Source organism: Marmota monax, unplaced genomic scaffold (assembly GCF_021218885.2).
Source record: "Marmota monax isolate L192 unplaced genomic scaffold, Marmota_monax_Labrador192_F-V1.1 WCK01_AAM20220418_F8-fsc00014, whole genome shotgun sequence".
Classification (NCBI taxonomy): Eukaryota; Metazoa; Chordata; class Mammalia; order Rodentia; family Sciuridae; genus Marmota; species Marmota monax.
The window spans coordinates 26,189,479-26,244,159 of NW_026695222.1; the positions used below are offsets into that span (position 1 = coordinate 26,189,479).

The 54,681-nt window shown below is 46.8% G+C and overlaps 2 protein-coding genes across 3 annotated transcripts; both read right to left on the bottom strand.

Annotated features, from left to right (window-relative positions):
• Positions 1-13,851: 13,851 nt before the first annotated feature.
• Rae1 (ribonucleic acid export 1) lies at positions 13,852-31,865 on the bottom strand. Its single transcript, XM_046433453.2, has 13 exons — positions 31,666-31,865; positions 31,306-31,403; positions 28,874-28,970; positions 28,243-28,347; positions 26,209-26,301; positions 23,486-23,572; positions 22,468-22,554; positions 22,293-22,364; positions 21,033-21,140; positions 17,718-17,824; positions 17,560-17,635; positions 16,820-17,014; positions 13,852-14,279 (listed from the first exon to the last, which is right to left on the bottom strand). Exons 3-13 carry the CDS (start codon positions 28,961-28,963, stop codon positions 14,193-14,195), a joined length of 1,107 nt encoding a protein of 368 aa, XP_046289409.1. The 5' UTR covers positions 28,964-28,970; positions 31,306-31,403; positions 31,666-31,865; the 3' UTR covers positions 13,852-14,192.
• A 4,222-nt stretch (positions 31,866-36,087) lies between these two features.
• Spo11 (SPO11 initiator of meiotic double strand breaks) lies at positions 36,088-50,553 on the bottom strand. 2 transcript variants are annotated; one of them, XM_046433991.1, is made up of 13 exons: positions 50,423-50,553; positions 48,156-48,269; positions 46,438-46,526; positions 46,054-46,120; positions 45,716-45,824; positions 45,175-45,261; positions 44,211-44,247; positions 43,628-43,737; positions 40,396-40,495; positions 40,064-40,101; positions 39,237-39,313; positions 36,789-36,900; positions 36,088-36,275 (listed from the first exon to the last, which is right to left on the bottom strand). In XM_046433991.1, the coding sequence occupies exons 1-13, from the start codon at positions 50,551-50,553 to the stop codon at positions 36,156-36,158; spliced, it is 1,191 nt and encodes a 396-aa protein (XP_046289947.1). In that variant the 3' UTR covers positions 36,088-36,155. The 2 variants fall into 2 exon arrangements, with proteins under 2 accessions (XP_046289947.1, XP_046289950.1); XM_046433994.1 differs by lacking the exon at positions 48,156-48,269.
• Between the last annotated feature and the right edge of the window lie 4,128 nt (positions 50,554-54,681).

Genomic DNA, 54,681 nt, shown 5'->3' on the forward strand with positions numbered 1-54,681 from the left:
TATCAAGGCCCCTAGGGGACAAGCCCTCTGGGACCAGGGTACAGCAAAGCACACCTCCTGGCCCCTCCCAGCTTCTGTGAAGAAGTAATTAAACAGTAAGTACATGATATACATTCCGGAGGAATTAGATGAGAGCTGCAGTGGAGCTGGGCTCAGTGGTCCCAGAGGCCACCCCTGAAAGGTGAGCTGGGTACAGAAAGGTCTGGGCCTCTCTGAGCTTTAAAGCTCCAGCCAGCCCCACTGGGGCTGGTGTTAGGGATTGTTTTGGGGCTCCTTTAAGGGAAGAGCAAGCAGAGGGCTGATCCCTGTTCTCTCTGTCCCTGTCCCCAGACATAAAAAGGAGGCCCATACTGGAGTTTCCTTGGGACCAGGCAGTTCCATCTGCAGAATTCTTGGGGCCCATGCAAAAATCAAACATAGGGCACCTTGTTCAAAGGTTATTACAAACTTTAGCTTGGCAACAGCCTGGAAGGAAGTTCTGGGTTTTTTGAGGTCACTACAGGCCCATGAAGGACCCTGGTTCAGCACCCCCATCTTATGCAGCTGGGTCTGGGGCTTACATCCTCTGCATCTCCAGGCACTGCTATTGGGACCTGTGCGAGTGGGGTCCCTCCTGGCCCCAGCCCTGTGGCATCCTCTTGACACAGTGGGACAGAGGTAGGATCTGTGGAAAGTGGCCCCCCATGGCTGAGGGGCACAGTGAGGCTACGTGGTTCAGCCCCATCTTTCCAGTGTCTGTCCAGCTTCTCTGCCCAGGCTGTGTTGGACCCAGTGGCCCCACCCTAGTCCCCTTCACATGGAAAGTGTACTGGAGACACAGCCTTCTGTCTGGCCTCTTTTCCTGCCTGCTGTTCCCCAGCTCTGGCCTCTGGGGCCTGTGCCTCACACTTGCCATTCACCAGCTTTTCCTTCCCCTCCTGTACTTTCCGCCCCCAGCACGTACACATTTGCCTGCTTGTTTGAGCACCTCCTGGCCTGCCAGGTGGGTGCCATGAAAACAGGGACCGTAGATGTGTTGCTCAAGCTGTAGGCCTAGCAACAGAGGCCCTCAGACAGTGCTTCTGGAGTGAATTCAGGATGGAATGAACTGGGCCAGGAGAGCTGGGGACCAGCCAGGAGCCCCTCCAAGCTCTTGGAAAACTGATTAAATTGTAACCTTGACTTGCCTCCTGGAGGCCCAGGAAGACAGTGGCTGTCCTGTTGTGTGATCTTGGGCCTGCTGGCTCCTTTAACAGTCTCAGTGCCTTCCCTTGGCCTGACTGAAGCCCCCTACAAGTCCCAGCACTGTCACCTTCCTAACCCTCCCCTGCCCCACAGGGCACCAGCAGCTGCAGCCAGGGGGAGGGGGGTTGGGCAGGGAGGAGCCTCCTGTCTGAAATAGGAGCTGCCCCAGGACAGTTCCTCCACACTCCACCCCCTGGCCCCTTTGGGTTCCTGCATCAGTCACCAGCCTCTCCACCTGTCAGGTTGCCCCACATCCCCAGTTCACCAGTACTCAGCCATTCATCCAAACATGTACTCATTAATGCACAGAGTTCTAGGCCCCAGGGACACAGCAAGCAGGAAGCGGAGGTTCCCATGTTATAAAGGGGTGAAGAGACAAAGGGACAACGAATGACTCTATGGATGCACGAGCTGACGAATGAATGACTGACTGAATATCAGGCAGTGTTCATATTTAGGTAAATTTCCCCAGGCAGGTACTGAACAGGGTGCAAAAACAAGGGGCAGGGGAGAAGGCAAAGAGTGAGCAGTGTCCTTTAAAGCCAGGGACAACATCTGGAATTGATGGTCACAAGAGTGAGTCAGTGCCATGAAATATTAGGAACAGAGAATGCAAAGGCTCGGAGGTGAGAGACACAGCTATGTGGCCAATTCCTCACATGTCACTGATAATAACAATAATGATGGGAGTCAGCGCCTTTGAGTGCCTGTGAAGGGGCGGGTCCTGGGCGAGGTGACTTAACCTTTGCCATAAGTAGGCACTGTGAGCCAGTTTCAAGAGAAGCCGCTGGTGCTCAAAATCCCTTGGGCAAGGCTGCTGAGGTCAATGTGGCCGGTCCACTGCAGAATCCCATCTTGTCCTCAAACAGCTTTTGGAAGGGGACTCGTCTCCCCACTTGGGGGGCTGAGCCGTGGAACCTCAGACAGGCTAAGTGAGCTGCCCACACAGCCATGCGGGGCAGCAGTCAGGGCAGAACTCGAGGGTGGCGCACAACTCCGTGGCCCTCAGCGTCCCCAGCCAGCCCAACCCACCAGTCATGAACTGTCACCTCCTTGCTGGGCACAGAGGACCTGGGAGAGACCGTTCTCAACACAATCAGGACACACCAGCCTCTGGACTTCACTAGTCCCGGTCCCTCAGAGTCCACAAGGCCTGCCCCATGACCATGGTGGCAAAGGCCATTTGTCAGAATGCCACCCTGACATGGCTCTTGATGGTATGGCTATGAACAGCCTGCCCAAGAGTAGATAGAAGGGATGGGGCAGGCTAGAGCCAGGCCCCTGGACACCGCCCACAACCCTCGGTGACAGGAGACAATTATAGCACCTGTCACATGGTCAGCAGAAGACTCTGGCTCTGCCGGGGGAGCCCTTGGCACAGGGGGGCCCACTACCCATCACACCACCCCTGCAGCACCGCCACCACTGGCCACTAACTTGGGGGTTCTTGCTGGGGCTCCCCTGGCTTCTCAGTCGGGGGAAAATTGTGTCCCATGATCCCAGGAAAGGCTGGTAAGGTGAGAATGAGAGAGGGGACCAGTGACGAGGGGCTGGGCCCCTAAAGAAGCGAGAGGCAGGCCTGAGGGCAAGCACGGCACTGAGCAAACCAGATCCAAAGGCCACTGGTAGACCCAGGAGGCCCCTGCTCTTTAGAACTTCAGCTCAGCCCAGTGAAGCGGCTTAGGTCAAGTCTCCCGCGTTATCAGCACCTCTGCAAACTTCCCTGAGCACGTGGACACAGCCAGTTTGGCAGTTGATGTTGGTGGAGACAGAGCCCCTTTATAAAAGCCCTGGCTCTGGCAGGCCCTGTGGGCTGGTGACAGTAGTCTCCCCCCCCCCCCGCCCCGCCCCTTGCTCCCCACCCACTAGCTCAAGAGGGTGGGAAAGTAAAGAGTTCCTTTGCCCGCCTCCCTTGTGGAAAGGGGTGACCATATCATGTCACCCTGCTGTGGCCAGTGTGATCCAAGTGGAAGTCTGATGGGGCCCCTGAAGGCTTCCACTCTCCTGCTGAGAGAGAGAGAGAAAGGCTGTTGGTACCAGTCCCTGGGCATTCTTTCTGCCTGGAGATTGGATGGACCTCCGAAGCTGTGACCAACGTTTTGTGATGCTTTGGCAAGATCCAGAGACACTGGTCCTGAAAACACTAAAGCCAGAGGACATTTGGCAATGGCTGGAGATGTTTTTGGTCGTCAGGACTTGGAGAGGGAGTACACCCACCGCCTCAGGGTCAGGGAAGCTGCCAGCACTTGACAATCGAGGAGCTCCCCACCCCTCCCCCACCAACAAAAATTATTTGGCCTCAAATTATAGTAATTCTGAGACTGAAAAACCCTGTGCTGACCCAACACTGACAACCAGACCCTGTTATGTGTTTGGGCCACTGTCAGGCAGGTGTCCCTGGGGACAAGAAGCAGCTTTCCCAAGTGGTGGAGATGCAGCTTGACAGCTGCTACTCAGCAGTCGGCAGGGCCTGGAAGCAGATCTTCCCTCCCCACCTTCCTTGCTCAGGGTCAGGTGGCGTGGTGGGCTGGGAGTCAGCCTAGACTCTAACCTTAGCCCCCCTCAGTCATGACCTTGAGCTGGCTCCCGCTAAAGCTTCAGCTCCTCTGCACACTGGGGACAACATCAGTGTCTTCTGGGCTGGGCGGGGGAGGTAGAAGGGGCAGTCCGCAGGTGTGTGGCCCTGAGTTGGACCCTCCTGGGTGAGGCCTGTAGTGGTGGCTGCCTGGCTTCCACTCTGGAGTTGTCCCTCCTCCCCTGAGGACAGATCCTTGGGCTGTGACAGATGGAAAAAGCAATACAGGTTTCCTTACCTCAAAGCTGGAGACAGGTTGCAGGAGGGGAGTGTGCCGGCCACGTCCACTCAAATGCAGTCCCAGAAGAGTCTCGCGGTAAAACACCAACCCAACAAAGAGGGGGCACCCAGGAGCATGGGGGCTATAAGCCAAAGCTGGGCCACCAGCCCCAACTGCAGAGCGCCTATCACCTGGCAGGGAGGGCAGAGAGCAGGTGGCCTCAGCCCATCCCCTGCACTCACCATACTGCAGGTGAGGACCTCTCTGGGCCTCGGTTCCCTCAGCTCAAGGTGGGCGTAATGACAGTAACCTCTTCGCAGGGCTTTGGGAGCTGGAATGAGTCGCTACCCAGCTAACATCAGCCTGCCCACCCCCAGCAGGCCTCCTGCACACTGGCACCTGCCCACCTGGCTCCAGCCCTTGCTCCCTCTCAGCCCAGGCTGGGGGCAGAGTCACCTCCACCCAGCACTCCAGTCCAACCTCACCTGCCCATGCCTCCTCCCAGGAGACTCCCAGAGTTCCCCTGGGCCAGGGAGCTCTTGGCAGCCTGCTGAGACCTGAGAGCCCTTCTCAGAACCATGGCTTTGACACTTGAAAATGTCCCACTTTGCAAAGGAAACGGTCGCAGCCAAGCAGCGCTGTTAAAAGCTGCGGCAGGCACGTGGTGCAGCAGAGCCCCTCTCTGTGTGTTAGGGACAAGAGGAGTGGTGCTGGGTGGCCCGCAGACTGGAAGTGTAGTGGAGCAGACACTGTCAGCGACAGTGACAGCTACCTGTGGCACAGACCCTCTGTGACTTCTTGTGGCATCCGAGACCAAGGTGCCACCAAGCGCTGGGCTGTTACCTGTGCTCACAGTGGTCCTCTTTCACTTGGGCTCCAACTGGTGAAGACAAGATCTGTCCATGGAGTTCAGAGACCTGAGGGCAGCGCTGGCCTCTGTGGGTCCAGGAAAGGACTCCCTGTGACTGTGGTAACACGCATTCTGTTACCCTGTGGGCCAGAGTGGCTGGGTCTCGGTGGGCACTGGCAGGAAGCTCTCAGCAGAGCCCACAGTTTCACGGCCTCTCCAGCATCCAGATGCCCTCGCAGCCCGGGCTGTGCCCTCCATCCTGCAGCCAGCCACAGCCAGCGGAGCTTCCTGGAGCTGTGCCACTCCAGGGCCTCCTTCTGCCTCCGTCTTCCACCGCCAGGGCCTGGGGATTCCACTGGCCACCGGGTAACCCAGGACACTCTGGTCTCCCATTCTCCAGGCCCAGAACACAGATGCCATCTGCCAGGTCCCTTTGGTCCTGCGAGGGACCTCTCTGGATGGGGCTGTGCTGCACCCCCCTTTCTTTCTCACTTGTCCTGCAGCTTTGGGGTTTTTCACTCCCTGGCGCTATGGGGTGCCCAAGTCACACAGGCTGACATTTCCTATTTCCCAGCAGACCAAAGGAGCAGAGAGACCCACTGTTTCATAGAACTGGACCTGCTGAGGTCAGTTCCTCTGGCCATTCACTGAGCCCCTCTGTCAGGGAGGGTCTGCAGCAGCCGCCTCCCTCCAGCTTGCCTCCCTCTGCCCACTTGCCTGCCACTCCCCAGAGGCCCCAGCTTTCCAGGGTTCCACCCCCCGACCACCACCAAGTGACCACAAGGGAACCCTGCACAGTGATGGCCGCCTGTGTCACTGTGTTGCTGGTGCCCAGGGATGGGTTTCCCTCTCGGGCACCTAGCACTTGTGGCTCTGCCTGCTCTGCTTCCAGCAGGAGATGCTGCCCTAGAGACACTTCGGGAAGTTCACCCAGGCACCGGGCTCTTGGCAGCCACCTGCCCCACCCTGTGGCCCTGGATGCTGGAGCCAAGAGCCCCAGGGAAATAGCAGGACCCAAATAAACAATTCCAGATGGGACGAGGTAATCCTTCAGTCACTCTGCTGGCCAAGACATGTCCCCACGTGGACACCAGAAAGGCCGAGGACTTGCCAGGAGAGCACCTCCCTAATCATGGCTCTGAGTGGAGTGTCCGTGGCACCCACACACCCTATGGAGCACTGAGGCCCAAATCACAGTGGGCCACACTTGCTGGTGGGGCAAAAGGCCTGTCTCCCCTCCAGGGTACCCTCAAGGCCACACCCCTGCTGTCAAATACTGCTGGCACCTAATCAGCTCTGACTGCAAAGACAAGACACCAACCCAAGTGGGAGGCTGAATCCTGGCCTCCGAAGAGGTCCTCACCTCTGGACTGTGAATGTTTCGCCTGTGGCAACAGGGCCTGCAGAGACGTGCTGACGTTGAAGATCTGGAGATGGCGCCCTGGATTACCCAGGAGGCCCAGGAGGAAGGAGAGACATGACCAAGAGGCAAGAGGCTTAAGCAGCGTGGACTCACGCTCAGCAGGCAGCATCCACAAAGACCCATAGGAAGTGGGACACGGACTCTCCTGAGGTCTCTGAAGGAACGTCCTGCTGGCACCTTGCATTTAACCCTGTAGGACTCGGGTGGGGCCTCTGGCCCCAGAACTACAGAATACAGCTCTGCTCCTTAGGCCCAGGGGCAAAGAGAGTCTGTAGTCGAACAAGAGAGTGGGGAAAGCTGCCCTCCCTTTGGATAGGGAAATAACTCACCGGTCCCTTGTCCACAGAGTCAATCCCATGCCCCAGGATCTTTCCCAAGAAGGATGGGCAGTGGGGATAGATGTGCCTGCAGAGGACAGGGCTGTGTCAGGCAGAGACCCTAGAGGCCTCGCCCGATGCTGCTTCCCCCGGCCGTGCACCTGGACACTTTGGTTTCTGTGAGGAGACATTTCTTGCTAAGAAAACCAAGTGCTACAAAGAGCCAGGATCTCTCCAGCTGAGACCAGTTGCCAGGAAGTCAAGTGAGTGGTCACCCTAAGATGACCAGCCCCCGCTGGGCTGTACACAGGGAGAGGAGCAGGGGTCTCTCCTGGAGGCTACACACTTGAGTTTTCAGCCTTTACAGGTTGCAGGTGGTGGGCAGGGGGAGCCCGTCCAGCAGGTGCTAGTCATTGCTTCAGTGTGGCCACAGCTAATGCTGAGTCCTTGGTGAGAGCCGAGGCGGAGGCGGCAGAGCTTGTCCTCCAGGGTGATGAGGCCTGCTGCGATTGGCCCTGCAGAGACGCAGGGATGAGGTCTGCTCAGGTGGAGACACCATGGCGCACGGCTGCAGGGTAAAGGCCCCGGGAGTCCAGGCCTCAGCTGAGCTGCTGTGACAAGCACCGCGGACCCCTGGCAATACAGCAGTTTGCTTCTTTTCAATTCTAGAAGCGGGAGGCCTAGCCCAGGGGGTGGCAAGGCCACTCCTCCAGCCTCTCCCGGGCATGTGGGCGGCCGCCTTCTCCTGGAGTCTTCAGGTGGCTCCTCCTCGTCCTCTACATTTCCTCTTCGTAGAAGGACACCAGACCTGTTGGATGAGGGCCTTGCTAGTGACCCTGTTTAACTTAGTTACCTATTTGAAGGCTGTTATCCAAAATCTGGGTTGCTCTAGGTTAGGACTTCGACCTGTGGATTTGAGGCAGGAGCCACAACCCAGTGCATCCCGGATAGAATGTGGCTTGTTGGCAAGTGTCAGTGGTTAGACAGAACCCTCTGCCCTGGTCAAAGCGGCCCTACAGAAGAAGCCCAGGGACCAGTTTACATGAAGTCCCAAGACCTGAGGGACCGGAGGCCCCAGACTCTGCAGGAGGAGCCACACTTCAGGGATTCTCTCTGCACCTGTCTTCAAGGTCAGCCCTGGAGCCAGAAAGATCCTGGAGAGATAGAGATGATGGGAAGCTCCGTGGAGATGCCCAAGGCCAGGAGGGGGCTGGTTCTACCCAGAGTTTAGTCTCCTCCGTGAAGGTGGCCACAGCGGGGAAGCTGGTCTGGAGAGCTGGGGTCAGTCCCTGCTGGCCCCCATTAGCTAGGTAAGTTTGAGTGAGGACCACGGCGCTGTCCAATGGGCCCTCGGGCTGCACGGTAGTGATGGGACTCCTGGAGAGTCAACCACAGCCCGTGTGTGTTAAATATTTTGACCCCAAGTGTTTTTTTTCAGTACTGGGGATTGAACTCAGGGGCACTCGGCTGTGGTTCTGCCAGGGCAGGAAATGAAGACACGGAATGAGCGTGGCACGATGTCCTGTGGATGCCCCCTGGTGACTGCTTTCTACCTCCTTGCCGGGCTGCCTCCCTGTCCCACCCCAGGAGGGACAAGGGTAGAGCAAGTACAGGCTGCCAACCCTTCAGAAGCAGGTCTGCTGCTGAGCCAGCGTGCCCCGGGGTTTCTGGCTTAGAGAACAGCCCTCATCTTAAAGAATGTTCCTCATGTCCTGGGATGACATTCACAGACCGTGGTGACAGCTTCATGGGTGCATGTTCACCTCCCAACTCATCCAATGGTGTACTTCAAACAAATATAGCTCTTTGTAGGCCAATCATCCCTTAATAACATGGTTATCAGCCAGGTGTTGTGGCACACGCCTATAATCCCAGCAGCTTGGGAGGCTGAGGCAGGAGGATCATGAGTTCAAAGCCAGCCTCAGCAAAAGTGAGGTGCGCTAAGCATCTCAGTGAGACTCTGTTTCTAAACACAAAATAGGGCTGGAGATATGGCTCAGTGGCCGAGTGCCCCTGAGTTCAATCCTCGGTACCAGCTGGGGGTGGGGTGGGGTAGGGTGGGGTTGGGGGCGGGGACATGGTGTCAAAATATTCACACGCACCACGCACGGCTATGGTTGACTCTCCATGTCTGCCTGTAGTGACCTCATGTCACAGGAGCTGCAGCCACAAGGTCCCTGCCTTCTCCCATCTCCATGTGGTACATGAAACCTAGAAACAGCTGACCACAGCTGGCAGAAGTTCCCAGGGTGAAACAGTCACTCTCTGGGTGTTGAGCCAGCGCCTCACAGGAAACAAACGGAAGCTTGTGCCAACACGGCTGTCCCTGTGCCCTGGAGCCAGAGCCAGAGCGAGGATGTTAGGGTACACACAGACTCGACCTCAACCCCGAGTCCAACAGCCCTGCAGTCGTGACAATGGAGCACACAAGCCTTCTGGAGTCCTGACATCCAGCACATCTGAGGACGCCTGTGGCTTAGAGGACACTGCGCTTCACCAAGAGTTCCCTGTAGTCAGCAACGGTTAAGAAGTCGACACAGGAGCAAATTCACTGACTCTGCCAAACAGTTTCAGAAGTAAAATGTGAATGGTTCTCTGCAAAAATTTGCTTTTACAAGATCGTGCAGCGTGTGCTAACAGTTGGGGGATGAGTGGTGAGACCTCCCCAGGCCAGAGGCCAGTGCATGGGCCACGGAGCTCTCCTGGGGCTAGGGTGGAAGCGCACTGCTGTGGTCCAGCTGTGCTCCATCCCCCAAGGCCAGTGCTGGGGCATGGCCTCAGCATGGGAGGCTGAGGTGCTGGGTCCTTGGGAGGCTGGAGAGCCGAGGCCACTGGCCTGGGAAGGGATGAGTGCCCTTCAGGAGGGTCGCTCCTGGGGCTGCACCTCATGCTGCCAAGCAAGTACTGCTTTCAGGGCTCCCACGCTTCCTCTCTATCCATGAGCCCCTCTTCACCTGCCTTGAGCTCCCGCCATCCGATGCTACCACCAGCGTGTGTCACAGCTGGGCTCCTTGTGGTGCTGTGTGGACCTCAGCCACTAGAACCGTGAGCCAAATGAACCTCGTTTTGGTAAAGTGCCCAGTTCAGGGATTGTTATAGTGACACAAAACACATTAAGCAGGGGAAATTCTCATTTTATTATCCAGAACATCAACATTTCAACATGTAACCAACTGGTATAAAAATGGAGACTTTTACACCCAGTTTTTGTACTAAGATCTGAGTCTGCTGTACATTAGGCCAACCAACTCCGGTGCCTTCAAAGTTTAATCTCGTCTTAAATGACCCTGTTTGCCCTGAATGACCACGATGGCTTGGAACAGAGATCTGCATTTCCTATGGTTCCTCCCAAACCAGGTCACGAACAGTGCTCAGGGAAGCAAGTGCCCAGAGCCCCAGTGGGCTCCAGGCTCCAGTGTCCCCGAGGAGACTCATGAGGGGGACATTACGTATGAAATAGAGAAATCAGGAATCTGACTTCTGACAAATTGTCTCTTTCAATTTTCCAAGGAGGCCACCAAACATTCTACAAAGTATTAAGAATATTCTCTCAACAGGAAAAACAATCTTTCAATGGCATTTTTCAAATATCTTGTCAGCTTGGTGACAACAGCAAACTGGCCAGGCAGATGACTCTCACTGCCAGTGTCCTGGGACCACACACCAGCACCTGCTCCAGTCCTGGTACCGGGCTCACTGGCGCCATCTGCTGGCCTGACCCAAACCACCTTCCACTATGGGAATTCTTAAGGACAACCAAGGTAGGCGCCACCCCATCTGGCAGTTATGTTGGCAACAGTAGACATGGGCCAGCCATGGAGCCCCCCTCTGGGCCTCAACGCTGACTACAGACAGCAAACTTTTGTGACTGTCTTACAGCTGAGGCCACTGAGGCTCAGAGGTTCCAATCACACACTCCAGGTTGCACAGTGGTGAGGGGAGGGATTTGCTGCCAGGCATCCACTCCAGGAGCATATGCAAGTGCCAAATACCACATCATCAATGTCAGCCACCCCCCTGGTCGCCCCCTCTTTGGGAGGAATGCAAAGAAACAGTTCTGCTACCACTTGCAGGTGCGACTCGAGGCCATGGGACCTCAAGAGTGCATACTAAACCACCCAAACAATAGGCCGAGGAAAATCCCACCCATGGGTGTCAAGATCCATGACACAAAAGCAACAGAGGCACCACAGGCGGCCACGCAAGCTGCCTTAAGTGGTGCTCCTCGGCAGGGTCTGGGCTCTGTTGTGGCTCTATTTTTTAGTTAAATGCCAGGTGCCACAACTATATTCACTTTGGAACTCACAATGGGCTGTGATTCCACCTGGAAAAGGCTGCCTGATGGCCCCGTGTTTGGGGCACATGTTAGCTCACTCCTGACAGAGCCCCTCCTTCAAAGGAGACTCAAGATTTTGGTTAAACAAGGAAAAAAAATTTCCTGAATCACTCCCAGAACTGGAGATAGGCTCCATCAAGTAGCTGAGACAGAATGACATCGGCTGACAGACCTCTCCAGTGAGGTGACCCCAGGATGCTGTCAGCTGGCACATTTTCTCTTGTCCCAGGTCTCATCTTTGTTGTTTATTTTCATTGTATCAGTTCTTGTGTTTATGCCTGACTTTACACAAAGATCCTAGTTTTCCATATTTTTTTCTATAAACTTGACATTTATTTTACGTTTTAAAAAAGTTAATTGTCTTAGTTTATTTGTGTTGGTAAAAGAATACCACAAATTGGGCAATTTATAAGGAAATTTCTCAGAGTTTGGAGGTGAGGAAGAGAATTTCAAGGTGCTAGCACCTTGCTGCTTTGTCAGGCAAGGAGGGCCTGAGCGCACGCTGCAGGCAGGGAACACACTCCTCCTATTTGGAGCCATTCTCCTGGGACACGAGCACCGACCCACTTGCCAGGGCAGAGCCTCCTGACCTAGTAGTCACTTCTTCAGTTTGTTGCCTTGGGGTCTAAAATTTTCAACACTGTTTTTTAGGGTGAATTTAAAGAAAAGTAAGTGAAAAACAGGGAGGAGGTGGCTGAACGTGCAAGCCCGGGAACGCTATCATTAGCTCTCCACACTCCACACTGGTGGGTGTGTGCTCTGCTCCCCCAGAGGCTCCTCTGGCATGAAGCGATCTCCAGTGGGGCTGGGAGGCAGGGGTCAGCTGGCCCCTGGCTCCCAGACTACCAGGTGCATGTGCCCACAGGGCACGACAGGTGGGCTTTCAAGCAGGCTTCACAAGGCCACATGCCCCTGCCACTGTCCCCCACCCACGCCTCCAGACCTGCAACACCACCTCGCCCAGCACCGTCTCGCCTGCAGCTCTGGGCACCAGCCCGTGCTGACCAGCTGCCAAGGCAGTGGTGCTGCAAACCAGGGGTGAGAGGAAATCGAGTCCACATTCCACGAGCCCAGGGTGTCTCTGTCACATCTCTCCCCCTTCTTCTATGCTGTGAATTTTCTTAATAAAAATGTTTGAAAACATGAAATGAAAGAACTCAAGTCTTTTGCACGAGGCTCGGGGCTCCACAGGTGCAGCTGTTCTCAACGGGGTCATGGGTGAAGGTTCAGTGGTGGAACAACTCCTGACCTTTATCACAGCAGCCAAGGGCACCTGACCCCTTCCAAATCTGAGAATTAAGTATCAATACTTACCCAGCAGCTACTACAAACAACGTTCAGTACAGGTGCCTGCAGGGATGAGGAAGCTCCTTGAAGAGTCCAGGTACATTTTAGGAAATGTGTAAGCAAATACTTTAAGAAGCTTCATGATTTCAACAAACACTGGCTCGTCACACTTTATGTTCCAGATTCTGGGTGGCAGAGACATGAGCTCTGGTGTCTAAACCAGGATTCCCACCTGTGGGCACCCAGCTCCTTCACTCTGGGTTTCTGGCAGCCCAAGTCCAATCCTGGATTTAAGCAAATCGTTTCAAACCTGCCAATTAGAAAAACTATCCCCCCTTTGATGATGTGCACGGCCCAATCCTGGAAAATGACCACTTAACAGATTCATGACTTGGACTTGTCATTTTCAACCACAGCCAGTCACTGGCTCCTTAAAGAACGATGAAACTTAAAAGAATGATGCACCAAGTTAAAGCTGACAAGTCCCAAGTAAAGCTGGCCATGGAGATGATCAAGCTTGGATCTCTCCACACAGTCTCTGCTTCCTGCTCCATTTTCACATATATATAGGGCCATAAAACCACAGGGCTGATTCACACAGGGAAGAATTAGCTCTGAATAGTTAACTTGAGAATAACAGGTTTCTTTTGATACCTGGGAATGAACCCAGGGGCCTTAACCACTGAGCCACATTCCCAGCCCTTTTTAATATTTTATTTAGAGCCAAGTTCTTGCTGAGTTGCTTAGAGTCTTGGTAAGTTGCTGAGGCTGGCTTTGAACTTGTGATCCTCCTGCCTCAGCCTCCTGAGCTGTTGGGATTATAGGCATAGCCACCATGCCCTGTGTACCTACTTTTTTACTCACTAAAATTAAAATTTGCAGGCTGAAAAACAGGGGCCAAGAATTAACAGGTCTAATTTATTCATGATCTACAAAGAATTTAAAGCATGGATTACAGGCAAACTCTTTTGGCAGCAAACTTTATTTCTACTGCTGCTTCTGAACAGGCAAATCCATCTTGGAACAGTATTGATGTCAGATCTCCACAGTCAGCAGCCCCAAAGCAACATGGCATTCACAGTGCTTGGAACCACAGGGTACAACAGCCTCAAACAACAAACACCGAGTTTCATTTTGGATACTTACCAGTCAGGGTGTTTCCAGAGTGAAAGAGCAACACTCAACATGACCACCACCGGGGGCACAAGTTCAGAGCAATTCCCATGCAGGGGACCTGGTTTTAACCTGAAGACCACACAAATGCCACCCATCTGGGCCTTGCAAGGCAGCCCACCAAAGTCCTGTCTCTTAGGAAGAGGACAGTTCCCACTTCAGAATGGCCAAGAAACTACCCAGTAGAGCCGGGTAGCACTGAGAATGCTAAAGGGAAGCAAAAGGAAAACCATTCCACTCTGCTTGCCAACACATGGAGGGACTAGGACATGCAACAGGGCAGGGGTGATCACAGCTCGGGATTCATTTTCTAAGGTGCGAGATTTCTGCATTTCCCAAGATGGGTGAAAATAACTCACAGCCCAGTGTTGATGCTGAGCAGGATAATCACTGCTGAGGACTCAGGGCAGGCAGGACAGGGGAGAAGGACAGAAAGAGCTAGCGGCAACCTTCAAAATATTTTATTACAAAATACAATACAGGGTTGATAGTTGGTTTCCCAAAATTCTCTAACACGTATGCTGCTGAAGGAAGCACAGTAAAATACCTGGCACTGCCCACAAGACTCTAACTTCTATAATAATTTTGTTCCCCTTAGAGTTACAAGAAAACTCTGCAGCAAGTAGTGGAACAGAGGCGGCAAGTTGCCGTGGACAGCCGGGCTGCCTGCTCAGCAGTGACCTGTTTCCTCCAGGGGTTGGAATCCACGTCCATGGCCGAGGTGCCCATAGCTGGGGCCCTCAGAGCGGAGAGAAAACAACTCTGGACAACCAGAAGTCTCAGGTTGCTACTTCTTATTCCTGGGCTTTAGCTCTTCAGCTGCATTACGCAGGAAAATGTAATTTTTCTTTTGCGGATTATAAAATTCGTGTCCCTAAAGAGGAAAAAAACACAAGGATCTTTTTACTAAAAGACAACAGTCAACTTCTGTGACCCTTTTTATATGCTGGTTCCTGTGCTAAGTGCTAGAAGCAAAACCTCCCTGGAACAGAACAAACCAAGGTAGAGAGAAGGAGAAGTCACACGTTAAAAGCTTTAGTCCTCAGAAAGAAGGCTAAGGGCCTGGTTCAGGTCCTTCCGCAGCGTCCCACATAACTACGGGCAATACCACTGCACCCTCCAGTCAAGATAGCTCTGACCTAAGGGAGGGTGCAGCTGGCCCTGGGCAGCTGAGAAAAGCAGGGGTCCCAGGGTTGTGTGCCTGTTGGGGTGGGGGAGACACACTGCCTGGGGCTTGGAATGCCAGACGAGCACTTTGAACATCACCCCACAGGAAGGAATGGCAGCTGCCAGACTGTCAAGAGGTCAGGGACACCAGCAGATCCAACCTTTAAGTGGAGCCAAGCGGGAGGGCAAGGCAGGCGACTATGAAGAAAGCACGTGAGCACAGGCCTGGGAGAGACAGGTGGTCACAACTCACAAACTCTGCCACTTGTGCTGCAATGACATCCCAACAGGTATGCTTAGAAAGTTCTGGGTGTTCACCATAACATAAAGTGAAGCTTTCTGAATGGCTACAGTCAAGCAGCAAGCTAATATTAATAGTGCTTGAGCTAAGAACTACAGAAAACTCCTGAGGTGGTGTTTTTATAACTTGACTGTGACCTACACAACCCCACTGTGAGCTGACGTTAACTGCCTGGACAATTTTTAAGGAGCACTCAAAGCAGATAAGCCTTCTCACTTTACTACTTTTTTAAATGTTTGTATGGCGCAGAGCCCTGAGTGTGGCTTAAGGAGCAGCTGTGATGCAGCTGCTGGGCTAGGCACGGGAGACTCAGAGCAGAGCCCATGGCCAGGGCTAGGGGTCTCCAGACCCCAACCTCAGCCAGGTGGAGCAGCCAGTCCACATTCTTGCAAAGCTGAAGCTGTGGTTAGAGGGATGGTGGTGTGTCCACAACATGGAACACTACTTGGCATGGAAAATGAAAGGATTAGTGATGTGACATGTGCCAACAGCACAGTGCATTTCAAAACCTTTAAGCTGGGTAAAGGAAGCCGGGGGAAAAGAGTGTGTGGTGTGTTGAATCTTATTACAAGAAATCTTAGAATGTGCATGTGGGTCTACAGTGACAGAAAGCAGATCCAGAGTTCAGTGTGTGCAGGGGGGAGGAGTCAGCACACAGGTGGAGACCTTGGGGGAAGATGGCACACTCATTATCTTGACAGGTGGTTTCAGAGGCATTTACAGATGTCGAAACTGATCAAACTGTGCACTTTTAATGCGTGCTGCGTGCTCCACTTCAATCACACCGATAAGGTTACTTAAAAAAAAAAAAAAAAAAGCCCAAAGAGGGGACACACACAGGCTAGAACAGCCATGTGAAGAGACAGAACCTGTCACTGCCCAGCTCTTCCGAGGAGGCAAAACTAAGGTGACCTCAGGAGCACCAGCGGGTGCAGCTGGCCGGGCTGAGATCAGTGCTGTGGGGAGAGAGGTTAGTAGCCATGCGGGAACCAAGGAGCCTTGGGTGCACAAGGCCAGGGCTGGGGCCTTGGGCATGCAGGAGCACCTCAAGAACCTGGCCGAGGCGAGAAGAAGGCTGGCATGACAGGCCCGACCAGCAGTAGGAAGAGGGACACAGCAGCAAAGAGCAGCAGCAGAGAGGCCGAGGGAGGAGCATGTGCACCACTGTGCCCGACACAGAAAGCAGCTTCTGGTGGACAAGGAAGGAGTCCAGGAAGGGACAGAAAGGAACAGAATGGGGAACGTGGAGGCAAGTGGCGAGGGTGGAGGGAGCTGGAGATGGGTAGGGGAGATGGAGGCTGGTGACCTCCCTGCCAGGAGCAAGGGTCAGGTGGCAAAGGGCTCAAAAGCTGCTCTGCAGCGGAGAGGTGAGAGGCGAAGAGGCGAGGCGAGAGGTGAGGGAGACAGAACCACGAGTTGCGGGGCTGCGCTCTCCAAAGCCGACAGGAGCAGGCAGGGAGGCCAGCATGCCACCGCTCCTTCCCCTGTGGGACGCAGCCCTGGCCTGCGATTCACCACCAAACTTGAGGCCTGGAAAGGCAGGTGGAACCCTGACAGCTCCTGACTTCTCCTGTCAAGGAGCAAACCAGCAGGGCCGCCCAGGTGACAGCTCCATGCCCTGGCCTATGACCCTTCCAGAAACCACAGGAACCACCCCAGCTCCCAGACACCAGCTTCCTGCATGCCCAGGCCTCTGTGCCTAAGGAGAGAGCAGCTGGCGACAGCCTGCACTGGTGGAGCACCTCCTGGGTGGGTCTGACTAAAGCCTGCACTGCACCCACACAGCCTTAAAGGCAGGCCTACGAGTTCCCCTGACAGGGAGGTGACAGGATCTTCCCAAGGGGACAACAGCAACTCTGGAGAACAAAGTCACAACTCAAGTGCAGGCCTTGGCCAGAGCCTGCCTCTGCTGCCTTACAGCGCGGGGAGCAGGTGGGGACCCTCACCTTGGACCAATCATAGCTGGAAGCATAAGCAAATATGTTCCCATTGTGGTTGAAGCAGCAGGCGGATATCGGCTGATCTAACTGCTCGGAAGTCTTCAGCTTTGTTCTGGCGTCTTTGTCCCAGAAGCTGAACCTCCCATCAGATCCCACGGTTGCCAGGGTGCCATGAACAGGATGGAATGCGATTCCATTTACCTGCAGAGGACGACACACAGTGAGAGCAGAGGCAGGCGCAGTGGAGAAGCAGGTCCGTGCCAGCACCTGCTTCCTGCAGGAATCAGAAGGAAGGAGGCAAAGTCGTCCCTCACTCCCACGTCTCCTGGACCAACTGCCAGCACAGAGCTAAACCCTGCCCCCCTCCAGGGCACAGAATTGACGTGTGCATCCGCTAGGAGCACCACGGGGCGCATCTCAGGAAAGCGCCTTTCTTCTTTATCAGTGAAGAGCAATTTGTTATTGGCTGTGTGTGAAAACTGTTGACCAGCACCCTCTCATGAAGAAGGTATGAGACACTTCCCCAAATGTCTCAAGCCTGCATTTCAAAACAGACTAAGAACAAATCAGACTATATGTTCATAAAAACAGAAAACTGAAACCAATGCAGAAGCCATTTACCCCCAGAGAACACATAAGAGGCTCCTCAGTGCTCTTGGGATGTGTCCTTTCTGACCCTGTAATCACTGGTGAGCCCATTCCAGGTCTGGATTCTACATGTCAAAGTTAAGTTTCTAGAGACATACCGCATAGATGTCCTGTGGAGCTGAAGTATTGGTTCCATTGGATCGATGACATTTAAAGGTGAAGTTATCTTTGGCACTGAAAAACAAAGGCACATCTAAGTCTTCCCTTTAAAAAATAAATCTTGAGTGAAATTTCCAGTTGACTGAATTCCACTTACGGATTTGGGGGGTTGATGTAGTGAATAGCAACTCTCCCCTCGATGCTCCCCAGGGCAAAGCCAGTCGGCTTGTTCTGTTTATCTTTAAAAATAGCCACACAACGATGCTAAAGTTTGGGGAAAAAAAAAAGTACGTTACCACTATGTAAATGTAAGACAGTCACCAGAAACCTCGCTCTGCCATGATGAAGGCATTCCTGCACCGTTAGCACTGCTTTCTAACTTCTAAACTGCCACGCGATTCTGTGACCCAACTGTACAACTAACTGCAACTGTCCCTTCTCCCTCTGCCACCCTGGGAAGCCATATTCTCCCCAGTGGAGCACACCGGGGATGCTGGCCGATGCAGGCACTGGCCCTGCTGGGCTGGCAGCTGCTCCCTTGGATCAGCAGCCATCACCAGCTAGGCTAGTGCCCCACAGCTGTGTTGTACTGCTATGACCTGTGTTTGTGTGGCTCCTCTTCTCCAGCTGGGCAGCAGTGCCGGCCAGGCCCACCTCAGGGGGCAACAGGGTGGAGACAGCAGACAGGACAGCATTCAATATATAAACTGAACATGCTACACAGTGACACAGCATTCTATTTTTTATCTCAATGAACTTGACCATTTTAGGCTATTATCAAAAAATCAGAAATGCTGGTCAGGGTGTGAGGTAAAGGCACCTCATGCACTGCTGCAGGGAACATAAACTAGCACAGCCACTATGGAAGGCAGACGGAGGCTGCTTAAAAACGAAGACTGTAACTATCACATGCTCCAGCTACACCACTGCTGCGATCTATCCAAGAGAAATGACGTCCACATGCAGAACCATCCCTGAGCTGCCACATTTCCTGCAGCACTACTACTAGTGGCCGAGACAAGAATCGGCCGCAGTGCCTATCGCCCAAGGAATGAAGAAAACATAGCATGTGAAAAGTAGTCAACCATGAAGAACAAAATCACATCATCTGCGGGCAATGGAAGGACTCGAGGACAGCATGGTAAATGAAATGAGCCAGACGTAGGAAGACAAGCATTATATCCTTTAAAAAGGCAGGTAGGCATGATCAAAGCATAGCGTGTGCATGTATGGAAACATCACAGTGAAACGCATTAATGTGAACAATTAATATGTTAATAATTATGGTTTTGTATCAAGCAGATCCCACAGAAGCTGCCAGGAGAGATGTAGTTCCCAGAGGCTGGGGGGGGGGGGGGAACCCTGATGTGTATGCACTGCTACGAGCATTAGAAGGCAGAGGCTGGGGTGTGCTACTGTGCAGCAGGTGACCACAGAGGCCACTGTGCTGCATCTCAGGAAGCCAGGGAGATGCTGGAGGATCTTACGTAAAGGAACAATGTGTGAAGACAGCACATCCTCCAGGCTCATCATGCTGTCACCACGGCAGATCGCCCTCCTTCTCCGGTGGCTGAAGAGTACTCACAGCATGCACACCGCGTTTCCTGCAGCCACTCACTTGGCTGGTGACTACAGCAGTGAACACACAGCTTGAATCCTGGCCCCACGGTTGTAGGTGAGCACTCGGGCCAGACCGCCAGGTTCTGCAGTGCTGTCTCCACCGTGGTTTCTCCACCCTGCAGCCTTGCAGGAGTGCACGGGGCTCCATGTCTCCAGGTCCTTGCTGACTCGTCTTTTCACATTTTGGTAACTGTGGTCCCAAAGGTGTGAGGGGATGCCCCCCAGTGCTTTTACTTGCATTTCCCAGTGAGAAGCCATAGTGGTCACCTTTCCCACACTCGCTGACCACGTGCATGTCTTTTCTGGAGCAATGTCCACTTAAGACTCAGTCCAAACCGGGGCAGTTTTTTTTTTTTTTTTTTGCTTCGAGTTGCAGGAGTTCCTCACACACTCTGGAATGTTACCCTGGACAGATACGTAACCGGCAGACGTCTTCTCCCACTGGTAGGTGCCTTCTTACCCGATTGCTTCTTTTGCTGCACAGAAGCTTTCTGTTTTGTAGATGTTCTTTTTTTTTGCTTTTGTTCCCTATATTTTTGGTGTAACACACCCAAGAAATCACTGCCAAGCCAATGTCATAAAGTTTTGATCTAAGTGCTAAGAAGACTTGGATCAAATATGGTGGTAGAAGGGACAGAAAAGAACAGATTCTAAATAGTTCCCAGGTGGAAGTAAGGGAGCCTGGTGATAAATGAGATAGGAGAGGAGAAAAGGAAGGAGGGTGAATCAAGAATGACTTCTAGTTCCATCTCAGACAACCAAGCAAATGGAGTCCAACCTAATAAGATGTGGAACAAGTGCATCAGGAAGAACAGGGAAGGAGTGGTGGAAGGGGCAGGTCCAGACCTGCCAGTGTTTACATGTATACACACGCACCACGGCATTGAGGGCCACAGCTAAGGAGAATCCCAAGGAGAGGAAAATATTTGAAAAGCGATGCAGAAAGGGGTCCTGGGTTTGGAGAGGGTGCTGCTGGATGGGGACCTCTGGGAGAAACAAGGGAGATATTGGAGTGTGGATGTCGTTGTCGGGAGCATAGTAGCAGTGTCTTCTGGGGACCCACATCTCTAGCCTGCAAGCATGACTGTGGACAGTGACGAATGGGAGATGAGTCTGGCTTGGAAGGCGGTCGCACAGGCAGAAGAGGGGGGATCTCAACATTCAGCAAAGAGCCAACAAGGAAGAGGCTGGCAGCACGGAGCCAAGGCCCAGTGGCTCATGAGCAGACCTGAGCAGGGGTCACACCAGAGTTTCAGTTAAGTCATCAGTTAAGTTTGGAAGGGGACAAACACAGGCCATGCTAGACCACGAAAGGAAACAAGTGTGCAGGTGAGCTGTAGGAGGATAGGGGTCAGGGAGATCTGTGTGGAGGGATGCACAGGCTTGGGCACCCTTTGGTGAAGAACTAAGAGCCAGAAGCTACCGGACAGTGAAAATAGATCATCTTTCCTGCTAAGCTGCATACAGTGTGGCTGCCCCTACTTTGGAAAGTCTGGCAGTTACTTCCAGGGATTTAAGGAGACAGTCTTTGGTGATTACAAAAGCTGGAGGGGGCCTTGCAACCACGCGTGCACGATGAAGGCAGAGCTGAGGCTGGAAGTGATGAACTGCCCGGGAGCCAACCCAGCAGGTGTGTGGTTTATTCAGCAGCACTTGGCCACCCACAGAAGACAGGTGAGGTGGGCTCATCCACCGATGGGTGGCTTTTACTCACCAAACATCTGTTTGTTTCCTTAAATTCACTCCCTAGGTAACTTCCAGGCTTTTAAAGCAGATACAGTTGTCCTCTATGCAGCACCATCATGCACATAGCAGGTGCTCAACACATGCTTCCTCACGGGCTTCCGCTTACCTGGTGCTTCAGTGGAGATTCTATCCTCCTGAATTCAGAGGGCTGGTTCTCTAATTGATACACGATCAGGCCCCTCTCTGCAGTCGCCACCACGGCCATTGGGTAGATCTAGGGAATGGAGGGAAACAGACACTGAACAGGAAGGAGCGGGCTTTTCTAGTCACGAAAACCTCAACTTCTTAAAAGTTTAACTATTCAATGGCATCAATGTTTCACGGAAACCTAGAGAAACTATCTGTAGGCAGAATATTCATATATATTTAAGCCTCGTTTTTTAAAACCATAAAATACGTGAACATTTAGGAAATATTCTGAGGAACTGAGAAGAAATGAAAATCACCAACACCAGGCCTTCAAAAGCTCACAGCTAATACTATGGCACACTCGACTCCAGTCTTCTGAGCCTTGTGTGTCTTCACTGTGCTGTGAAACCCGTGTCCTCCACTCAAGCTGTGCTTTATGAGCATCGGTGAGGAACTCACATTTATCCGAGAACATCACAATGGCTGCGACGTGTTCCCTCAAACATGCCACAGCTCAGGGGGCGTGGTTAACTATGCCCACCATGTAGGTCCACCGGTCACTTTTAATGTTTCATTACATTATGTCAAGGAAAGACCATTTGTACCCATCATTTTTCTCATGATAAATTCCTAAAAAGTGGAATTTCTGGGACACTTGGTATAAAACTTTGGCTCTTGACTAACAAATGGAAAAAGCACCTTGGTTTCCATCTCAGAGACAGGACTGTGAAAACTGGAATCACATCACAAAATAACCACAAGTTTTGCTACCATTTCACAACAAATTCACAGTAGGATGGCACATACCTAGCTGCATATGTTTAAAAAGTGACCACCAGTATTTAGGAGTTCTGAACAAATGCAACCCCTAAACCAACTTAGGTGACTAGGGTAATTTGAACTATACCCCTCCGCCATACCTATTAATAAAGGAGAATTTTTCAATTACCTACTAATTGCAGGATGCCAGAAGGAAAAAAATGCTATTTTTTTTGGTGGTGGTGAGATACCAGGGTTTGAACCCAGGGGCACTCGACCACTGAGCCGTATCCCCAGCCCCATTTTGTATTTTCTTTAGAGACAGAGTCTCAATGAGTTGCTTAGCGCCTCGCCATTCCTGAGGCTGGCTTTGAACTCAAGATCCACCTGTCTCAGCCTCCTGAGCTGCTGAGATTACAGGTGTGAGCCACTGCGCCCAGTGCTATTTTGCTATTTTAAAGAAAATAAAATTCCTTACCACATCGGCACAGTAACACCTCTCAGGGAGCTGCAAGACCATCATGGGAGTTGATGACCGGGTATCCCAAAACTAAAAGCCAAAAGGAGCACTGTGTGAGTGTTCAAGCTGAAATCTACCCAGGGAAGAATTAGGACTGCCATGCCGGGGCCACACTCCCTCTTGCATACTGCACCTTCAGAGTCTTATCCCAGCTCCCGGTCATCACGCAGCTATAGTTTGGAGCTTTGATCCAATGTATGGTCTTAACAGGTGCATCATGCTTTCAACAAGACAAAAAACAAGCAGATCAATGTAACCTAACAATGTGCTCAACACTTCTAGAGATTCGCAGAAAAGGAACTAATTATCAAAGGATATTTCAGTGTTTCCCCAGGACCAAAAGTAGTCCATCTGACACAAGAGCATACACCCACCTTCCATTTTACAAACTTCAATTTGACTTACTGATAACTAAGAGTGACAGCATGGCCCTCCCTGGGGAGATATGCAGAAATGGCTAGTGAGAACCACGCCAGTTTTACACATGTACCAAGGAGAGATGGAGAGGCCCCAGCATGTGGCACTGGGACTTCAGTACACGATGCTGTCCTGAAAACACGCGGTTGCCAAGAGGCTCTGTGAATGCCCCTAGGCGGGCCCTGAAGCTGCAGGTTGCTGCCTTCCTGACTACTGCTGCCCCTTCCTGGCATTCTTCACGGGAGAACCTGCCTGCTACAAAAGCTAGACATGCTACAAAAGCTCTGTGGGCACGTGGAGGCTTCCTGCTTACTTGAGGCAGTATTTCCAGACCCTGAAGACAGTGCCTGGCACATGGCCACTCAGTAAACACCTGAAGAACAAGCAAGCCAATGCAGCTGGTGAAAGACAAGTCACACACAGGTGTGGGGAGGCCACATGGCCATGCTGAGGAACACTTCTAGCCCTTGTCTTTATAGGTTTTAATGCCACTAACTCCTGATGGCACCACCCACACATACAGGGAAGACACATGCAAAAGGCTCTAGGAAAATACTACGAACAAGAAAAAATGACCAAAAAACTTTATTTTTGTGCTAAGAACTTTCTAGTACACTTAAATCTGATTGACTTTGTACACTCACGTTGTTCTTTTCTATAGCAGGAAATTATTACAATCATCACAACCCTGGGCAGCAGTCCTATCCTGCTGATTTGCAAAGGGCTTATGTTACCTGTGCAATCTGTATTGCCTGGTTACTATTGAGGTCCCACATTTTGGCAGTTTTATCACATGATGCTGTAAATACTTTGCTCCCATCCTAAAACAAAATGGAGAAAAATTAAATCTATGTAAATTCTGATACTAGGTTGAACATTTGTTTTCCAATTTTTATTTTTCCAATTATTTGGGGGCCACCATACTGCAAGCCACAGGTCATAAACAAAACACACTTTCAGTTCTAGCTTTATATTTTATTGACCTAAGAAATAATATATAAATAGAATGTTTTAAAAATCCACCAAATAACACTTAAAAGTTATATAATGAAAACTAAATCTCATCCCTCAAAGGCAACTTTGGTCTACTTTTAAAATCTTTTTCTATTTGAGAAATGTAAGCCTTCAGAAAAATTACAATAATAATATAAAGTGTTCCAGCATAGGGGTGCACGCCTGGAACCCCAGCAACTTACAAAGTTGAGGTAGGAGGACCACAATTTTGAGGCCAGCCTGGCAACTTAGTGAGACCCTGTCTCAAAATTAAAAACAAAAACAAAAACAAGGGGAAGGGATACAGCTCAGTGGTCCCCAATGCCAGAAAAATAAATAAATGTAAACATTTCACCAAGATTCACCAACTGTAAACATATGCCACACTTACTCCGCCCGCCCCCACCCAGTGCATGTACACACACACACACACACACACACAGTTAGCTTGTTCAGCTCTATGTCTAATGGCACTCCAAAGTATGTGTGATAAAACTACACTAATTTATAAGAATCGATGGTATAAATTGCAAACTAGCTCAAAACATAAGCAGTCACTGACTAATGATACACTCAGAAACAGAAGCCATGGAGCAGGCCTACCCTGGCACTGCTTAAAAGAGCTACGTGCATCTGTGGTGAATGCATGAGGCTGGGCTCAACTAAAGTGCACTCACAGGAGCAGGCAAGGGCTGATCGGGCTCACGGCCAGAGTCTGCTAACCCCTGGCCTAGGCTATTTCACTTCTGGTGTCAAAGCTCACAGACTTTCCACTCTTCCTTGGCAAAAATTTCTCCCCTTTGAAGCCACCAGTTCTCCATCTGAAAAAGAGGTGAAGCCTGTCCCTCATTCCATGAATGAATAAACTTTAGATGCAGAGCAATCTGATGACTAGACAGGAACACCTCACACACGGATCCCAGCTCAGCAATGAAGAGGAGGAAGTGATGCCCCCCACTGGATGACCTCCGAAGCAGCAGACTGAGGGAGAGGCTAGACTTACAGTTTTCAGTCTGTACAATCCCATGTATATGACATTCTTAGAAAGCAAAACATCTGGGGACAGAAAATAGATCAGTGGTTTCCAGGAGCTGAGAGCTGGGAAGGATCTGACTACAGAAGGGTAGGAGGGCATCTGGGGCTGAGGGATTGTTCCACAACTGAACATGGTCTTTGTTCTTCAAAACAAAGCTGGAGCTCAAAGGTTCAGTTTTACCTTATACCTAATAAATAAATGTCTGAAAATAACCTAATAAAACTGGTCAGAAAAGACAGGAACAAAGCCTGGAAAGGGCCAGGAGGACTGACTTCCTTAGCGTCATGTACACCTGCCTCTTGCTTCTGCTGGGTTCAGGAACCAGGCAGCAGGGGCAAGACAACGGGCAAGAGCCACAGCTGCTGCCGAGGTGGCCAGCCCTCCACAGCAGCAGCTCCTCCAGAGCTCAGCTGTCCCTCCCAGGGAGCAGCACAGGTGCCTTGCCTCCCATCTGTTGCCTTGCCAACGGTCCCTTCATCACTACGCTCTCCTCAAATATGAAAAGAGGGAAAAAGAAATAAGAAAAAAGAAAAGCTCAGAATAAATGTGTGCAAGTGCTTATATTCAGGATCTTAGGAGGAGAAAAAAGTTGAGAACTGATACAATTCAAATCTCTAATAACAGAAAGTATTCTTTTTTTCCCCTCTAGATATTTCTGGAATAATAAAATTTCTGATTTTAAAACATACGCTTAGGGCTGAGGTTATGGCTCAGGGGTATAGCGCTCGCCTGGCACATGTGAGGCACTGGGCTCGATCCTCAGCACCACATAAAGATAAAGGTATTTTGTCCGCTTACAACTAAAAAATATATTTTAAAAAAACCCCATGAGCTTATGGTGTATTTAGATACAGGAAAGGTTTCAAGAAATGATATAATTTCTTGCTCCAGGTAACATATCAACAAAACAGCCAGGCGCGGTGGCACACAACTGTAATCCCAGTGGCTCTAGAGGCTGAGGCAGGAGGATCATGAGTTCAAAGCCAGCCTCAGAAATGATGAGGCCCTAAACAACTCAGTGAGATCCTGTCTTTAAATAAAATGCACAACAGGGCTGGGGATGTGGTTCAATGGTTAAGTGCCCCTGAGTTCAATCCCTTATACCCCCTCCCAAATAAAACAAACATATCAACAAAACAAATGGCTTTAATGCAAGCAAAGCTTCCAGAGAGAGTATCTAACTGAAGCTAACATTAAGAGTGACAATGAATTACTATATTCATACTCAGAAACTTGGAGTTCCGACAATGTGGATATATACACAATATGGTTTGGGCATCCTTAATTCAAGGAACCAAAACACTTCACTGTTCAGTGCCATCAAGCATATCAGATGCGGGACACCTGACTTGTATTTGTGTTATAAACTATTGTGTGTTACACAGCACTCTACGTAGAAGAGAATGTGGGAGATGGATTGGAACATACATCACTCCAGCAGACGTCCAACACGGGTCCAGTGTGCATCTGCTGGGCTTTTGGAATGGTCTGCCCACTGTCCTGAACTTCCCAGCAGCGAACCTGTAAGAACAAGACCAATTAAAGCAAGCGAGGCAACTCATGAAGCACTATTATCCAGGAATGATGGGGTATAATTTTTTAATTAATTAATTTGTTCTAATTTGTAAAGAGACAGGTTAATAGTTCATAGTGTCTTTTTTTTTTTTTTTTTGGTGCTGGGAATTGAACCCAGGGCCTTGTGCATGCAAGGCAAGCATTCAACCTACTGAGCTATATCTCCAGCCCCCTATAATTTATACAAACTCCTCTATTAGTCTAATCATGTAACTTTTAAGAACAAAGCCATCAAAATGCATATAGAAGGAGCTATTTTCCTACTTCTAAGCTATTAAAATATACAAATCCTATTGCTTACATCTAAAACTGCAAGTAATTTCCTCATCACATATATGAGATGTCTTTTAAAGCAGAAGTAGAGGCTCACTCCTATAATCCTAGCTACTTGGGAGGGTGAGGCAGAAGAAAGCTCAAGGTCAACCCTAGGCAACTTAATGAGACCCTGTCTCAAAATAAAAAGGGGTGGGATATAGCTGAGTGGTACAGAGGCTGTGGTCCAATACCCAGTTTTGCAAAACTAAATAAATAATGTATAAATAAGAATAGACTATCAATCATAACTATTTAGAAAATCAAAACTTAAGTGGAAATTTACCTTTCTACTCTGAATGCTTTAACTTTTACCTCACTTTTCTGTTTATAAAAGTAATGCAATTTACTTGGAGATGTCATAAATATGACTCCTAGTTCACAATTGGGATGTAGCTCAGGGATAGAGTGCTTGCCTAGTATGTATGAGGTCTTGGGTTCAATCTCTAAGCACCACAAAAAACCAAACAATCAAAAAGCACACCACTCTTTACAAAAACTACATATAAACTTGCCCAACCTTGACTTCCTTCCTCCCTAGTCCTTCCCTCATCCCCCAACTGCCCCATCTTCCCGCTGTAAGCCAGTTTGCTCTTCCAGAAACCTTGAAAGTGGTATTCCATCAGTTGAGCACATAATTGTCACCACTGCTGAAGGCAAAACCTTTCACATCTTCACTGGCACAAAGTCAGTCTTTGATGAGGTACTGTCAGGCAGCAGTGACACAGCCCCGAGCTCCCTGTACACCCTGGCTGACCACTCGTGGAAAACGGGCCAGTTGTTCTGCTTCCTAAGCCTCAGCATCCTGACTCATAACATGGACACAATAAGCACACAGTGCTTCTCTATATAAGGACTAATTCCTTATCAGATTTCCTTCTCAAGTCCTAGGACAATCAATGGGACTTAAGGATCTCTGAGAAATACTGCCAATTACTACCCAGAATGTTCCAATTTGCATACTACTAGCAGTACAAGAAAGGCTGAAGCTTACCCTTGCCAGTACTATTAGTCTTTAAAATGTTTTGTTGGGTAGAAAAAAAGAATTTATCATGTAAATTTGTCTCTTAGTGATATAAATGTGGCTAAATGGTTTCAGTTTACTCCTTTTGTGAAGACCCTCTTCACATCCTGTGCTTACTATTCTACTAAGTTTTATCATTCTTTTTTGGACATTATGATTAATCTTTCTTTCTGTACACAATGGATAATTATAATGTCTATGCAGGATTGGTGCTATCATCTAAAGTTGAACTCAGGCCTGAAGCACACTTTCAGGACACCAAGAAAGAAATTGTGTGCATCAATGTGGGTAACATTCTTCTCAGTGAATGGTACTCTTGGTTTGGGAATATGCTTTAACATACTGGACTAGAGTAGGAAATTTTGAGCAATGCATAATTGTGATATCTCCATTCAGAAGGGTTCACAGTTTCTATGCCAGTTTCTTGAAAAAGACCATGTATATAAGTCTTAGTTCTGATCTACTCACTTGGTACAGATTGGAGTTAAGGAAAAGCCAATTTTATCCATACCAAGATAGGATTAGAGAAGATGCACTTAAGAAGCACTCACATCATTAGCCCACGATCCTGCAATGAGAAAGTTCCCCGGTAAGGTTGGTGGGCTAAAAGACAGACAGCCGATGCTATCATCAGGAGAAGATGTTACTTCAATATCCTGGGGAGGGAAAGTCAATATTAAAATTTACACATCATCACAATGTCAAAACTGCTTTCTTTCTCACTGAACTTGCCACGGTGGACTTTCCTTGTCTCAAGAACTTAGACCTTCCCTTACTTTGATAAAATAAGCCAAGGAAAGTCCTAAGCCCTCTGGGACTATAAACAGCACACTAAATGAAAGACCCCAAACCTTTTCTACATGGTGGCCCCCAGTTCACTCTTGCTCCAAGTGATCCTTCACATCTATTACCCACCCCCCACCCCACAGAAATGCTGATCCAACAGTCCTCAGCTTGGCTCTGAGAATCTGCACTTCTCACAGGCACCTGGGTGATTATAGAGACCTGACAAGTCAAGAGGAACCGGACACTAGGCCAGGATTCAGGTATTTCTGTGCTCCAAGGTTCAGGAAAACTGGGCTAGACAAAATTCCAGAGCTTTCATTCCAAAGGAGGATCCCCAGCCATTTGTTTCTCCTGAGGTCACAGATGTAGGAAACCCTGTGAGGCCTCATGCAGTACCTTCATAGGGTTGTGATTATCTGTGGTTGTGCTGCCAAACATGCTGGTCCCGCCAGTTCCAAAACCTGAGGTTGTTCCGAATAGACTCATTTTGTGTCTAAACAATAAAATGCAACATGTTAAGGATAGGTCCTTTCTTAAGTAATAAAATCCACTAAGAGGCAATATATAAAGATCTTAAGTCACAGAAAGAAAATAGTGGATTCATGCCAGGCTCCTCTCTTCAGAAGAGATCTAAAAATGCAATAAGTGGACTAAGCTTTATGAGGGGCACAGGGGCACACACCTATAATCCCAATGGCTAGGGATGCTGAGGCAGAAAGACTGCAAGTTTAAAGGCAGCCTCAGCAAAAGGGTGAGGTCCTACACAACTCAGTGAAACCCTGTCCCTAAATAAAATATGTGGCTCAGTGCCTCTTAGTTCAATCCCCAGTACCCCCCCCCCCAAAAAAAAAAAACCCTTCTATTTTAGAACAGTTTAAGATTTAGAGAAAACCAAAAAGACAGGAAAATTTCCATATGCCTCACATCCAGTTTCCCCTATTCTTGGTATCTGATAGAGTATGACACATTTGTCACCACTAATGAACCAATACTGACATGGTACACCAGGGCAGTTTTCAGTTACCAGCTAGGAAATAAATCTGCTCATTTAAATAGAGACACTAAGCTCCACACCAGAGATACACAACAGAAAGGACAGAAGATCCCCACGTTTCGATTCCCCATCTGGGGGGAGTTCACTTTCTTCCCAGTGCTATGCTCTGGTTAGGTCAACATCTGCATGAAGTCACCTAGAAAAACAACCAGTCCTAGAAGGGACTCAACAACTATATTTAGTGGTTTTTAAAAAGTAATCCACTTTGGTCCACTTGAATTCCAAAAGGTTTGGCATTAGGTCACAGACATATATCTAGAAGAATCTCCACTGAGTTTTTTCCAGGGCATAACTAGCAGGCCCACCAGAGTCTGAATAGAACCTCTGCCACTCAGATTAAGCTGGAACCTTAATCTCACCAGGCCTCATTTTTCTCACTGCAAACAGAGAATATTGTATATTCTCCAGGTCTGCAAGAAGGATCAAATCAGAATTTGCAGAAAGTGTAGTGTCTAGCACATACTAAGTACAATAAGCAGTTTTTCCTTCTTTCTCTTCCTTTCTAAGGAGAAAGTCTATGCATAATTTCCTAAAGATTTCACATACTTTGATACTATGTTTTCAATTGGTTAGCAAATCTTTACATTCAGAAGTCTACCACATCAGTCATCTCTCCAAAAGAAGCCTAACGGCTGAGTGACATACTGATCAATGAGGGCAATATCCTTAAACAGGACAACAGAGAATGGAGAAACTGCAAGGAACTTGGGGAAGGCATCTGAGTTCCCTGGCTTGATGAAAAAATAAAGTGAAAACATAATAGGTCAGAGCAACAGCTATGGGCATACTGACATTTCAGAAGGCAACCTTGTGAAAGGACATGGTGTTTGCCAACTGCATCTCTGCTCCAAGATGTAGAGATGCACTTGAAGCATCAGTTAGCTGCAGGAGCAAACAAGCGAAGGAATCACAGGGCTTCTGTAACCAGGGTCTGGGAACAGTTTTGTGGCTTTGGGCAAGTTCTTTAGTCCTGACTTTTTCAACTGTACATAAAGACACTGATATCTATTTCACAGAGTAATAAGTTAAGGTCAAGCACATCATACTTGAAACACAACAGGCTGTTAACAAATGCTGTTTCTGACCCCACCCCCCACCCCCAACAGTCAGGTTGCCATCAGGGATGGACTTACAGGACTCTGGGTAATAGTCACTCAAACACTTATCACCTAGTACGAGCCACATGCTGTGGTGGGCAATGGGAACCCGAGAAGTTGAGAAGGCAGGTACCCAACGTGTCAATCTCTTCCCTGCTGAACTCCAGCCACGGCCCTGCTGGCTGCTTCTGACCTGAACACAGGGTGCATCCTACCAGTGGTTCTTCAGACCCCAACGAATGGCTCACCCTCCCCCCCAGCCCCCAGTTGCCTCCCTTTGAGTCTTCACATTCTAGTCCAAAAGCTGCTTCCTCAGACCGTTTTGAGGTGATGGAAATGTTCCCAATTTCGTCAAAATGTACCCTTTAGCTGGGAAACCCACGTTCTGTAAGTTGGACTTCCATGAAGCTGTCAGCCCTGTTCTTTTTAAAAATCACCCCCTCGGCGGCTTCCCTAATTTAACATTTCCAACTTTCTGCCACACCCCCTTGTTTTAGTGGCGGCGCCCTGTACCGATTTGCGTTTTCTGGTTTTTGGTCCGTCCCGAGCTCCAGGAGCGCACGCAGCTGCCTGGGTCCTTCCCCGGGCGCAGCGGTCCGGCAGCATGGAGCCTGGCCCGGGGAGTGCAAACGCACACGCTGGGGGAAACGCGCGGCAGGGAAGACCAAGGAACTGACCTGCTTCCGACAGCGGCAAGGGCGACGAAGCAACCTGCGAGGGAGGCCTTTGTGCAGAGGACCGGTCAGGAGAGCTTCTGCTAAGAGGCGTCGTGTGCCTGATGGAAGGAAAAGGCGACAACGCTGCCATTAACCCCGGGAGACCCTCCCCGGGGCCTCAGTTTCCCTACAAGGGCAACGACGAGACCAGGTCCTAGGCGACCCCCGAGGCCCCCTCCGGCTCGGCCGAGCTTCGCAGAGCCTCTGCCCAAGCTCGGCCAACAGGCCGCTCGCGCCGCGGCCTTGCAGCCAGGCGCACCCCTCAGGGGACTCTGGCCTCCGCGGGCTGCGAGGCGCTGCAACGGACGGCTCGGGGCCTACCTGAGAGACGCCGCGGCGAGCAGCCGGGGGCGGGCAGCGGGTGGACCCGAGGAGCCTGCAGACCTGCTCTGGCGCGGAGGAGCACTGGCGAGGTAGCCCGGACAGAAACACCGGGAGCCCGAGTCTCCTCCAGTTGGTGGTAGAAACAGCCCCAATTACCGCGGAAAGACAGCGCATGCGTCCCGGAGCCACTTCCGGTTTCTCCCGGAAAGCGCTGAGGAAATCGGCTCCTCCTTCCGGGGAGGTGGCTCTTGCGCCAAAGCGTCGTTGACGTCGAGAGGAAGTACTTACGCTAGCAGTTTGCGAATTGGCGGTAAATTGGCGGAGCGCGGCATGTTGCCAAGCAACCGCTTTTGTAAATTGGCCGACCGGGCTAGTGGAAGGTAGTTAACTCTCGGCTTGTGAATTAATTATCGTATTTGTCGTGATTAAAAGTCTAAAAAAAGCAAAGGTCTGATTACTGCCAGTTAATGTCCAGGACCTTGCTGGGGGAGGCCCCCTGCGCGGATCCTCTCCGCCCTCGGGGGATAACCGGGCCTGGAGTCCAGGTTCTTGTTTAGGTTGCCCGTGCGATGTCACGCGAAGGCTCCTGCCACCGGTAACGCTCGGTGGAAACGTCAAGGCGTCTGGAGACAAGGTGACTGCGGGTTTAGGTGGGGGTCCTGCTGCCGGCGTGGGGTGAGCCTCGCGGACGCAGAGCGGTAAGCGGCCGACTGCTTGAGGCCAGGCTGCTGGTGTGGCGGGCGTCCAGGCGGAGGGAGCCTCGTTATCATGCCGACCGAAGCTGGCCGTCTAGGACACTTGGCCGTGACCTCAGTTTGCTTGCTTTCTGAAAGGTCACATGACAAGTTTCAGCTTGGTGACTCCGTTTTTGACTCCGTCCGTCTGCTCTGCCGGGCCCAGTGCAGGAGTTCAGTTCCAAAGAGGGGCCACCTTGAGCTGAATTAAGAAGGAGCTGTGGGTCCTGTGGACTCGTGTCCACTGTGCCCACTCAGAGAAGCACGGGACCTTCGGCCGAGTTCACTACTGGGCCTGGTCTGCATGCCATGACCGCCTCAAGCATCCCCGGGATCCGTGGGATCTTGGTGTACGCGCAGATTCCGTCGGAGAGCCCACATTTGTGCCAGAAACTGAGATTAGACTGCCGTTTTCCCAGCCACAGGGCAGGGGTGGAACTGGACAGCTGGCGGCCTGCTCCCACACCTGACTACTTACAGATGACAAAATGCTGGCGGCTCACTTTTCCCCTAGAAGGGAAGATCTATAAAATTTGTATCCATGGACTATATAGGCAAAAATAATTTTAAAGCAAAATAATTAAAATTAGATTTTGATTGTGGTCATCATTCACATTGGCAAACTTTTCTGCCGTTTTTACACAGGTGGATATTTATGAATGATAGTTTATACTCTGTTTTTAGATGAATAGAAACTGAGTATGTAATTTTAGAATAAATTATTTACATTTTAAATTATATAATTTTGAAATTTTAATTAAAAACTTCTAATATTTTGGCTTAAGATTTCTAAACACCTTGTTTGCAAAGTGTACACACTGAGTGTTATCTGTACCAGGAATTGGGATATTCAAAGCGGTTTCCTGTCAAGAAGTACTTAACATGTAATTCCTTGTGATTTTCCCCAATCTCTGTTTTTGTGTTACAGATTGTTCCACTCTGTTTCTTTTAAAAAAATGACTTGAAAATATTTTAAAGGAATTTCTACCCAAAATAGTGGAAGGATGAGAGAACAATGAGCTTCTGCCAGCAGAGGGCAACCTTGGCTTGTTTGGGGGTTTTTGTGACCTTAGGACAGACACCAGGGAATGGTGAACCCAAGTCTACCTAGCAAACCAAGTGAGAGTTGCTCAGTATTTTACTACAAAAACATCCCGTTGAAGATGCTTTTAGTGTACATGTACATATGGCTTAGTTTTGAGAGCACCTGTTCTCTTCAATAGCACTAAAAAGATACCTACATCGTTTAAATTTCTCAGAAAATGGGTATTACAAACAGCTTCTTTTTTACAAGGATCTTTATGAGCCCTTGAGAAAAAAAAAAAAAAAGACTGGACATCTTTTTGTTGTACTAGTTACTGCTCACTTAAAAAGTGAGTAGATTTCTTATCTGAACTGAAATATATCTGAAAATCATTTTCAAATTTTAATAATATTGTATATTTAATATACAATATATTTAATAATATTGTATGTTTGTCACTCCCATTTTTGACAGTGTATCCTAACACAGATGTTTTGTGAGTTAAATAGATTTCTAACTTAGTAATTTCCTCCTTTATAAAATCTGTCAAAATTCAGTGACATTGTTACATGTTAAGGGATTAGGTATGGTATAAATTCAAAGAAAAACTTTGAAATTTATAATAATATGCCTAAAATTTTTAATAGTCTCTCAAGCAAGTCAAATTAAGGGCATACAAGAAATGCTCTCAAAATGAAATGTGTGATATTCAAGTGTCCAGGGAATATAAAATATTTGTTAATGTGTCCTCAGGGGGACCTTAGTTTGGCATACAACAATAAGAATCTCAGTCCTTCACCTAGAGGGTGCATGCCAGGACAAATGTGAAGCACTTTACACATACCAGGGTAGTGGTACCCAGACTCTCATGTTTAAGTCTAGACTCTATTAATCTTTTTTTTTTGTTTGTTTTTTCAGGGAGCGGTATTGGGGATTGAACTCAGGGCACTCTACCACTGAGCCACATCCCCAGCCTTATTTCGTGTTTTATTTGGAGACAGGTTCTCTTAGATGCTCAGCACCTCGCTTTTTGCTGAGGCTGGCTTTGAACTTGCGATCCTCCTGCTTCAGCCTCCCGAGCTGCAGGGATTACAAGGCATGTACCACCATGCCCAGCTTCTATAACTTATTAATTATATGACCCTAGGAAAGTTACTTGAACTCCGTTCCTTTATTTTCTCATCTGTAAATGGGGATGACAATAAAAAGTACCTGCTCCTAGGGGTGTAAGTATGAAATGAGTTATTGTTTGCAAAGCACATAGAAAAATACCTGGCACATACCAAGTGCCAGCAAAATATTTTTAAATTGTTATTACTTGCTTAACCCTTACTCCAGCCTTTCAGGCAGGCCATCCCATAGCCCGTGCAGTCACACAGGACCCCTGGCTAAGAAGGGTCCTGTGTTTGGTTTAATTCCCTATGCTACTTTTCTTGAGATTCTTAACTTTAGAACAAGGGTTCCCACTTACAATTTGCCTTTGGCCTGCGTATTCTGTACCTGGTGCTGCTCTTGAGGTGGATGGTATTGTTGTCCCCTAGTATGACTGAAGCTTTGGACAAGTAACATCTTTCGTGCTGTCACCTATAAACCCTGGTGTAATTGCTGAGTAATCACAGGGTTCTTTGGAGAATGAAATGAGATGTGTGAGCAGTGACTGGCACATCTAAGACTTCAGAAATGCTATCTATTATTACCATTTATCTTTATAAACCAACCCAACATTTATGTACTGATATAAATACATATTCTTGCTTGAATTCACTAGCAATGTTTGGTGCAGCTAATGATCTACTGAAAGTACAGAATAAAATCACAAAACTCATGTATATCAAAATTAAGGTAAATTTATAAAGGGAAAAGATCACATTATTACTGTTGGAGAAGCACGTATTAAAATTTGAAGCTTCTGTGAATCTTAAAACTGAAGAAGTTCTTTGTTCTATAGATCTAGACTAAAGAATAATGGACTTGAATTGGAGCAATAATGAACAACCCCTGGGGAAAAATTTTCTAATAATACAGTCGATAAAAAAGTAGGTCCCAAACAAAGTAAAGCAAAGCATGGAGGACTACATCAATCCAAGTATTATTTCATGGTAAATATTACTAGTTTTACAAGTAAGTTAATTCTTGAGGACAAAAGAGTAAATTAATTTACAAGTAAAATAATTCTTGAAGGCAAAAGAGAATGTAGAAAGAAACTTCCAGATGCTATAATTTCTTTGCAACATTTCATATTGACTGTTGTTATTTTTGTTACTAATAAAATCTCATGTCTTACATTAGTTATATTTAGAAGACAAATATTTCAGACTTTTATTCAAATAAAACATTTTTTCCAAATAAAATTTAAAAGTCAAAATCATATTCTTTTACAATTTAGAAGATAGGATAAAAATCAGTCCACATAAAATCTTTTATTTTTAAAATTTTTATTAGTTATTGATGGACTTTTATTTGTTTATATGTGGTGCTGAGAATTGAACCCAGTGCCTCACACATGTAGGCAAGCACTCTACCACCAAGCCACAACCACAGCCCTACATAAAATCTTTTAGAGAAAATTAGAATATAGCACTTATTTTGACAAAACATATAATTAATGGAAATTATTTGCCTTTACCTTTACGGAACTACAAATACATATTCTTCCCACAACAGTGTTTGCCAGTTAAACTAATGAAGGGCCTCTGGAAAACAGATTCTTCCATCCTCCACGTGTGCTTTTATATCCATCCTCCAAATTTTAACTTGTTGGGTAAGTACACTCTGGAAAGGTAATCTGACGACAGGGAGGTTAAAGCTTGGATTTCTGCCTTCATTTTAGATTCTGCCATTATTTCCATCTGCCAATAAGAGGTAAAATATCACAAAATCAGAGTTCTTTGCTGCAGTTCTGTTAATTCAACAAACTAATCAGCCTTGACTTTTTTTTTTTATTATTCACAATCACAACAATAGTTTTCAGGATCAGCCAGGATATCCTGAGCTGCTACAGGAAAACCATCAGAGGAGAGAATACCTGGTACAGATGCTGCAGTAATCAGACATGGTCTGGGACCATTCATGATTTCTTTTTTCATTTTTTTTAATCTCATAAACTTTGATAGGGCCATCAACAAAGGATAAATAACCATGATAAGGGTAAAAATAGACCAGCTGCATCTGGCTGACCTCATCTATTAGCCTTCACATGATTCCATTTCAACAACTATTTACTGCTAAACCACAATAACATTAGTTGTTGGTTATATAAAATTACAAGTATGTTTTCAAAATATTATGTGAACAGCCACCATTAAAGCAAAAGGCAGTTAAACTTTATACAACACTTGAATTCAAAAAGAAACACCATATACTTCTCTTTTCCAAAATGGTTGGCAAGTAATATAAGGTCTCTTGAGGATGCTGTCAAGTTTCCCTTGATCCCGTTTTGTCAGTGGGATCAAACTATCTCTAGGTACATTCAGCCTGGTAAAAAATAAATGCAAAAAAATCAGTAAAAAAAAGCCTGTTCCCATCACACATATGTTTTGCTTGTATTTACTGTACTATTTCAAAAAACTCAGAAATGACAGATAAGAAAATCAATACAACCCTGTCGAATCCTAGATCAGCAAGTTTTCAAGCAGGTAGTGGAAGTCTGTTTCTACAGTAAATAAATCCTAAGCATTTTACTTTCTTCTTTTTCAAGCAGGTAGTGGAAGTCTGTTTCTACAGTAAATAAATCCTAAGCATTTTACTTTCTTCTCATCACAGGATGATGACAGGAAGACACACTTTTGTTATTAAGCACATGCCCCCAGCACTGGCACTGTGTATGTGATACTAGGGCAGTTGAACAAGGTGTGGTTAAGCATCCCAGAGCATTGAATTCAGAGCCGTGAGTTCCACTGGGGGTGGCTAGAAGCTGCATTTCACTGAGGGACATTAGGTTCCAACAGGTGCTTACTTGTTTGTGATTCATTGAGGACATTGTTTGTGTAGTGCTTCCCATTCATGTGTGTGCGCACACACACTCACCTATCTAGTTTTAACTTTGAAAAAAGAAGAATGTAATTTTATCTTGGTATGTGTTTAAAAATAGAACATGAGAGGTCTGAGATTTAGGGTGTAATCTACTTTTTGAAGTCACAAATTCTTGATTTCTCAAGGGATCTCTGGTTTCAGTCTTTTTCTATATCCCCATAATTATGACCATTTGCCAGTGGCAGGTTCTGGGTAGGGGTGACAATTTGAGAGAGGCCTAGAGCATTTCCCTTACAGTGTGTTTGCATAGCTCCTTTGTATATGTATTTGGGGTGGTTCTGAGGACACTTGTGGAATTTATAAGATGCAGCTAGAGTTTCCCTAGGCCCTCTAACTTAAAAATGAGCAGATCATGTGTCCTGAATTAGTGTTAGAAATGGCCTTCATACAAATAGATCACCTCCAAGGCATTGTGGTCATGACACATAACATCAAATTGAACAAAACTTTAATTCACTGGATGTAAATGTTAAAAAAAAGAGAAAGGTTTCCTGTCATTCTCTCATTTTGTAATAAGTGTCTACCCCAAAACTGTTCATACTCCCAATTTAGGAAACAAGCACCTGTAATCAAGGGGTGCACTGCTTAAAGAAATCCAATAAGCATGTTAAATTAATTTTCACTGGCAAATTAAAACAATAAGAAACATTTCAAAATTTATCCCATTAGCAGAAAGGAAAAAAGTGTTACTATCTTATGCTGGAGAGATATACTGGCTCTTGTTCTGCAGAGAGAATAAAACAACCCTTCCAGCCGGGTGCAGTGACACACACCTGTAATTCCAACAGCTTGGGAGGCTGAGGCAGGAGAGTCCAGAGTTCAAAGCCAGCCTTAGTAACTTAGCAAGACCCTGTCTCTAAATAAAAAATAAAAAGGGCTGGGGATGTTGCTCAGTGATTAAGAGCCCTTGGGTTCAATCTCTAGTACAAAAAAAAAAAAAAGAAGTCTTAAAATGTGTAAAATCTTTTAGCCACCAATTCTTCTGGGAATTCTGCCTCAGGGTTTCTTTAAAGATGCTGGTAAAGGTTTAGTTTAAGGAACCCATCAACACACTATCAGAGATTTGGAAACCACTTAAGTGTCTAGCTATGAGGGACTGGCCACACAAACATCAGAATATCCAGAATTGGAACTTGTAGTAGGACACATTAAAATGAGGTCATAAAGAGAAATGTATTAGTAGGGAAAAGTGATCACATTGTGCTGTATGAAAAACACAAAATAACAGTACAGTATGATCACATCTTTGTGAAAAAGTATGGTTGTGCACAGAAAATCTACAAAAGCACAGCTGTTTAACTGTAGGTGATTTTTTATCTTGTTATTTATTAATTTTTTTCTATAATGAACAATATATATTAAATGTGCCCCACTTGAGGTTCCCAAACTTTAAATCATCCCCAAATGAGATTTTTTATGAAGTTAAAAATTTAAATGTATGATAAAAAAATTGATTCATATGGCAAATGATGTTGTCAATGATTACCATTTAATTAGAATCCATGTATTATACTCTAAGTACAAAAAAATATAAAATGTTTTAACCATAAAATAAAAATTTGTAGCTAGCTGCAAGTGTTATTATAATTAACTAAACTTATTCATTAAGTATTTTAGTACTAGAGTAGAAACACTGATGAATTAAATTCATAATTGGTAATCTTGAATCATAGTGAACAATATAAATTAAAAACAACATTAAGAGCTTTTCCTTACAGTAACTTTTATTGATCACAATAAATCACTTTAAATGTCCTATTTCTGCTATACTGAATAACCTTTTAATATCAGAAGGGAGTAAACCAAGCCATCTCATAGCTGGAACTGTGAGGTTGTGGGCTTCAAAAGACATGGACTGAAACAAAGAGCAAAAATATGTTAGATGAGGCTAACTTGCAGAAAACTAGCATACTGGTTTTCATAGACAAATCATTTTCTAAGGAAAAGCACCGAAATGCTCTGTATTATCTCTGTATTAATTTTTTATGGAGCAAACTACAAATTAACCTCTCTGATCTGCATTTATTACTGTGATTCCGTCTCTCCACCTGCTCTGCCGTCCTTTTTATCTGTAGTAAATTTAACCAGGCATCAGAATCACATGGAGGTGCAGGTTCAGTAGGTTTGGATGGGGACTGAGAGTTGCAAATTTCCAGGTGATGTGGATGCTGATAGCTAGAGACACATTTGGAGAAGCCCTGATGTATGGTTGTTGCAGACTAGTGGTGAAATTTGGTGGTGTTTTCCTTCCTCCTTATAGTGGAAGAAAAGGGATCCCAAAGTCAAAATTCAAGATGTAAGATTAGAGTATGTTTGGTGATCAGACACTATTGTTACCCTGGGACCTTGCAGGTACTTTAGTAGGCTGGAAGGTGCAGGATGATAATGGTTTTTGCCCACAGCTCATCTATTCCCTGTGTATACTGGTCATGCTGGAGGCTGGACTCCCAGCCACTGAACAGCAGAAGATCCTGGAATGGGACGCTAGTTCCTGAGTCCATTCTGGAAGTCTTTTGCATACTAGGGGTGATAAGTAAGCACATCATCCCAATGAATGTAAAATGTCTAAATAGTGGAGAAAGGAAAACTACTTTTCTATACTCACCCTAGACCCATACTTATAGATGCACATTATTTCTATGCCTGTTAAAAAAAAAAGTTAACTTTAAAATTAGTCTTATATAATACAGGTTAAATAATTTGCACTCAGATTTTATCTAACATCTGCAATTTTTAGTTTTGTGGACACTACCAATAATAAACTTGTGGTTCTCCATCTCATATGTCATATAAATTGCCTTAAATGATTACATTCTTTCACTTTAATCTAACCATATTTTTAAAATATTTTGATGAAAGTATTCTAAAAGCAGGAAAACACAACTACAAATATGACTAATTATGATTGTTGTTCCAAATAGTCCAAGGATAACTTACCATGTGGATCAGCATCTACTAGCGTGAAAACAGGAATGTGAAAGGAGTCCCACAGCTTCTTGACTAAAAGCCTTGTGTTCAGATCAGGTACACCCTTTCCCTAAAAGCAAGATAGGTATTAGGTATTTTAATTCCAGTAAGATGAATGGGTACAACTACACCCTTATTTGGTTAGTAATTTAAAAAGGAGATCTCCCACCTTGAATTTCAGATGGGAGAAGACTGGTGTTCACAGTGAACAAATGTCCAATATGTGCAGGGTGAAGGAGCCCATGTACATTCATATCTTTGCCTCAATTATACCAGCCCTAGGAAATATTTTAGCAGAAACAAAAGTAATACAAACCCTACACACTTAAAGATGCCCACTGTGGTAATACTTAAAATGGCAAAAACGAAAAAAAAAAAAAAAAAAAACTATCCCACAAATCTATCAGCAGGGACATGGACAGGGCAGCACCAGGAAACCAGCTCCGGAGTCAGTCAATCTGGTGGCTCTGCTCTTCCCAGTGGCACAAAGGTGAATGAGTATGGAAACCTCCCTGTAGTTTAGGACTCTGTAATCTCTTAAAAGGTTATTATATAAATGAAATTATTTTACAATATAAAATCTTTAGAAGAGTGCCTGGTTTAATTTTGGGGTTTAATAAACCCTGCATGCTGGAATAATATGAAGTCATTTAAACAATAATGTAGAAAAGTAATTTAAAGAGCATTACAATAATGGAGGAGAAAAGCAGAAATCCAAATGAAATGGGGCAGAGGAGGAAGCAGGGCCTACCTTCCCATGACAAATGGACTTGCAGCAGAGAGCTGAGTTTGAATTTGCTCCCTACCCGTCAGTATTAATGCTCTAGCTCTATCTGTAAGGTCACAGTAAACATGCCTGCCCAGGAGTTCTGGCATTATCGCCACACAGAGCTAGTTGATTCCAGCCCTAGTTCTGAGCAGCCACAGGCCTGTGAAAGGCATCTCCCTGCACTGTAACTCCTGTTATTAAAGCAGAGGTAATGACTACAGATCTCGCAGAGTTGTTCAAAGTCTTTACAAGTTGATATGTGACAATGGCAATACATGAGAACTCTTATTAGGTGAAGTGTTCCTGGTGGGTCACACCACTTACTGAAGGGTAGTGCATTTTTCATTTTTTTCCTTGGGGAAAAGATAGCACATGGACGTAGTAGAGGAGTCCAATAGTATCTGGTCTAAGTGGTTCTTCCTAGCCTGACCCTCTATCCCAGCTCTACCTGCCAGCTTCTTGTGGGCATAATGGCAGTCATCAGTAGACACCAGTGGCACCAGGGTGGGGCTGCATGCATGTGTATTTCAGCAGGACTGGTGGGCTGCATGCAGAGAACAAAAACGGTGGATTCTGGGTGAGGCTCCCCTCCCTGCACCTGTGTTCTTTATAAGCACTCTTATGCTTCTCCTCAACCCAATGGGACAAGAGCCTTGCTTGATGTGCATCTCCAAACACCAGGGCTGAGCAGAGCCACTGCAGCTTTCTCTGTCTGGAGTGGCTTGTCTACAGCTGGACAAACATGGCCTCTCAGCATTGAGAACTGAAAGAAGAGGACTAAGCCAAAGAATGAGGCGTAGGACAACCCACGAGAGACTGTCCATCTCAGGCTCCATAACATGGCCTATTGCTTATGAGCTCTCAGTCTGTACTTTCCATCTTCACTCTTGTCCCTTAACTTCAAACTAGGCAGATGCCACCAAGAGTTTCAACTGTCACCCCAAGTTTTTATTTCTAAAATCACATCAAGATCTCTCATGAAGAGCAGCTGGGTGTTCCTGCCTCTTGTCTTGTAGCTATCCTTGTGATTTTGACTGGCTCATCACATCCAGTGGTCACCAAGTCCCTTGAAATGTCCTCTGATCCAGTCGTTTCCCGGTTGTCCTGCCCCTTTCATCCTCACATGAGATAACTCAGCCTCCTGATAGCTCCCTGACTCCTGTCATCTCTATCTAACAGACGCGTTATCACACTAATCCTGTCACTTCCCTCCTGGCCAGTTCAAAAACTTTTTGAGGCCTGTTATTTCTGCACTAAATCAGGATGCCTCCTTGGGCCTGTCCAGGCCTTCAGGACTCTGCCCAGCTGCCCAAAGTCCTGCTTTCCTCTCCAGGGCAGCTCTCCTCACTGCTCCCACAAACATACCTCACAAACACCATACTTACTGTTAATCCAATAAGCCAGAAGAATTTTAAGTAGAAGAGCTTTCTTTTCTTCTTCAAAGAACTAGGATTTTACACAGATCTATAAAAGCAGAAGCTGGGAAAAGAGCTTATAAAGGAGCAGAACATGATCCTGTCTCTTCCCCTGCAGTCACTCCACCTGTGCAAAGCCCAGCTTCACTTCTACCTCCTCCCTTCCTACTGCAGCAGTTTTCATCAAATCACTCCAGTTTTATGGATTCTGCTCACATTACCTATAGCAGGATGCTTACTACCTGTCTCCCCTGCCTTCAATGCAATGGTTCTAGGAAGTGGGACCTTTGGGAACTGACTAGGTCATGAGAATGGAGCTCCCATGGGCTGAATGTGAATAATGCCCTTGTGAAACGGAGCCTAGAAGGGTCCTCTTGACTTGTTGAGAAGATGACTGACCAGTGAATCAGAAAGAAGGCCCTCGCCAAACTCCAGATCTGGAGCTCCCCAGCCTCCAGAACCGTGAGAAGCAAAGGTTTGTTGTTTAAGCCGCTTGGTCTGTGGTATTCTGTTAGGGCAGCAAGGACTAGCAAACACCTTTTGCTAAACAATGCCATAGTTCCCAGCATATTATCTCACCCATGGGAATCATAAAATATGCTTCTGTGTTCTTAGCACAGAGATGTTTAAAAATAGCAAGCTCTTTTTGACTAAATTCATGAAATTAATGGTATACAAATGTGTGTGAGGAAAAAAAGAACAGCCCAGTTCATTCATCCCTTCTCCAGGCCCCAGTACTGACATGAGACAGACAGACAGCCACTGTGAGACTGGTGCAAGGGTGGCTGAGGGTCCAGCAGGCTCACCCTGGTGTTGCAAGATCATGGGTATGAACAGGTCAGGAGCATCACTTCCAGGTTAGGTTCAGGTTTAAATACACACTGTAGACATTCCTGTTCTATGACCCCAAACAATGCATTGTACTGAAAATAGAATGTGGCCCAAATTGCACAGATAATGTTAGGAATCCCTCACCAGTCACCACAGTCCTGGAGTGAAGTAAAGGTAGGTACTATACCGTGACCATGATGCATGGAGACATTTTGTTGCAAAAGTCATCATCTAGGAGCCGCTGAAATGTTGCATCTTTTTCTACAATTAACAGAAATTTTGCATCTGTAATTAAATCTGTGAAATTAAGGCTGATAAATTGAAGATGACAGTATTTCAATTTAATCAACTATCTTATGGTACCATATGGATCAATTAAAAAACAGCTGTAGAGGCCTGTAAAACCAATGTGATACTGCAATATGTACATGTGAAAAAATAAGAATTCATACCCCATTTGAATCAAATGTATGATATGTCAAGATCATTGTAATGTTTTGAGCAACTAATAAAAAAATTTTAAAAAACAGCTGTAGAAAGAATATTTTGATTTTTACCTTTAAATATATAAACCTATCTTCCCATGTATTTAGATATGTCTCTCTCACATAATGGTGAGCTTCTAAAACAGTACTAAATCAGGGACTGTGTGTGTTCATCTTGATGGCTACAGGGTCTAACTTTGTTGTTAAATATTATGAAGGCTTGGTTTATCAAAGGAATGAATGAACATTCCAGAAGTTTAAGTAGCTTTCCCACTTAAAGGATACTCCGAATTCCTTGAATATTAGATGGCACAGCAACAGCCTAAGTAAAAATAAAAGACAAGTTTTATTTTACATGGAAAATAAAGAAAAATGACACAATTTATTACAAAAATCCTATATTTTCATTTTCTTTGACTACCAGTCACAAGAGTCTTATTGCTCAGTGAGGAAACAGTAAGAAACAGATGAATCCCTCAATAAGAAAACAGACACATAAGCTACAATACTTCACAGCAGGGAGAACTTCTGGGAAGCATTGTAGATATGTGACTTCAAGCGGAGACTGAGGAAATTAAATGTCCTGATGTGGGTCTCATGGCCATCATCTTTCCACTGTCCTAATTGGTCACCCATCCAAACTGCTGTGCTGGTTCGGTACTGCATGTTTTCTACGTACCAGAGCCCAGCAAAAGGTTTAGTGTTAAACTTATTAGTTTCAGAACCAGTAATTTTTTATGGAAATTACGTAAATAACTTTACTAAAATGGGTAAGCCACACTCTACCTGTAATGTCATATTATGTTTCTCTCTCTCTCTATCTCTCTCTCTCTCTCTCTCTGGTATTGGGGATTGGACCCAGAGGTGCTTAACCACTGAGCTGCATCCCAGACCTTTTTAAATTTTATTTTGAGGCAGGTCATGCTAAATTGCTTAGGGCCTTGCTAAATTACTGAGGCTGACTTTGAACTTGTGATCCTCCTGCCTCAGCCTCCTGAGCCACTAGGATGTCCAGCTTAACAGTACATTTTTAAGGAGAATATATACGTATGTTTATTTCAATATGACAATTGGCATATAATTATGTGTTACACAACTCCATAAAGCATGTACCTAACTCATCCTTCCATCCTTTTTTATTTAAAAATCTTAAGCTCCAAATTATTCAACAGAGCTAGAAATAAGATACATCTCAAAATTGAGTGACCTGAAAGGTAGTTAAAGCATGTGAAGCCTTAAGGATGCTTACTGTTGCGCCACAGGAACAATGCACTTTGGTGCCATCTTCTTCAATGTATCTTAAATTGCCTGCAATTAGCCCTTTGGATGTTGATAACTGAAAGATAATAGATGTATTTGAAAACTTTTCCACTATGATATTTCATGCTGCTAAGCATTCTTCATGTTACTTTCTAAATTATTTGTATTTTACCTCAGATGAAATTTAGATATGGAGAAAATGTGTAAAGGTATTTAGGAATTAAAATTTTTTTATAATTTACCTGTTTTAATCCATTCATCTAAAAGGATGAATAAATTTATGAGAAAAATATAATATCAAATGATATCAAAATAAGGCAAATATTACTTTTATTGTAATTTTTATACAAATATCTTATTTTAAAATGGAAGGTTTTGTTTGCAAAACTGTAAAACAGCATCATTCTTTTAACTTGTAAAATATTGTTTTTCTTTAAGTATCATGTTTATGTTATATAATGGGTTTACTATTTCAAATAGATATGTAAAACAGAAAAAAGATGAAAATTTTTGTGCCAAGTACCACTTACTATGTGCAGACTCCTCCTTGGCACTCTGAGCATACAGGAAATGTCATTGATAATGTCGTCCACGGCAGTCTGAGTACCAAAGAGCTGGCTGTCAGTATAATAGATGTCTCTATGAAAGTTTAAAACACACATTTCTAATTAACCATGTACTTTTGGAATATGACAAATATTGGAGTGCTATCTGTGAAAACTTTAACGGAATGAAACACAACATATAAAGAAAGTAATTTCTTCCCCAGAAGGTAGTCTTATATGACTCCTCAAAAGAGATAATAAAGTTGATCCAACTAAATCTCATGTTGCATTTAAAAAATACTTTACCAGAACAATATACTTACCTTTTAGTTGCATAAGTGTTGCTCTGTACTAATTTATAAATCATGGACAATATTTTAAGGATTAGAGCTGGAAGATAAAATGCAATAAACAATTTGCTTGCCATTTATCTTACTGATTCTAAAGACACTGCTATCAAGAATCTTAATTGTCCACAATTACCATTCCTAACATTTAAAAAATTATCTTTCTGAAATAAAGAATTAAGTATAAAATAGTTGCCTGAAAAATTAGATAAAATTAATTGCTCTGAGGACGCAAAACAGAGAGAATATATTTATCTTGAATCATAAACCAAGTAAATTCCCTTAACTAGCAACAACAAAAATCTAGAAAATAACCAAATTTATTTATTCATCACTCAAAGCTAAGAAAAATCAACTTACCAAATTTTTTAACGGATTTTAGAGAATTGCTTTTGATTTTTCTTGTGGTACAGTGAGCCACCATCTGAAGACCAACAGAATCTTCAAACCTGTAATTTTGTTTAAAGCAAAGGAATAAAATGAAAATTACTTATCTTCTTAACACCAAGCAATACACATTTTTAACTTTATTTTATTCATTTTCTATTATTTTTAATGTGGTGCTGAGAATTGAACCCAGTGCCTCACGTGTGCTAGGCAAGCCCTCTACCACTGAGCCACAATCCCCACCCCCAACAATACACATTTAATGTTCTCTTCTGAGAACATCATTTAAACCCCACATTTCTTCTTGACACAAGCACTAAAATTTTATAGACCTGGTTTGTGAGCTTAGATCAGTCCAGGTGGTAATTAGGTAATTAGCTTTGTGACATACAGCAATAAGATAAAGTGTTTTAAATAAATACCTTTTACTGTGGAGTGTGTGTGTACACTTCTTTCTTGGGAAGACATTAAGTATATGTAAAATGTTTTCAAGTATTTCACAATTTTACTAGAATTTTACTCATTTTAATAATTTATTCATTGAATAATTTGACTCAATAAGTTTTGAAATATTTTATTTCTAATTTGCCCACAAAGCGACATTACATAAAATAACATCTGTCTTAGATTGTTAAATGGAACCACCAAGCCTCTCCCAAAGGTGGCAGAAGGCACCAAGCAAAGACACCAGATGTCATCTTCTTTGAAGCTAGATAAGATCCATCTTTCCAAATATTATGTAAACTATGATTCAAAATAATACAGTCTAGGGCTGGGGATGTGGCTCAGGCGGTAGCATGCTCGCCTGGCATGCATGCAGCCTGGGTTCGATCCTCAGCACCACATACAAATAAAGATGTTGTGTCCACTTAAAAAATAAATAAATAAATATTAAAATTCTCTCTCTCTAAAAAAAGAATACAGTCTACATCAATTATAATGGCCATAGTAACTAAGCAGTTTCAAATTTCCCTTTGTTCTGTTTCTGTAACTCAGATGTGAGAACCATTCTTGTACTGCTTTTCCTTATTCAATAGAGAAGATTTTACAGGCTGTGAAAAAGAAAAACACTCTATCACTTGGTGCTAACTCAGACAGAGCCCTTGGACTCAGCAGTAGATCACCAGGAGGCAGCCTGGTCAATGGGCTCCACGTTCAGGACACTTGACTTCAGCCTGAGCTCAGGACTGGTGGCTGCTCTGAGTAAGGGTTTGCTTTTGCAGTGCGGATGAGAACCATACCCACAGTATCCCCTCCCCACTTGCTGGGAAGCTTAGATCCAAGCCTGATGCCTATTTCCAGCAAGGTCCCAGCATTTGAAATTCTAACCTCTTTTGGTGCCTTTTTTTCCCCTAACCTTATTTTTCTTTGCCTTATCTTTTTTTAAAAAATACTTATTCTTAAGTCTTAGGTGGACACACTATCTTTTACATTTATGTGGTGCTGAGGATCGAACCCAGTTTCTCATGCATGCTAGGTGAGCACTCTACCACTGAGCCACAACCCCAGCCCCTCTTTTTCTTATCTTTTACACCTACTTATAGCTTTTGCAACCTACCTGTATGATATGTATTCCCATTTTTTTGGCTGGGTAAAGGCAATAAAAGAATGAAAAATAACTAGAATTCTAAATCAAATACATTGAAAGAATGACACCGATACATTTAAAAATAAAACTGCAAAATGCCCACTTTATATTTTCCCAGCTGGATCTGTTGTCTATTGTGAAGGCAGGCGCTTCATTTCTTGCCAAGCTTGTGATTATGTCTTGCATAATGTTTTCTATAGATGCGAGAACCTCAGCACTGAAACAGTAAACACAGTGATTCAATTTTAATTGTAAAGTATGCTTTTCAATGTGTAACGTGTGCTCTATTAGTACTAAAGTAACTTTTTGTTTCATTGATTGTCTTTTTTTTTGGGGGGGTATAAGGGATTGAACTCAGGATCACTTGACCACTGAGCCACATCCCCAGCCCTATTTTCTATTTTATTTAGAGACAGGGTCTCATTGAGTTGCTTAGTGCTGCGATTTTGCTGTGGCTGGCTTTGAACCCATGATCCTCCTGCCTCAGCCTCCAGATCATTGGTTGTTTTTTAAGACTTGGAAATCCATGTCGGTAATGATCTCTTCTGCTAAATCTCCTATCAATACTGCATTAAAACAATAGAATTTACAATAGTTACTATTTCATTTGCTTGTAATTTCATTTCTCAAATTACCAACTGAAGTAATCTCTTCCTTTTTCATTAATGATATAACTTACAAGTATATTTTTATCTACTTATATTCGCCTACTTTAATCTGCATTTAAATATAAGCTGAATTTAAATATAAACTTGATGGCCTGAAATACATTAATTTAAAATGATATAATATTGGTTCAGAATTTCTTTCCCAAAAATGTAATGCAAAAATATTTCAAAAGAAACATTTATTGTAGCACACTCCCTAATTGATCTCATTCCTTAAAATCAGCCCTTTTGAATTTGCTTGAAAAAAGAAAAAAGTTTAATTACTACCATGAGAAGAATAAATCATGAGTTCTGCACTAAATGGTTGATTTGGCAACTACTATATGCCACTGTACATCGAAATGTGAAGAAGACACAGCCTCATATCTTGTCAGCTGGCTTTTAATTTCACAAGCCATCAGCTTCAAAAATTGTTCTATTAGAAATAACATTAGCATATTGTCTAGAAAGGGGAATCAAATTAATGCTAGAAAATGGGCAAAATGTTGAAGAACTATAATTTTCCACAGAAACTTTGGAGTTTTTATTGAAAATAAATAGAATAAAATTCAGAACATAAAGTAAAATTTAGAACATTTAATACTGATTTTGAGAGGTCAAAATGACCCCAAATATCTCATTTATTTTTCAAGCCTGAAAGGCAAAGAAGTCATAGGACGATACTGTGAGCCCCTTTGTTGGGATGGACCTACGCCCGCAGTGCACGACCCTCCCGAGTCCCCCCTCAGTGTAAGTCCTTTGGTAAAACTAGTTTGCTTGTGAGGTTTTTGGTAGTTGGTTTGGGCTTAAAAGCAAGTGGTTGAAGAAAGCTAAGAAGGAGCGCCATTCCAAGGAGGCCAGTCCAGTGAACCTGCCCTCTGTTAAGGCCACTGGGGTGCAGTCCCCGTGGGGTTTCTGGACACTGGGGTTGAACCCGGGGCGCTCTACCCCGAGCTACACCGTAGCCCTTTGTATTTTATTTGCGACAGGCTCTTGCTACGTTGCTGGGGCTGGCCTCGCCCTGGCGGTCCTCCCGCCTCAGCCTCAGTCGCGGTGCTGTCAGGTGCGCGCAGCCGGCGCCCAGCTCTGTGGCTGACTTTCAATGAATCTCGTTTAAATCTGCACGCGGTCAGCGCTGCCCAGCCGGGACACAGCGCTGCCCAGCCGGGACACAGCGCTGCCCAGCCGGACACAGTGCTGCCCAGCCGGGACACAGCGCTGCCCAGCCGGGACACAGCGCTGCCCAGCAGGGACACAGCGCTGCCCAGCCGGGACACAGTGCTGCCCAGCCGGGACACAGTGCTGCCCAGCCCGGACACAGCGCTGCCCAGTCGGGACACAGCGCTGCCCAGCCCGGACACAGCGCTGCCCAGCCCGGACACAGCGTTGCCCAGCCGGACACAGCGCTGCCCAGCCGGGACACAGTGCTGCCCAGCCGGGACACAGCGCTGCCCAGCCGGGACACAGCGCTGCCCAGCCGGGACACAGTGCTGCCCAGCCGGGACACGCCGCCGCCGGCCTCACTGACCGGGCCGTTAGCTCGCCGGGTGCCACCTCGTGCCTCGCCTTCCCATCCAGGGTGCGGGCGGCCCGAGCCAGCGCCGGCCGGGTGCCCAGAGCCCCGGCGAGCAGCGCTGCACCGGCCGTGGGCTCTGGAGATCCGGGCGAGGAGGCCGGTCTGCCGGGCGGGTCCTCACGGCTCGGGCCGTGTGGGATCCTCTACCTGGAGGCCAAGCGGGTCCCCTGCGCACCGGCCTCCGGGCCACCTCTCCTCAGGGCGGCCACCAGCGAGGCCCGGTGCCGGTCCAAGACCTCGAAGAACGCAGCCCCAGGCCCCACGGGCGCAGCGGCCATGCGGCCTCACAAGCAGGCCGCTCCCGCGCTCTGTGCTGCGCATGCGCGCTCCACGGCCGGGGGGGGGGGGAGGGGCGCCTACGCATGCGCACTCCGCGGCAGCGGGGGGGGGGGCGGGACCACGCAGGCAGGGGCAGCAGCGCAGGGCTGGTGGCACGTGTTTATGCAGTCACGCACCTGGGCAGCCGTGCTTTCCAGCCCACTGGGGCTTCCTTGAGCTGATACTATTTCTGGGGAGGAGGACTATTTTGGGAAAGTGTTATCCACAAATTTTCATTAAACCAGTTATGAGGCTGGAAGGTAGCTCCATGATAGAGCATTAGCTTCGTGTGTGCAAGGTCCGGATTCCAACCCAGCACCCAACAACAAGAACAAATGACACGAAGATCCACCTTCGTGCGGGAAGCGGTTCCAAGTCCTGGGTTTATCTGTAACTGAGGCAAACACAACTCCAGTTTCAAGTAGTTGAAGGCTTACCAAGCCCTCTTCACTAAGCCTTTCCTCTAATTCCCTTAATTCCAGGAAGTTCCTCATGCGGCCATCCTAATTTTGCAAGAACATAGAAGGGCCCACTCTGTCCAGGTAGGCCTGGGTTAAAATCGCACCTCCACCGTGCTGTGGGCTGTCAGACCTAGCACAGTGAATACAAGTGACCCAGTTAAATTCAGATAAACAAGGAATGCTTTTTCAAAGGGTAACTGCTTCCCACATAGTCATTGAGACAGCATCTTACTAAATGATTATATTGTTGTTCATGTGAAATTCATATTTACCCAGGCAGGGTGTATCTTATCTAGCAACTCCACATCCTCTTTTGCAGACCTGGTGAGCCACTCCTCACCCTACTTTCAGAGCGGAAAGTGGGAATTCTGAAACCCAGGAAAGGAGTCTGGTGCTGGGGACAGACAGTACAGAGGGGTGAGGTCCCCATGCTACATGGATGAGTGCTGGGGCTTGGCCACAGAAGAGCCACCAGGCCACAGACTCACTCCAGAGAAGTCTTCTTTCCTTCTATTCCTGGTTATTTGATAGTTTTGAACCTAAAACTGATTTCTGACCATAAATAATGGGCTCCCTGTGTTGGTACTGGTGTCTGCACGCATGTCCCCATGTGCATGTGCTGTGTTGAGGCCTGACAGTATCACCATCCCGATACACCCCACTGCCGGTCCTGCATTCAGCATGCCACCTCCAGGGGACGAGGAGCTGAGTCCTCGCACTTAGGGACCTCACAGTCTAAGGGCAGGCAGGAATCGAGGACAAGTGGGTGAACTCTGGGCTGTGTTGGCAGCAGGAAAGTGCACTTAAAATAAATCAGCACCTGAAGAGGTAAACATTATTATCCCCATTGCCAGTGACACACACCTGTAATCCCAGCTACTCAGGAGGCTGAGGCCGGAAGACTTCAAATCCTAGGCCCTGTCTCAAAATAGAAAAGGACTATGTCTGAGTAGTAGAGCATCCATGGATTCAATCCCCAGCACCCCCGCCCCCCCCCCCCACACACACGTGAATTATCTCTGTTTCACAGACGGAGAAACTGAGTCTTGGGGAGACTGCACCTCCAGTAAAGTGACAGCGTAGGAGGGAACCTTGACTCCAGGTTCATGCTCTTGACTTTAGGGTGCGAGGCACCTCCAGGGGTCGGGTTAGAAGGCTGTGGCCATTTTGTGGGGTTTCTTTGGTGGCAGAATTACCCCTCTTGCCTCAGTTTTCTCCTCTCTCAGCTGAGGGCCTTGTGGCAGGGGTCTTTCACTGATCACCCCAAAGAGAAACAGGCAAGAGGCCCTGGGAGGATGGAGGCGAGTGAGTGACCCGCGGGCTCTGCAGCTGGCGGCCTCCCCACCTCTCCCTGCACTAGATCTCTCTGCCCCTCTTCTCTGACAGAGCCCTCTGTGTCATTAGCTCTAGACTCACCCAGAAGCTGCAGCCTCCCAGTCTGACATGCGGTGGGTGGGGGCACGGGGAGGAGGCCCAGTGGTGAAGTGAGGTGGCCCAGGCTACACCTGCCATCCTGCAGAGAGACTGCAAGGTGCCCCTTGAAAGGGCCTCACACTGGAGTTCCTTCTGCAACAGACAAAAATGGGTTGGCAAGTCCCTCCAGCAGCTGCAGCAGGGCCTCTGCCCACCAGGCGTCCAGAGCCCCACTCCAGCCCAGTGGCTGCTGCACCACCCCTGCTTCAAATCAGCGCCCGGGCCCCCGACTGTGAGAAGGAACCAAAAAACACATCGTGCCCCTCGCCCGCTGCGCCCTCCCCAAAAGGAGCTCCTTCGTGCTGCAGGCCACCGGCGCTTCTCCCCAGTCTCACTAGGGGACTGTTGTCCTCCAACCTCTGTCCCACCCCCCTGAACCCTGTCTGAGGGCCGCTTGGGTGGGAAGCCTTTAAATTAGGCACAATTATCCGATTATCATCTGCACCTCTAACACACACAAGGGAGAGGAGGTCAACAAGGATGAGGCCCTTGGAACAAACCAGTCGGGAGGACATGGCACTGGTTATATTTAAATGAGGTGGTTTCAGGGCTGGGGATGTGGCTCAAGTGGTAGCGCGCTCGCCTAGCATGCATGAAGCACTGGGTTCGATTCTCAGCATCACGTAAAAATAAAATAAAGATATTGTGTCCACCTAAAACTAAAAAATAAATATTAAGAAAATGAGGTGGTTTCATTAGCAGATGTGAGTGACATTTAAAATATTATTGATTATTGAAAGAAAAGTAGAGGGGCTGGGGATGTGGCTCAAGCGGTAGCGCGTTCGTCTGGCATGCGTGCGGCCCGGGTTCGATCCTCAGCACCACATACAAACAAAGATGTTGTGTCCGCCAAATACTAAAAAAAAATAAATATTAAAAATTCTCTCTCTCTCTCACTGTCTCTCACTCTCTCTTTAAAAAAGAAAGAAAGAAAGAAAGAAAAGTAGAGAAAACACCATAATACAGTCTCTGCTTTCTGAGGGTTTACAAGGCATCTTTCTCTTGTGGGATTTTTTTGTTTTCTTTTTGGCTTTTAAGAAATTATAAGAATGATACAAGCCTCTCATAAAATAGCCACCTGATTGGGGAATGCATGAAGCAGGACTGGAAGCAAGCCCCACCCACTGTGGCCCTCTGGCTCCACCCTCAGGTGCCGTGGGCTCCACCTGTCAGTCACCCACCCCTGGTATCCTCCTTCCTTCTTCAGGGGCCTAGCACTTGGTCTTCTGCAGCAGCTTGGAACCCTTTGGCCTTTGCTCTTCCTACTCTTCTCCTCCTTTCCCTGTCCACCCTGGCTAATTCTGCTGCATCCTGCAGATGGCCCTCTGGACATGTCCCTGGACTGTCCCTTAGGTCTTGCCTCCTGGCTCCCCATCTCACCTGACTGCATTTCCTGCACCCTAAGCCCCAGGAGGGCAGCAGGCTGTGCTCCCCTGGCAGACAGACAGCAGGGGAGAGGCTGCCTGACTGGATGGATCGGGGGTCATCTCTGTGACCTGGTCATTGGGTTTCATCCCCATCTGGTAATAACAGCAAGTAGTTCTCTGATGGTCAGAGCCACTTGCTCTGTGCACAAAATATCATTCACCTCCTCCCTTTTTCACAAGGGAGAAGGTTGAGGCTCTGAGAAGTAGTATAAATAAAATCCCTGGGCTTCAGGGAGAAGTGAGTGACAAAATACTGGTCTAGGCTGCTGCACGATATTGCCCCAGAGTCAGGGTGATTCGTACTGATGGGTCCATCTATCTGCCTACTCTCCATAGCCGGCAATTGAATAATAGCATGTGGGACGTCAAGCACATCATTAAAGGAAATGTAAATCTAATTTTAAAAAGATCACCCATGTATTTGGAAGCTTGGGTCATTCTATGAACAGAAACATGGGGTCCATTTGTTTGGAGAGAGAGAGAGCCCACATGCCCAGGGTCCCAACACGGCCTCCACGACCGTCCACTCATGGCCACACTTTTCTGTCCATGCGCCCCCCCACTTGCTTCCCTCCCACCAGCTTGTCTTGAACCTCCCCAACCCCCCGCATTCCATCCATGACATTGTCAACATGTATCTGTGAAAACCAAGGATTCCTCCATCACAGGAAGATGCTTGCTACCCGTGGCTGTTTAACATCGCAGATGTGCTCTCTGTTGAAGTCTC

Excerpts from the sequence above, each read along its gene's own strand:
- Rae1 (XM_046433453.2), bottom strand. The coding sequence starts at position 28,963 with ATGAGTCTATTCGGAACAACCTCAGGTTTTGGAACTGGCGGGACCAGC. Across the intron at positions 23,573-26,208 it reads TGGACGTCTGCTGGAGTGAT|GATGGGAGCAAAGTATTTAC; the intron begins GTATGTTCCAAT and ends ATTTTGTTTTAG. Across the intron at positions 14,280-16,819 it reads CCAGCTATGATTGGTCCAAG|GGACACGAATTTTATAATCC; the intron begins GTGAGGGTCCCC and ends TTTCCTCTTTAG.
- Spo11 (XM_046433991.1), bottom strand. The coding sequence starts at position 50,553 with ATGGCCGCTGCGCCCGTGGGGCCTGGGGCTGCGTTCTTCGAGGTCTTG. Across the intron at positions 40,496-43,627 it reads CTCCATGCATCATGGTCACG|GGAAAGGGTGTACCTGATCT; the intron begins GTATAGTACCTA and ends TCTTGCTTTTAG. Across the intron at positions 36,276-36,788 it reads AACCATTTTGGAAAAGAGAA|ATGGAAATAATGGCAGAATC; the intron begins GTATATGGTGTT and ends TCTTATTGGCAG.